We start from the raw sequence: 72,089 nt of genomic DNA on the forward strand, positions 1-72,089 counted from the left end.
GAACCCCCTGGGTCCGGACTCCCCAGCACCACACCCTATCGTCGCTGACTCAGGCAGCTTCTCTCTCCTCTTGTCCCCAGCCTTCCAGCGTCCAGAAATGTGACATTCTCCGCGCAGCCCTGAGTGGGAAGCCACGCAATATGCACCCACTTCTAGCCTCTCAGAAGTCCCTGGCTCGCCACTCCAGGGGGTCGCGCCAAGGTCACCAGAATAGGTGTGACTACTTTCACAGTCACTCTCCCCAAATCCTTCCCTTCTGAGATTTCCTAGGATCGCACCCCTCGCTGCAGTTTGGTGTCTCCTTCTTTGGCAAACCTTGACCGCACCGGGATCCTGTCCTGCCTTCGCCCTCCGGGTCCTTGCCCCTTCGTAACGCTCACTTCCTATCCCTGGTGAGGCTCTCTCGCAAGTCAGCCCTCCGTGGCCTCAGAGAACCAGGAAAGGACGTATGCCTCCCACTCGCTCAGGGGGAGCGGCGAGGAAAACGACGCAAACTTCTGTACTTACTTCGGGCCGAGGCTGCCGCCCCCTCGCCTCTCCTCTCTCTGGCACAGGCAGCGGCTCCGCGGCGATCTGGAACCACCAAGCTCGCATTCCCCAGGCGGCGAGGCTGTGAAATGCGCAAAGCCGGGGTCCCTCCAGCGAGCGTGCCCGGGGCTGGAGTCCCGGGCCGAGGTCCCGCCGCCGCGCGCGCGGCGACGACCTGAGCAGTCGCCGCCTCCAGCAGCCCGGGGACGCTGCGCACCGCGCCGCGCGCCCGGTGCCTCCGCCGGGCCGTTGCTGCCGAGTTTCAGGTTCAGAGCATGCCAGGACTGCAGCACCGTCTCTGTCCTTCCCCGGCAACGACTTTCAATTCACCTGGAGGCTTGCGACGCTCCCCCGCGGGCGGGCAGCGTGACAGAGGGTGCCAGAGACAAGGAGGAGGGCAGGAGCGGCGGCCGCCCCAGTGCGCCTCCTGTTTCTCGGCGAGGAGCGCGCAGTCCTCTCCAGTCGCTCTCCTCGGAACTGCAGTCCTGACGTCACCCCACCCCCACCCCGCGGAGGAGCGGTGCGGAGCGTGGGGTGCAGGGTGCGGGGATGCGGAAGTGTGAACGAGAGTGTGAGCTTGTGCATGTGCGTATGTGTCTGAATGCAGGCACGCGTGTGCCTTGCAAGATGGGGGCTGGTAGGAAGCGCAGCTGGATCCCGCGATGAGTCAAAATTGATCTCCCCGCAAACAGGCGCCGAGGGGCTGCCTTGAACAGCCGGGGGCGCTCACTTCCAGGTTGGGGCGGGGATACTACGGCCACCGACTTTCGTTGCTACCTATGAAATAGATGAACGCGATAGGGGCGGTAGGAGAGCGGGAGTTGGGCACTCTCCCCAAAGTTGGAGGATGCACTCGATGGCTTTAAAATCTGCGCTAGAGATTTAGGGGGAAGAGAGGAGTAGACCGTGAGGGAGGTTTAATTTTCACCCTGTAGGAAGGAGAGGGAATGGGGATGGGGAGCAGCTCTCAGGGTTCTTGGCTTTCAATCCCTCCACAAGGTCCTGGGAGGGAGGCCACTTTGGTGCGACAAAGGTGCCTCTCGCCTACTCAGAACAGACACCAGTCCTCTGCTACCGTGTACGGAGAAGTTGCTGCAAAAGGAACAAAGGGGCCGGGAGGTCCCCACCTAATTCCCCGCCCTGCGTCAACCTGGGGGAGTTTCTGTCAGAAGCTGGGCGAAAGCAACCTGAACCAGATGCTCAATATCATGCGGGTGGGGTCTGTGTCTGCAGCCGCGGGAGTTAGGACTTGAGCAGAGTCCCTTGAAATCATCGAGGGAGCCTACAGTTTGAGTTTTTGTCACTCTCCTGGATCGTATTCTCCAAAAGGACTTAAGTAGCCACCTAACTTTGCTCATTCACTGAAGTTCTCCTGTGGGCCAAAAATAGAAGAACCTTTCGGCAAAGGCAATATAGAAAGGGTGTTTAAGAGGTAGGTTCTAGGGTGGCTAAAGGCTGTTCCTGGAAAGTTTGTTCCATAGCGGCTACCCTTTTGTCATCTTTGGGGCTGAGTGAATGGCTTGGTGTGCCTCTCTGCACCCAGAGGCTGCACCTGGCCAGAACCTCTCGCCGCCTCCCGGCAGTAGCAAAATGTGCAATGCGTTCCTGCCTGGGCTGGATCCGCTGTCAGCAGCCGGGCGTCATCCGCGCAATGCAGCGACTGTCAGTGCAGCCAGTAATTTCTCCCTAGTCTAGTGGCAGTGGTTTCTAATTGCAGATGTCTTCCTTCCTGAATCCAGAACACTGTTTGACCTCTGAGATGCCTTATTTTCATTAAAAATTTGTTTAAAATAGAAAGGGTGACTGATGGGAAGCAGAAAATAAACAGAATGGGAAGGAGGAAAAAAGACCCTGTTCAAAAACACATTTTTAACTTCAACTTCTTAAAATTACTAAAAAGTAAGATCAAACCGTGATTGAAGGAACAAAAAGTTGAATTCCAATCTTGAATCTCAAAAAGAAACTTAAAATAGAAGCAAGTTTGGGATCTGGGTCTCCTGCCTTAGGCTTAATAATCTTGGGGATTCCTGTACTTAAAAATTAGAATTCTACCTAATTAGATAATGCTACTGGTATCCTTAATTACGGATTGGATTTAACAAATAGGTAGAAGTAAAATAAGTAAAGATACAGAATGTTACTAATTAGAGCATAGAAGGGGAATTTCAGAGAAGAATAAAAAGTTGATAGGGTATCAACTTTTCAGATCCTCTTGCACCCGTCCTTTTTTTTTTTTTTTTTTTTTACTATATATAAATTTGAAAACACCCTGTCATCATCAAGAAATTATGTAACTAGATCCTAGTTATGCTTGTTTTAGAAATAACAGTCCCTCAATTCATAGAGAGCTATGCTAGTACAATACATTTGAACCTTCTAAGCTGGGTCACAATTTTGCTTCTGAATGTTCTGTTATACGCTCGTTAGTGATGCTGTATGAGCAGGTAGGCATGAGAGCCTGGCTGGCATAGCCACATAAGTAATGTCCCCTGAGTGTGGTCGCTCTCCAAGGAGCCACTCCTTAGTGCTTCTGCTCCATCTGGCAGGCCCAAGCACCCCTGTCTTGACTTCTTATTGTATTGTGTTCACACTTCCAGTATAACTTTTTCACAATCTAGTGTGATTGGTTATTTGTATGCCTGTCTCCCTTATAATTTATAATCTTTCCAGGGCAAAAATTTTGTTTTGCTTTCCCCAGGACCCTGCACAGTGCCTGCTAAATAAATGACAGCCACTTAATAACTAAATGTTGACTGGATTGTTTTTTAAAAAATATAAATAACTGCAGTTTACAATTTGTTTTAAACTGACTCATATGCCATCTTTGTGCAACAAACTATATATATATGTATATAGTTCTGCATATATATTTATATACAAAGTGGAAAGGAGAGGAGAGAAGAGGAAAATCAGTTCTCAAAAAGATAACTGTCAGTGGTTGAGTGGGAGTTTAAATTGTCCATAGATACATTACTTGCTATGAAAATCCTTTCATGTTTGTTAATAGATATTTACATGTCTTTTTTTTTCTTTCTGAAGTTGGAAACGGGGAGACAGTCAGACAGACTCCCACATGTGCCTGACCAGGATCCACCCGGCATGCCCACCAGGGGCCGATGCTCTGCCCATCTTGGAGTGTCGCTCTGCCACAATCAGAGCCGTTCTAGTGCCTGAGGCAGAGGCCACAGAGCCATCCTCAGCGCGGCCAACTTTGCTCCAATAGAGCTTTGGCTGTGGGAGGGGAAGAGAGAGACAGAGAGGAAGGAGAGGAGGAGGGGTGGAGAAGCAGATGGGCGCTTCTTCTGTGTGCCCCACCCGGGAATCGAACCCGGTACTCCCGCACGCCAGGCCGACGCTCTACCAGTGAGCCAGCTGGCCAGGGCCAATATTTATGTCTTAAAAGTTTGGTGTTGGAACTCAGAAGCACTGTTCAAATGCATTATAAGCTTTCCCATTGTTTAGATGCAGCATTTTTTTTTTTTTTTTTAAGATAGGCAGGGCGAGACAGGAACATCAAGCTGCTCCTGTATGTGCCCTGACAGGGGAATGAAGCCAATAACCTCTGCACTCTGTGAAAACAACCAACCAAGCTATCAGGCCAGAGCTGATAATTAAGTTTTTTGTTTGTTTGTTTGTTTGTATGTTTGTTTTTTAGAGACAGAGAGAGGAAGGAAGAGAGGAGAAAGGGGGAAGGGAAGTATTCATGTGTTGTTCCACTCAATTGTGTGTTCTTTGGTTGCTTCCTGTGTGTGCCCCAACCTGGATTCAAACCAACAACCTTGTTGTTTCACGACAGTGCTCTTAATCTACTAAACTAACTGGCCAGGGCTATATTTCTGATAAATTAAGAAATATTGTCAGCTCATATTGCCCTGGACTTTGTCCTAATCAGTGTGAAGAGAGCTCACTCTGGTCCAGGCACTGCTTATATGACCCAAAAGGCTTCAGGCCAATGTTTATGTGACTGCTCACAAACACAGGAGACCTACGGCCAAGCAGCTCAGTTATATTGTACATTCCAGGGACCAGGTAGAAAATTAGCTACACACACAGAGACCAGTCCATAGCTACCATAGAGCCAGAACAACATGTTTACAAAGAAGGAATAACTTGCTTGGAAGTTGGGGTGGGCATGTTCGAGGTGAGGGGAGGACTAATTTAATATAGCAGTGGCTTTTGTCATACACTCCCTAGCTAGGGCCTAGCTATTAAAGCATCGAAACCAAACCCTGTAGCAAATACATACTGGCAGAACTTTGGAGACTCATAATTCTGTCCTTCCAGAAGCTATTCCCTGAGCAAAACAAGTTTCATTATATTCATTATTTTGCAATGAAAAAAGGCAAAAATAAGGATAAAAATGATTTTACATAGTACTTACCTAAAACTCAATGCATATACCTTATATATGTTTATAGTTTATGTATACAAGTGTATTTTATGTGATGTATATATATTAATATGTATTATATATATATATATATATCACACATTATGGTCGAACTGATTTGAATAAATCTGTCCAATTAAGTAGATATGTTTTAGAGAGACATTTTAAAACAGCCTAAAATAGCTCATAATAAAGAAAACATCAAATGTTGTAAACACTTGTTTTCCAAACATAGTAAATTTAGTATAAAACAATGGAATTTTTCTGAAACTTCTCTCAGGACTTAGATTTGCTCTTAATCTTTTATGCTTCATAATATATTAATAGCTTCATATTTGAACTGCTTGTGTGGTGCCCTCTAATCCTGGTAGAATTAAACCCAAAGACAAAATCTAAGTGGCCAGTTTCTTTTAAGAACTTAGTCTTAAACTGATAAATTCAAATTCCAAAAATGTCATAACCAAAATAAGTAGTTTCTATAGTACGTTTATAGATAGTATTCCAAAAGTACTAGTACAGATTAACAATAATTTTGTGATAAAAATTGAATTTAGCTGGTGTTATTTTTAAAATAGTGAAACATTTTACTTATACATGTGTTCATGTGTGATAATTATACTTCACTACAGAATTTCAAAAAGGACATAGACCATTCTCTGGATCTGTTTTTTTATGAATTACAGAGTATTCATCCTAAATATTTTTGTCACATTATAAAACCTGCTGAGCAATAGTAAAGAGACAGGCTGTTGTTGTTTTCAGTACAGATTTTGGAGGCTTCCCACAAAGGATAGGTTTTAGGGACTTTTAAAATGCGGTGCACCTATATGTAGATTTGCTTAATATGTGAAAACAATGCTGCTAGTGCAGTTTTAGTTTTTCTCATCACTGATGACGAGTCAAGGAAAGCTCTGGTCAAGTTCCTATCGGACTTGGTTCCTGTCTTCAAAGAGCCTATAATCTGGTACTCTTTTTCTTTTCTGCTTTCCTTGTGAACTCGCTATGAATTATGCTTTGGTACCTAGGATTTTAGACATCTGGACCTGGACAAGGAGTGTAGGACTAAATTTATGGTAGCCCTGGCCAATTGACTTAGTGGTAGATCGTCGGCCCAGCATGTAGATGTCCCAGGTTTGATTCCTGGCCAGGGCACACAGGAGAAGTGCCCATCTGCTTCTCCACCCCTTCTCCTCTTGCTTCTCTCTCTCTCCTCCTCCTCCTCCTCCTCCTCCTCCTCCTCCTCCTCCTCCTCCTCCCCTCCTGCCAAGGCTTGATTAGAGCGAGTTGGCCCTGGGCGCCGAGGATAGCTCCATGGCCTCCACCTCAAGCATTAAAAAATGGCTCCAGTTAATGCAGGAGTCTATCTCTGCCTCCTCTCTTCTCACTGAATAAAAAAAAAAAAAAAAAGAAAGAAAGAAAAGGCAATTGATAGTAACCAATTAGCATTTCAGGAAGTATTTTGAAGTGGATTTAGTTGATTGTAGCACTTTGATTCTCCCTGAATTGTACAGCACAACTTCAACCCGTCTAAAAGAAAACTTGCTTTTATCATTCAGCCCTTCAGAAACACTTAGTTCTTCAACCTAGTTTTCTGCTTGGTTTCCTCCCACTTTGCCCAAAGTGATTGTTTTTCATTTACATTGTCTAATTCAGACAATTAGAACTTAGGCACCTTTGGGCAGAGCCTTTGTCTGCCTATGTGTGTATAAAGCATCGTGTACACTTACTGCACTCCACAAATAATAACAGTAATCACCCTCTATACAAAATAGAATGTTAGCATCTTCACCCAGACTAGTATGCTGATTTGCATTAGTGCTTCATATTTATCTCATGAAACCAATGGTATAATGGACACTACATTATACAATGTTCCAAAAATATGTTTCTGTATATTCAGGCAGAGATGCACCTGCAGTCTCCCTCCACACACCTCTAAGATACAGATACGGCAGGATGATGCTTAAGTTGTATTTAAGTTGCAAACTATTCAAAGTCATCGCCTTTTCAGGCTTTTCCACCCAAAAGCCAGCCAGCATTAAATATGGTTAAGATCTATATGTCCTGAAGAACTAACTGGAACAAGAAGATGGCAATGTATAATTTTCCCCACAGAAAGGACAGCATGAGAATTATAGATTGACACTCACTCACTTATCACAAGAAATGCAAGGTTCAGGGCCATTTATAGAAGCTTTAACCATCTGTAACTACCAATGGCCAGGGTTGTAAGCTGGTTGAGCTTTCATTGTCTGATGAACCAGCAATCAGAAAATTAGCCTCGACTTTGTTGTAAAAAACAGCAAACTACCTCCTACTTTCAAACACAGAGGACAAAGCAAACCAATTGCTGAAAATGCAGTCAATAAATACCTCTTGGTTTGTAATAAGCAGCACTGCTGATCTGTTCCTGCAACAAACTTGCCAGGCTGAGGTGATTAAGTTAATATTTCAGCTTAAATCATTAAACAGACAGGTTACATACCCAAAATACTTATGGCATTTGGAAATATGTAATGTTGAAAGAGCAGTACTACACAAAATTGAAAACATTATACCATTTTACTACCTAAGAATGGGGAACTCCCTGCCTTCCTTGCTTCTTGCCCAGGGGTTTTCCTCTGATGCTGTAATGTTATTTTTAATGGGCCAAAATGGAAACCTTGGCCAGAGGCTACTGCAGTTAAAAAAATCCAGTGTCTCAGTCTGTATTTTTAGATTTCTGAGTTAATTTAATATAGCACCTCAGAGTGAAAAATCCCGTTGACACTGCTACATAAATACCTAAGGTATAGTTCCCAGAAAGAAGCGCCGACTGAGCACAGAGCTGACGCCTGGGCAAAGGCACCGAATCCGCATTTGGACAATCCTGGCTCTCCACGTTCTCTCCAGCAGGGCAAAATCCATTGATTTTTACAGTACATGGAGCTGACTTTGGAGGATGTTATCATTTGAAACATTATCCAATCCACCAAAATAATCACTAGGTATGTGTGTCTTCATTTGCAGCCTTTTAAAACAACTGCAGCAAGAACAACAAAAATTGTCTTAACCTAGTTCTCAGATCTGTGTGTACAAGACCGTGGCAAATGAAAAGTGCAAGTCAACGTGTCTTCCAGGACACCCCCATGAAAATGATGAAAGAAGAAATATACAATGTCTGTACCTATTCTCTGGCAGCTACTTCTAAGTTTTATTTTATTTCTTTTTTTATTGATTTTTTTTTTTTTTTGTATTTTTCTGAAGCTGGAAACGGGGAGGCAGTCAGACTCCCGCATGCGCCTGACCAGGATCCACCCTGCACGCCCACCAGGGGGCGATGCTCTGCCCATCTGGGGTGTCGGTCTGTCGCGACCAGAGCCATTCTAGCTCCTGAGGCAGAGGCCAAGGAGCCATCCCCAGCGCCCGGGCCATCTGAGGCTCCAATGGAGCCTCAGCTGTGGGAGGGGAAGAGAGAGACAGAGAGGAAGGAGAGGGGGAGGAGTGGAGAGGCAGATGGGTGCCTCTCCTGTGTGCCCTGGCCGGGAATCGAACCCGGGACTTCTGCACGCCAGGCAGATGCTCCACCACTGAGCCAACCAGTCAGGGTATTGATTTTAATTTGTTGTGTTTACATAGTTACAAGTGTACCCTGAATATATCTCCCTCCCTCCCCCCTTGTTCTCCTTGATACCTCTTTTGTCCCCTTTGCCATTGCCTTCCCCCTTTCTTCTATGATTTACTATCCTGCCCTCTATCTCTCTGTGTTATGTTTATATACTTTCACTAATGTCTTTCCTTTCTCTGATCCCCTCCTCTCTTCCCCTTTCCCTGACCCTTTCTCTGCCTCTCTTCTGTTCCTCAGTTCTTATTGTTCATTAGATTCCACATATGAGTGAGGTCATATGATATTTTTCTTTCTCTCTCTGGCTTATTTCGCTTAGCATAATAGACTCCAGGTCCATCCATGTTGCTGCAAAGGAGAAGATTTCCTTCTTTTTCATGGCCATGTAGCATTCCATTGTGTATATGTACCAGTGCTTTTTAATCCAATAATCCACTGATGGACAGTTTTTCAAATTTTAACACAACCTTGTATTCTTGAGATAAGTGTTTCTTGGTCATAATATGCTATCTTTTTAAAATATACATTGTTAGATTTGCTTTGCTAGTGTGATTAAGAATTTTGTATCTATGTCCACTGGGGATACTGCTCTGTGTTTTATTTTCCCTGTCTAATATTTGATTCAGTTATATGGGTAATGTTTCCCACATAGAATGATCTGGAAAGTATGCCCTATGCTTCAGTCATCTGGAACAATTAATATAGAATTGGTATTGTTTCTTCCTTAAGTGTTTAATAAAATTTACCAATAAAAATGGAATGTTCTTTTTAGGGAATTTTTTTTATTAATTTTAATGGAGTGACATTGATAAATCAGGGTACATATATTCAGAGAAAACATCTCCAGGTTATTTTGACATTTGATTATGCCGCATTCCCATCACCCAAAGTCCAATTGTCTTCCGTCACCTTCCAACTGGTTTTCTTTGTGCCCCTCCCCTCCCCCAACCCCCTCCCTCTCCTGCCCTCCACACCGTAACCCCCACACTCTTGTCCATGTCTCTGAGTCTCACTTTTATGTCCCACCTATGCATGGAATCATATAGTTCTTAGTTTTTTCTGATTTACTTATTTCACTCAATATAATGTTATCAAGTTCCATCCATGCTGTGGTAAATGATCTGATGTCATTATTTCTTATGACTGAGCAGTATTCCATAGTATATATGTACCAAAGCTTTATAATCCACTCATCCACTGATGGACACTTGGGCTGTTACCAGATCTTCACTATTGTGAACAATGCTGCCATAAACATGGGGGTGCATTTCTCCTTTTGAAACAGTACTACGGTGTTCTTGGGGTATATTCCTAAAAGTGGTATAGCTGGGTCAAACAGCAGTTCGATTATTAATTATTTGAGGAATCTCCATACTGTTTTCCACAGTGGCTGCACCTGTCTGCATTCCCACCAGCAGTGCAGGAGGGTTCCCTTTTCTCCACATTTTCGCCAGCACTTATTCTGTGTTGTTTTGTTGATGAGTGCCATTCTGACTGGTGTGAGGTGATACCTCATTGTGGTTTTAATTTGCATTTCTCTAATGATTAGTGATGTTGAGCATTTTTTCATATGCCTATTGGCCATCTGTATGTTCTCTTTGGAGAAGTGTCTATTCATTTCTTTCGCCCATTTTTTTATTGGATTGTTTGGCTTCCTGGTATTGAGTTTTACAATTCTTTATAAATTTTGGTTATTAACCCCTTATCAGACGTATTGTCAAATATATTCTCCCATTGTGTAGTTTGTCTTTTTATTCTGTTCTTATTGTCTTTAGCTGTGCAGAAGCTTCTTAGTTTGATATAGTCCCATTTGTTTATTCTGTCTTTTATTTCACTTGCTCGTGGAGATAAATCGGCAAATATATTGCTGTGTGAGATGTCAGAGAGCTTACGGCCTATGTTTTCTTCTAAGATGCTTATGGTTTTACGGCTTACATTTAAGTGTTTTATCCATTTTGAGTTTATTTTTGTGAATGGTATAAAGTTGGTAGTCTAGTTTTATTTTTTTGCAGGTAGCTGTTCATTTTTCCAAACACCATTTGTTGAACAGGCTGTCTTTATTCCAATGTATGCTCTTATCTCCTTTGTCAAATATCAGTTGTCCATAAAAGTGTGGGTTTATTTCTGGGTTCTCAGTTCTGTTCCATTGATCTATATGCCTGTTCTTATGCCAGTACCAGGCTGTTTTGAGTACAATGGCCTCATAGTATAACTTGATATCCGGAAGTGTGATACCTCCTGCTTTATTCTTCCTTTTCAAGATTGCTGAGGCTATTCGTGTTCTCTTTTGATTCCATATAAATTTTAGGAATATGTGTTCTATATCTTTGAAGTAAGTCATTGGTATTTTAATCAGTATTGCATTGAATTTATAAATTGCTTTGGGTAATATAGACAATTTAATGATGTTTATTCTTCCTAACCATGAGCACAGTATATGCTTCCACTTGTTTGTATCTTCTTTGATTTCTTTTATCATGTTTTATAATTTTCCGAGTATAAGTCTTTAATCTCCCTGGTTAAATTTATTCCTAGGTACTTTATTTTTTGGTTGCAATGGTAAAGGGGATTGATTCCTTGATTTCTCTTTCTGACAGTTCATTGTTAGTGTATAAAAATGCCTCTGATTTCTGAGTATTAATTTTATATCCTGCCACCTTGCTAAGTTCATTTATCAGGTCTAGTAGTTTTTAGACTGCGACTTTAGGGTTTTCTATATACAATATCATATCATCTGCAAATAATGATAGTTTTACATCTTCTTTTCCAATTTGGATGCCTTTTATTTCTTTTTCTTGTCTGATTGCTGTGGCTAGGATTTCCAGAACTATGTTGAATAAGAGTGGTGAAAGGGGGCACCCTTGCCTTGTTCCTGATCTAAGGAGATTGCTTTTAATTTTTGCCCATTGAGTATGATGTTGGCTGTGGGTTTGTCATAGATGGCCTTTATCATGTTGACGTATGTTCCCTGTATTCCTACTTTGCTGAGAGTTTTGATCATGAATGGGTTCTGATTTTATCAAACGCTTTTTCTGCATCTATTGAAATTATCATGTGGTTTTTCTCCTTCCTTTTGTTTATGTGATGAATCACATTGATTGCTTTGCAAATATTGTACCAGCCTTGCCTCCCCATAATAAATCCCACTTGATCATGATGTATGATTTTTTTTTCATATATTGCTGGATCCGGTTTGCTAATATTTTGTTGAGGATTTTAGCATCTAAATGCATCAGGAATATTGGCCTATAATTTTCTTTCTTTGTGTCGTCTTTGCCTGGTTTTGGAATCAGAATTCCAAAAGTCGCCTCATAAAAGGAGCTTGGAAGTCTTCCTTCCTCTTGAATTTTTTGAAATAGCTTAAGAAGGATAGGAGTTACTTCTTCTTTGAATATTTGGTGAATTCACTTGTGAAGCCATCAGGCCCAAGACTTTTCTTTTTTGGGAGTTTTTTGATAACTGTCTCAGTCTCATTTGTTGTAATTGGTCTGTTTCAAGGAATTTGTCCATTTCATCTAGGTTGTCCAGTTCTTTGGCGTACAGTTCTTCATAGTATTTTCTTACAATATTTTCTATTTCTGCCTGACCTGTGGTGGTGCAGTGGATGAAGCGTCGACCTGGAAATGCTGAGGTCACTGGTTCGAAACCCTGGGCTTGCCTGGTCAAGGCACATATGGAAGTTGATGCTTCCAGCTCCTCCCCCCTTCTCTCTCTCTGTCTCTTTCTCCTCTCTCTCCCTCCCTCTCTCTCTCTCTCTCTCTCTCCTCTCTAAAAATGAATAAATAAAATAAAAATTAAAATTAAAAAATTACTAAAAAAACAAAAAACACACACACAAAAAAAACAAAAAAAATATTTTCTATTTCTGTTGTGTCAGTGTTATTTCTCCACTCTCATTTCTAATTTTATTTATTTGAGTCCTCTCTCTTTTTTTCTTGGTGAGTCTGGTTAAAGGTTCATCGATCTTGTTTACCTTTTCAAAGAATCAGCTCCTGGTTTCATTGATCCTCTGTATTGTTTCTTTAGCCTCTATGTCATTTATTTCTGCTCTGATATTTATTATTTCCTTCCTTCTACTAGCTCTGGGCTTTACTTGCTGATCTTTTTGTAGTTCTTTTAGATGTAGGGTCAAGTTGTTTATTTGAGCTTTTTGTAGCTTCTTGAGGTATGCTTGTAATTCTATGAACTTCCCTCTCAGGACTGTTTTTGCTGTGTCCCATGAATTTTGAGTTGATGTATGCTCATTATTGTTTGTTTCTAGGAATTTTTAAATTTCTTCTTTGATCTCATTGTTAACCCATTTGTTATTTAATAACATGCTATTTAGTTTCCAAGTGTTTGAGTATTTTTCAGTTTTTCTGTTGTGGTTGATCTCTAGTTTCATGCCATTGTGATCAGTGAAAGTGCTCGATATAATTTGAATCTTCTTAAATTTGTTGAGACCGCTTTTGTGCCCTAACATGTGGTTTATTCTAGAGAGTGTACCATGAGCACTTGAAAAGAATGTATATTTTGCTGCTTTAGGGTGAAAGGTTCTGAAGGTATCTATTAAATCGAGTTAATCTAGTGTGCCCTTTAAGTCTGCTGTTTCTTTGTTAATTTGCATTCTTGAGGATCTATCTAATGATGTTAGTGGGGTATTGAAATCCCCTACTATTATAGTATTGCTGTTGATTTTGCCCTTTAAATCCATCAAAGTCTGCTTTATATATTTTGGTGCTCCTGTATTAGGTGCGTAGATATTTATAATGGTTATATCTTCCTGTTGGATTACTCCTTTTATCATTATGTAGTGACCTTCTTTATCTCTTACTATAGTCTTTGTTTTAAAGTCCATTTCGTCTGATATAAGTATTGCTACCCTAGCTTTTTTTTTCATTTCCATTTGCATGAAATATTTTTTTCCATCCATTTATCTTCAGTCTATGTGCATCTTTTGTTTTAAGGTGTGTCTCTTGTAGAGATCGTATGTATGGGTGCTGTTTTCTTTTTTTCTTTCTCTTTTTTTTTTTTTTTTTTTTACAGAGACAGAGAGAGAGAGAGAGTCAGATAGGGACAGACAGGCAGGAATGAAGAGAGAAGAGAAGCATCAATCATCAGTTTTTCACTGCAACACGTTAGTTGTTCATTGATTGCTTTCTCATATGTGCCTTGACTGTGGGCCTTCAGCAGACCAAGCAACCCCTTGCTCAAGCCAGCGACCTTGGGTCCAAGCTGGTGAGCTTTGCTCAAACCAGATGAGCCCGCGGCCAAGCTGGCGACCTTGGGGTCTCGAACCTGGGTCCTCCGCATCCCAGTCTGATGCTCTATCCACTGCGCCACCACCCAGTCAGATGAGTCCTGTTTTCTTATCCACACAGCTACCCTATGCCTTTTTTTTTAAATTTTTATTTATTTATTTATTCATTTTTTTAGAGAGGAGAGGGAGAGACAGAGAGAGAGAGGAGAGACAGAGAGAGAGAAGGGGGGGAGGAGCTGGAAGCATCAACTCCCATATGTGCCTTGACTAGGCAAGCCCAGGGTTTCGAACCGGTGACCTCAGCATTTCCAGGTCGACGCTTTATCCACTGCACCACCACAGGTCAGGCCCTTATGTCTTTTTATCAGATCATTTAATCCATTTACATTTAAAGTTATTATTGATATGTAATTCTTTATTGTCATTTTATTCTTTAAAACTGTATTCTTCTTTTGCTATATTCTTTTTCTCTTTTGTTCTGTTTACAACAGGCCCCTTATCATTTCTTGTAGCCTTGGTTTGGTTGTAGTGAATTCCTTGAAGTTTTTTTTGTCTGGAAAGCTTTTTATTTCTCTTTCAACTTTAAATGATAGCCTTGCTGGATAAAGTAGTCTTGGTTGTAGGCTCTTGTTCTGCATTACTTTTTATATTTCTTGCCATTCCCTTCTGGCCTCAAGTGTTTCCGTTGAGAAGTCAGAAGTCATTCTTATGGGGGCTCCTTTGTAGGTGATAGTCTTTTTTTCTCTAGCAGCTTTTAATATTTTCTCTTTATCACTTAGCTTTGGTATTTTAATTATGATGTGTCTTGGTGTTGACTTCTTTGGGTTTCTCTTTAATGGAGTTCTCTGTGCTTCTTGAACTTGTGAGATGTTTTCCTGCATTAATTGAGGGAAGTTTTCAGCTATGATATGTTTGAACAAAGTCTCTATCCCTTGTTCTTTCTCTTCTTCTTCAGGAACCCCTATGATGTGGATGTTATTTGTCTTCATGTTATTTCTCTTCCGAGCTCTCTTAGAGTTTCCTCAAACTTTTTGAGTCTCTTTTCTTTTTTCTGTTCTGCTTCCGTGCCTTTATTTATCTTTTCCTCTAACTTGCTGATTCTATTCTCATCGTCGTTCATCTTGCTTTTAATTCTTTCCATTGTGTTCTTCATTTCTGATATTGTATGTCATTTCTGACTAATTCTTTTTTAGTATTATTTCATTGTCCTTTTTTATATTTGCTTTCTTTTTATTTAGGTGTTTGTAATGGCCATCTATTGGTGTTCTAATATCTTTGAGCATCCTAACAATCATTATTTTAAACTCTGCACCTGGTAATTTGGTTATATCTGACTCATTCAGGTCCTTTTCTGGGGATTTCTCTTAACTCATTTGTGTTGCATTTTTCTTCCTTCTCATTTTGGCTGTGTAAAAGAAGGTTTTGGCCACTGGAGTCCACTGAGTGTGGCCTCTGTGTTCCCTAGGTGTGGTTTGTCTGCAGGCCCACCACCCCCTCTGCTGTTGCTGCCTAGGGCGTTCAGGTATGGGCGTTGCTGGTGCCTGCCCACTGGGGCTGTTGCTGTGGTTTTTGCCTCTCCTTCACGGGAGTGACTGTGATCACCTGCTCGGGTGTACAAGCCTCAGTGGCCGTGGCCTTTGCCCCGCCCTCGCTGGTGGCATTATGCTCAGTCTGAGGGCAGGGGTGAGCACTTTTGCTCATCTGGGGGTCTCCACCTGATTCTGGGCTTTCTGCCCCGCCCCTGCAGGAGGAGCCCACTTGTGGGATGGCTGCAAGCCTTGGCTCCACAGGCCGGCTGGGCCTGCATGCCCACGCTCAGTAGGGGGACTCTGCCTGTTCTGGGATTTTGGCTCCACCCCCTCTGGAGGAGCCGGTTCCCAAGTCAGGCCTCAAGCTTTGGTTCTGTGGGTGGGGCAGGGCTGTGCTCCTCCACCCTTGCTCAGGAGCAGGTCTCCACCCCTCTCCAGGTTCCTGCCCTTCCCCCCCCCCACAGGCTGGATTGCAGGTGGCCCGCAGTTGGGCTTGACCACTTTTGCACATCCCCTCCTCTCCAGCCAGCCAAGACTGAGCTCACTCCTGGGTCCAGTGGTGGCCAGCAGCTTCCGCCCTGGCCAACAGAACTGCACTTCCATGTCCCACAACTGCCCGCCCTTGGGGAGACCTCAGCCATGTGGGTTCGGGCGCTGAAGCTCAGACCCTAAGACTCACTACTGTGGTCCCGAAAGCTCTCTCCTTCTAAGCGACTCTGCTCTGAGTGCCATGGGAGAGCTTGTTTGGCTGGTGCCCTGCTTCCCTTTGCTGGTATTGCTGTTTCCAGGGGAAATATTCACTTCAGATTTGGGGAGTGGTTTTTCCCAGGGGTTAAGGTGGCTGTCTCTCAAAATGTTTCTTTCTGTGGCTCCTAGATTACGCTCTCTTCCTGCTGCTCCGATCTTCTCCTCTCTCCTCATCCCCCTGGAGCCCTGGGGGCGTGGTTGTGAGAGAGGTGCTCTGCGTGGTCCCTTTAAGAAGAATCTTGGGTCTGAGAAATCAGTCTCTTTCTCACAAACAGTATCCTGTCTTGTTTCCAGCTAAATACTGTCCATACACCTCTTCTAGGCTCTGGGGCTGCAGGCAGGGGCTTTGTTCCTGGGACTCAAGACCCTTCTCTCTCTGCTAAACTCACTTCCCGCCACACGGTCGCTCTGGGGAGCTGGGCAGCCCTCTCCGCGTTTCTGCTTTTCCTACAAGTCTCAGTGTGGTTTCTTCAGTGTTCCTTGGTTGAAGAGTCCTCTTAGTTTAGTCCAAAGTTGGTTTTTCTAGATGATGGTTCTTAAAATTAGTTTGTAATCCACTTTGGTTCATGGAGGTGGAAGTTGGTACATCCGCCTACTCCATCACCATCTTGTCTTCTTTTTAGGGAATATTTTAACTGTGCATTCAATTACTTTAATAGATGTAAGGCAGTTCAATTTATCTTTTTCTTCTCGAGCATGCTTTAATGTTATCTTTAATCCTCATAGTTGTCAAATTTATTGTCAGAAAGTTGTTTATTCTGACAATATTATCTGAACAAATAATATTCTTTATTACATATTTATATCTGTAAAATTTGTAATATAGCACCTTTTACTCCTGATATTAGTAATTTGTGTATTCCCTTTTTTCTGATAAATATGCCTAAAAAGTCATCAGTTTTCCCTATATTTTTAAAGTAGCTTTTGATTTCGCTGATTTTTTTTTCCTTCTTGTTTTTCTGTTTCCACTCTATTCTTTGTCTTATCCTGTTTACTTTGGGCTTAATTTGCTCTCTTTTTTTCTAGTGTCTTAACGTGGAAATTGAGGTCAATGATTTGAGACCTTTCTTATTATACAATAATATAGACATTTAGTGCTCTAAATCTCTCTCTAATTACTGCTTTAATGGCCTTCCACATATTTTGATATTTTTTATTTTTGTTTCCATTCAACATAAAATACTTTCTAATTTCTTTTTGATCTTTTAACTATTCATGGGTTATTTAAAAACATGTTACTTAGTTTCTGAATTTTTCCACAGATCTTTCTGTTATTGATTTTCTAACTTAATTCCATTGTGGTCAGAGAACTTGTTGACACTATTTTATCTCCCAAATACAATTTATCTTGGCTAATGTTACATGTGTATTTGAAAGAAATATGTATTCTGTCATTGTTGAATAAAGTTTTCATTAAGTATCAGTTAGGTAGGTGATATATAGTGTTATTCAAATATTCTACATCTTACTGATATTTTGTCTACTTGTTCTATTAATTAGATTTAATTATTTGATTACATTCATGGATTTGTCTATTTATTCATGTAGTTCTATTAGTTTTTTTGCTTCATGTATTTTGAAGCTTTTTTATTAAATAACTAAAAATATAAGATTGTTATGTTCTTTTGACGGTCTTTATCATTATGGAATAATTTCATTTATCCAACACAATGTTCTTTGTTCTGAAGTCTAGTTTGTCTGACATTAATATAACCATGCTAACTTTCTTTAGATTAGCATTAGCATGCTATATCCTTTTCTATCCTACTTTTAACCTATTTGTGTTTATATACTTAACTGAGTTTCCTGTAGGCAGCCAATAGTTGGGTCTTGCTTTTTTAACCAATCATAAAGTCTCTGCCTTTTAATTAGGGTATATAAATTCTTTAATTTTATGGTTAGAGTTAAATCTATCATCTTGCTATTTGTCCCATCTGTTTGTTCCCCTGTTCTTCATTTTAGGCATTCTTTGAATTAATAAAATTTATTTTATCATTCTATTTTTATCTCCTTTGCTGATTTATTAGATATAATTTTTTGTTTTTGTTATTTTAACAATTGTTTTAGGGGTTCTATTATTCTTCTTTAACTTACTATTGTATACATCTTTAACTTATCTTTAGTATCATTAACTTATCCTTAACTTCAAGTGAAATTATACTATAGAACATATTTTAAAAGAACCTTACTTCAGCCTCCCTGCCTTTAGTGGTATCATTATCAAACATTTCATTTTAGTATGTTTTTAATGCCACAATACATTATTTTTGTTTTGCTGTAAATAGTCAGTTATTCTTTGCAGAGATTTAAATAAACAGGAAAAAGGCCTTTTATATTACACACATCACTATTGTTTTCAGCGCTCTTCATTCCTTTGTATATATCTATATTTCTATTTCATCTTTTCAGAAGGACTTCCTTTAACATTTCTTGTATTATGTCTCTGTTGGTGATGAATTCTTTCAGCTTTTGTATCTGAAAAAGTCTTCATTTCATGTTTGTGTTTAAAAGTTATTTTTATTAAGAACAGAATTCTCAGTTGATAGTTTTCCTTCCAAGCTACTTTTGAGATCTTGCCCTTTCACTTATATTGTTTTTCTTGAAAAATCTTCTGTAATTATATCTTTGCTCCTTTCTACTTAATGTCTTTTTTTTCTATGACTTTTTTTTTTTTTTTTGAGATTTTTTTTCCTTGTCATGGTTTGGAGAATTAGATTCTTAGGTTCCTTGTAGCTCTCTTCTCCTCTATCTCCTCTTTCCTTCTTCCTCCATATCTTTCTTCAATATTTTTTTCCTCGGGTTTCATTGATCATCATGAATATATCAGGTTTTAGTTCTCATCAAAACTGAAAAAATTTCAGCCATTAGTTCTCAATTATTTTTTGGTCTCAATCTTGCTATCTTTTCTTTTGTAGACTTCAAGTTCACATATGATAAGCCATTATAGTGATCGCACATGTCAGTGATTCCTTCTCTTACTGTTTCTTTTATACTTTTTTTGTTTTTCATTTTGCATAATTTATATTGCTATGTCCTAAAGTTTAATAATCATTTCTTCTGCAATGTTTAATATGTCAGTAATCTTATTAGTGATTATTTTTCATCTATAGGATTTTAGTTATTATCTCTAAAAGCATGATTTGGCCTTTTTATTTATATCATGTCTCTACTTATTTAATCTCTCCTCCAGCATTTTAAACATCTGGCATACCGTTATAATAACTGTCTTACTGTCTCTGTCTGCTAATTCTAGCATCTCTTTCCATCTGGGTCCACTTTAATTGGTTCAGCTTTTATCTTCATTATGAATCTTATTTTTCTGCTTCTTTGCATGCCTGGCAATTTTTCATTGGATGCCAGTTAAGATTTTTACCTTGTTGGGTGTTAAACATTTTTGTATTTCTGTACATCCTCTTAAATTTTGTTCTTATATGCAGTTAAATTATTGTGAAATTGATTTGTTTGGATTTTACTTTGCTGATTTGTTGGACAGGTTCAAAGTAGTACCCATTGTAAGGCTAATTATTTCTCACCTTTTTTTTTTTTAACCAAAACATCCTTTATTTTAGTCTTCAAAGAACAAATTGTTTTTTTTTCTTTTTCAAGATAAACATGAATAATTTACAAAAATGGAATTTACAATGCTTCTTTAAAGCATTCTCCTTTAAAGGGAAACTTAGCTTTACAGAATCTAGACATTGAAAGGTTTTAAAAATATTTTATTTTTTGTTGTCATTATAAGACAGAATCTAGCATAAGTCAAGGGAGTCCATTCATATTTCAGGTCCGTCTCCTCCAGGAACCATCACTGCAATATTTAGCAAAATCTGGTCTAATTTAGTAATCTTTCTTTCTCCTGGTGTGATTTCCAATTCAGTGGCATCTTCCAGTACCATACTGAAAAAGTCATCAAATCCTAAAAATGCCAATAATTACCTTACCACTCTTCATCACGATACAAATTCTTGACCGATACACTTGTTCACAGGCTCTATAGCAACTACGACGGGCTAGTGGTGGCATTAGCCGCCCTAGCCATACCGCAAGTGGTCTTCCTCCCCACTTCTTAGGCAGGATCTTCCTGAATGTTCTACCCATAGCCCTCATTATGAGTTTCCCATTTTGACTGATGCCAATAGACACCATTTCAGGTCCCATGTGGAAGGAAGCCACCTATGCTTACTCTAATATTTTCAGGTAAGGTCCTTTCCCCTACTTCAAGTATTTTTCTCACATACGTGTGTTTATCAGTAGCCTACAGCATATTGAACAGAAATTTTCTGGAAATCTCTGGAGTTACCTCTTCATGCAGCATTCTCCTCTCTGGTATTATTTTCTGCAGACTTTAGATTTTCACCCCCAGATCCCCAACTTCATAACTCATAATTCTCACCTCATTTCTCAGGAAATACTGTTCTTTACTGGCTGATATACAATGTCTAAAAAACCACATTTAATATGTTATTTCTAGGTTGTTGGGTTTTTTTTAGTTACTTCTGCAAGAAACTAATGCCTGTTAATCCATCTTGACCAGAAGAAGTCCTAAGTCAAAACTTATTGAATAATGCATGCTGATTTAGAACTTCCATAGAAAGATTTCTCAATTCTTACAAGGAATCTCTAAGAGTCATCTCACATATGCCCTCCACAATCACCTATGTTGCTCCAGCAAGGACATTCTCGCCTATGGTAATCCCAATCAAGAACCCAGAGGTGTTTTTACAGATATCAACTGTTGGTCTAAAATTTATATGGAAAGGCAAAGAAAAAAGAAAAATCAAAACCATTTTGAAAAAACAGAACAAAGTTAGAGGTCACATGATGTCTGACATTAAGTTTCACTCTAAGCAATAAAACAGTGAGCTATTGATTCAAGAATAGATGAATGGAATAAGATATTAAGTCCAGAAATAGACTCACACAAGTATAATCAATTTATTTTTGACAAAGAAGCAAGGCAATCTGATGATAAAAGAATAATCTTTTCAACAAATGTTGCTTGAAAATTAGACATACATAAATGAAAAACTAAACCTTGAACTATACCACCATGTCTTTACAAAAATTAATTCAGAGTTGATTATAGATCTAAATATAAACTATAAACCAATAAAACTTTTATTTTTTAAAAATAGGAGAACCCTGGATGGGTAGCTCAGTTGGTTATAGCGTCGTCTTGATATGCCAAGGCTGTGGGTACAACCCCTGGTCAGGAAATTTAAACAAACAAAAAACATCGAATAAAATCTCTATACCCTTAGTTAGGCAAAGAAATCTTAGTTGTGACACTAAAAGCACAATCCATATATGAAAGAACTGATTAATTGTATCCCATTAAAATTAAGAACTTCTGTTCTGTGGAAGCCACTATTTAAAACATAAAAAGATAAACCACAGACTGGAAAAAATATTTGCTAGTCAAACACCTGAAAAAAGACTGATATATCCAGAATATATAAGGAATTATTGAAACTTTAATAATAACAACATAAAAATGATCAAAATATTTCAAAAGGTACTTCACCAAATAAGATATAAATAAGCATATGAAAGGATGATCAACATTATTAGTCAGGGAAATACAAACTAAAATTAATGTATAATACTATTATTCACCTGTTAAAATTACTTAAAAACCAAACAGGCCCTGGCCAGTTAACTCAGTCAGTCAGAACATCCTCCTGAAATGCCAAAGTTGCAGGTTTGATCGCCAGACAGGGCACATATGGGAAGCAACCAACAAATGCACAACAGAGTGGAACAACAACTCTTACTCTTTCTCACCCTCTCCCTTTCCCTCTCCTCTTCTCTCCCTTTTGTCAATCAATAAGAAATAAATTTAGAAAGATAAATTCTAATAATACTAATCCTGCTAAAGTTGTAGGGTAGCTAGAATTCTCATACACTTCTAATGAGAATGCAAAATAGTACAACTACTTTGAAAAAAAAAGTGTCAGTTTCTTACAAAGTTAAATATACATTTACCATATGACCTAGCAATCTCACTCCTAGAGGGTGAAATAAAAATGAAAACCTATTTACATACAAAGGCCTGTATGTAAATGTTTATAGCAGCTTTATTCTTAATCACCAAAAACTGGAACCAATCCAAATGTCTTTCAACAGAGGAATGGAAATCCAATTGGTGATGCATCCATATATTGGAACACTAATCAGCAAAATAAAGGGGTGGGGGAATAAACTTCTGATGTAGGTAGTAAGATAGATGAATCTCATATACATAATGCCAAATGAAAGTAACCAGACACAAAAATGTAAAGAATGAATGATTCCAATTATGTGATATTCTGGCAAAGTAAAAACTTAGGAATGTTAAAAAGATCAGTGGTTTCTAGTGGTTAAGGCTTGGAAGAGAAACTAATTTAAAAGGGCAAACATGAGAGTGTTTTGAAGGATGTGGAATTGTTTTATTTCTCCATTGTGGTGGGGATTTGTGATTCCTTGTATTTGCTGAAATTGATAAAACTATAACCAAAAAGAGTGAACACTACTGTATGTAAATTAAAAATAAAATTAAAAAACCTATATACTAAATAAAAAAAACCCCACTACTTTCCCATGATTCAGCACCAAAAATGTAAGCAACTAGATATATTACCCTAAGGCTAGAGACTGAAGAATTATCTTCTCTTGAGATATAAAAACACTGAGAGGAACACAAGGGAAAGATCTGCATATACTGACACTTGATAATACTCACTGAAACAGCTGGGCCTCTGTTATGAGACTTTCAAAAAATCCCAATAGATATGACCTTCTGCACACACACATATTACAAATAGTTTCTTTTTTTTTTATAAATTTTAATGGGGTGACATTAATCAATCAGGGTACATAGGTACAGAGAAAACATCTCCAGATTACTTTGACATTTAATTAGGCTGCATACCCATCACCCAAAGTCATATAGTCTTCCATCACCTTCTATCTGGTTTTTTTTGTGCCTCTCCTCTCCCCCCACCCCTTTCCTTCCCTTCCCCACCCCCGGTAACCACCACACTCTTCTCCATGTCCCTGAGTCTCATTTTTATGTCCTACCTATGTATGGAATCATATAGTTCTTAGTTTTTTCTGATTTACTTATTTCACTCAGTATAATGTTATCAAGGTCCATCTATTTTGTTGTAAATGATCCAATGTCATCATTTCTTATGGCTGAGTAGTATTTCATAGTGTATATGTACCACATCTTCTTTATCCAGTAATCTATTGAAGGGATTTTTGGTTGTTTCCATGTCTTGGCCACTGTGAACAATGCTGCAGTGAACATGGGGCTGTGTCAGTCTTTACATACCAGTGTTTTTGAGCTATGGGGGTATATTCCCAGTGGAGGGATTGCTGGGTCATATGGTAGTTCTATTTTCAGTTTTTTGAGGAACCACCATACACTTTTTCCATAGCGGTTGTACTAATTTACATTCCCACCAACAGTGAATGAGGGTTCCTTTTTCTCCACAACCTCTCCAACACTTCTTATTACCTATCTTGTTGATAATAGCTAGTCTAACAGGTGTGAGATGGTATCTCATTGTAGTTTTAATTAGCATTTCTCTAATAGCTAATGAAGATGAGCATCTTTTCATATATCTGTTGGCCATTTGTATTTCTTCCTGGGAGAAGTGTTTGTTCATGTCCTCTTGCCATTTTTCTTATTGGATTGTTTGCTTGTTTGTTGTTGAGTTTTATGAGTTCTTTGTATATTTTGGATATTAGGCCCTTATCTGTGCTATTGTTTGAAAATATCATCTCTCATTTAGTTGGCTATCTGTTTGTTTTTTTGTCAGTTTCTTTTGCTGTGCAAAAGCTTTTTAGTCTGATGTAGTCCCATTCATTTATCTTTGCCTTCACATACTTTGCCTTTGGAGTCAAATTCATAAAGTGCTCTTTGTAACCAACTAAACTCCATGAGTTTAGTACCTATGTTTTTTTCTATGTACTTTATTGTTTCAGGTCTTATATTTAGGTCTTTGATCCATTTTGAATTAATTTTAGTACAAGGGGACACAATCTAGTAGAGTTTCATTCTTTTGCATGTGGTTTTCCAGTTTTCCCAGCACCATTTGTTGAAGAGGCTTTTTTTTCTCCATTGTGTGTTGTTGACCCCTTTATCAAAAATTATTTGAGCATATACTTGTGGTTTTATCTCTGGGCTTTCTATTCTGTTCCATTGGTCTGAGTGTCTATTTTTCTGCCAATACCAGGCTGTTTTGATTATTGTGGCTCTATAATATAATTTGAAGTCAGATATTGTAATGCCCCCAGCTTTACTCTTTTTCCTTAGGATTGCTCTGGCTATTCGGGGTATTTTATAGTTCCATATAAACCTGATGATTTTTTGTTCTATTTCTTTAAAAAATGACAGTGGAATTTTGATGGAAATTGCATTAAATTTGTATATCACTTTGAGTAATATGGTCATTTTGGCTATATTTATTCTTCCTACCAGGAACAAGGAAAATCTTTCCACTTCATTATATCTTTTTTGATTTCCCTTAACAATGCTTTGTAGTTTTCATTACATAGGTTCTTTACATATTTTGTTATGTTTATGCCTAGGTATTTTATTTATTTTGTTGCAGTCATGAAGGGTTTGTTTTTTAAGTTTGTTTTCTGATGTTTTATTGTTGGCATATAGGAAGGCAATGGACTTTTGTATATTAATTTTGTAAACTGCGACCTTACTGTATTGGTTTATTGTTTCTAGTAGTCTTTTTGTGGAGTCTTTGGGGTTTTGGATGTATAGGATCATATCATCTGCAAAAAAGTGAAACCTTTACTTCTTCTTTCCCAATAGGACTGCCTCTTATTTCTTTCTCTTTTGTGATTGCTCTAACTAGAACTAACAGCACCACGTTGAATAAGAGTGGAGAGAGTGGACAACCTTGTCTTGTTTCTGATTTTAGGGGAAAAGTCCTCAGTTTTATGCCATTTAATATGATGTTAGCTGATGATTTATCATAGATGGCCTTTATTATGTTGAGATATTTTCCTTCTATACCCATTTTTCAAGTGTTTTAAATATAAAATGATGTTTTATTTTATTGTAAACTTTTCTGCATCTATTGATAAGATCATATGGTTTTTGTTCTTTGTTTTGTTGATATGGTGTATTACGTTAACCATTTTACGTATGTTGAACCATCCTTGTGATTCTGGGATGAATCCCACTTGATCATGATGAACTATTTTTTTAATGTGTTGCTGTATTCAATTTGCTAGTATTTTGTTTAGTATTTTAGCATCTGTATTCATTAGAGATATTGATCTGTAGTTTTCTTTTTTTGTGCCGTCCTTGACAGGTTTTGGTATGAGGGTTATGTTGGCTTCATAAAATGCATTTGGCAGATTGCTTCTTCTTCAATTTTTTGGAAGACTTTGAGTAGAAATAGGAACCATGTCTTTTTTGAATATTTGATAGAATTCATTAGTATAGCTATCTGGCCCTGTACTTTTATTTTGGGGAAAGTTTTTAATAGTTGTTTCTATTTCCTCTCTGCATATGGGTCTGTTCAGGCTTTCTGCTTCTTCATGACTCAGTCTAAGAAGATTATATTGTCCTAGTAATTTATCCATTTCTTCTAGATTGTTAAATTTAGTGGCATATAGTTTTTCATAGTATTCTATAATAATTCTTTGTATATCTATGATATCTGTGGTGATTTCTCCTCTTTCATTTTAGATTTTGTTTATATGAGTACTTTCTCTGTTTTCCTTGGTCAGTCTTGCCAAGGGTTGGTCAATTCTGTTGATCTTTTCAAAGAACCAGCTCCTTGTTTTATTAATTTTTTCTATAGTTTTTTTATTCTCTATTTCATTTATTTCTGCTCTAATTTTTATTATTTCCTTTCTTCTGCATGTTTTGGACTGTCTTTGTTCTTCTTTTTCTAGTTCCTTAAGATGTGAAGTTAAGTGGTTTACTTGGGCTCTCTCTTGTTTGTTCACATAGGCCTGTAGTGATATGAACTTTCCTCTTATTATTGCTTTTGCTGCATCCCAGAGATTCTGATAAGTTGTATTATTTTCATTTGCCTGTATGTATCTTTTGATCTCTGTGCTTATTTCTTCTATGACCCATTCATTTTTTAAAAGTGTATTGTTTACTTTCCACATTTTTATGGGTTTGTTTATCTCTTTTTTTGCAGTTGAATTCTAGTTTCAAGCTTTATGATCAGAAAATAGCTAGGTATAATTTCAATCTTTCTGAATTTGTTGATGTTATTTTTGTGGCCCAACATATGGTCAATTCTTGAGAATGTTTCATTTACATTAGAGAAAAATGTATACTCTGGCACTTAGGGATGAAATGTCCTATAGATATCTATCATATCCAATTGTTCTAATGTTTCATTTAAAGTAAATATTTCTTTATTAATTCTCTGTTTGGATAAACGATCTAGAGCTCTCAGTGGTGTATTGAGGTCTCCAAGTGTAATTTTATTTTTGTTGGTTTTTGTTTTTATGTCAGTCAGTAGCTGTCTTACATATTTTGGTGCTCCTTGGTTTGGTGCATATATATTAAGAAGTGTTATGTCTTCTTGATTCAATGTCCCCTTTATCATTATGAAATGACAGTTTTTGTCTCTGATTACCTTTGCTGTCTTGTAGTCAGCATTGTTAGATATGAATATTGCTACACCTGCTGTTTTTTGGATGTTATTTGCTTGGAGTACTGTTTTCCAACATTTCACTTTGAATTTGTTTTTATCCTTGTAGCTTAGATGTGTTTCTTGTAGGCAGCATACAGTTGGATTTTCTTTTTTTATCTATTCTGCTATTTTGTCTTTTTATTGGTGAGTTCAATCCATTTACATTTAGTGTAATTATTGACATTTGAGGGTTTCCTATTGCCATTTTATATATTGCTTCTGATAGTTTTGTATCTGATAGTTTTGTTTGGTTCTTCTCTTTTATTTTTCTATCATTTGTTTTTGTTTGGTTGTAATCCATACTTCTTTTCCCTGTTACTTCTTTTTTCATGCCATGTGCTTCCATGGTGGTTTTTTCATGGGTGGTTACCATTAAGTAATGAAAAGGATATATCTCATATTCATTGTAGTACATTATCTCATGAGTGCTTCTGCACTTCATCCTCCTTTGCTACTGTTAATCTTTGTCCTCTCCCCTTTTTTTTATTTCTTTGTCACAGATTAATCTTATTTTTATTGTTATCTTGATGGAGTTTTCACTTGTAGTTTTGTTTTGTTTTGTTCTTTGTGTCTGGTTGGAAAACCCCCTTTAGTATTTCCTCAAGTGGAAGTTTTCTGGTGATAAATTTCATCATCTTTACTGTATCTGTGAATGTTTTATTTCTCCTTTGTATTTGAAGGATAACTTTGATGAGTATAATATTCTTGGCTGGAAGTTCCTTTCTTTCAGAACTTTAAATATTGGTCTCCACTCTCTTCTAGCTTGTAGAGTTTCTGCTGAAAACTCTGTTGATAATCTAATGGGCCTTTCTTTATATGTTGTATTCTTCTTTTCCCTGGCTGCCTTGAGAATTTTTTCTTTGTCATTGGTTTGTGCCAATTTTATTATGATGTGCCTTGGAGTAAGTTTGTTAGGGGTAAGTTAACTCGGTGTTCTGTTTGCTTCTTGAATTCAAGGTTTTAGTTCTTTCCTCAGGCTTGGGAGGTTCTCATCTATTATTTGTTTGAATATGTTCTCCATTCCATTTTCTCTCTCTTCTCCTTCTGATATACCCATTATTCTTATGTTGCTCTTTCTGATGGAGTCAGAAAATTCCTGTAGGGCTATCTCATTTTTTTAATTCATGAGTCTCTCTCCTCTTTTCTCTGTAGTACCTCTGGTTGCCTGTCTTCTATGTCACTTATTCTCTCTTCTATCTGGCCTGTTATGTTGGCTAAGCTTGTTACTTCATTTTTCAGTTCGTGAATTGAGTTTGTTTTTTTTTATCTCTGTTTGATTTTTTTTATAGTTTCAATTTCCTTGGTGAAGTATTCTTTCTGTTCATTGAATTGTTTTTTGAGCCCCCTAAATTGCCTTTCTGTGCTTTCTTGTATATTCCTGAATACTTTTAGGACTTCAGTTTTTAATTCTCTGTCATTTAACTCCAAGGTTTCTAAGCTATTGAAATTTTTTTCTATACATTTTTCCTCATCTATGTGAGCTACATCACTGTCTTTTGTATCCATTATATTCAATTTGGTTTTCTTTATTGACATTTGAGAATGGTATTGTTAATAACACTGATAAGAGTTGATAAAAAATTTTTTGAGAAAATGCAATGAAAACTGAAAATTCTATTGTGCTAAGTGGAACTAAAATACGTAGAATGAAGGGCCTGAGTTGGGTGGAGTGACAAATAGGCAAACAACAAGGCAAGAACCCACAAAATGCCACAAGGAAATAATCTGGATCAAGAATAAAATAATTTTTTGTAAATTATGGTCAAATGAGAGCTATAGTGTAAGAGAAAAGAAGAAAAAAGAGAAAAAAGAAAAAATACAGTGAAAAATGAAAATTCTATTGTATTATTAAGTGGCACAAAAACTATAAAATGGAGAGCCGGAGTTGGAAATACTAAAGATATAAAAAGCAAAATAAAAAGCACAGATAATACCACAAAGAAAATATTTGAATCCAGAATAAAATAATTTGTGGGTGAGATTCAAATGAGAGAAAAAGTAAAAGAGAAAAAAAAGAAACAAATAGAAAGAGAGAAAAAAATTAAGTTTTTGGAATGTAACACTCTTATAAAGAAAATGGAAAATTTAACACCTATGGGAATAACGTTCAAAATGAAAAGGAAAGAATAAAACGGAAAGAGGATTAAATGATCAGGGTGGAAGGGAAAAAAAGATAGAAAATACAAGAAAAAAATGGAAAAAGTTATAAAAACTGTGGATTTTTCCTGGTTTTGAGAAGTTATCTTCTTCTTTTTTCTTTCTTCTCTCTCTTTTTGGCCGGTGGCACTGTACCCCAGGTTCTGCCCATGTGGCACTCTTAGGTAGAGATTTGCTGTTGTGTTGCTATGGTGATGACATAAACTAAGCCTCAGTCTGGTTTGTTGTCAAGGCTTGTTCGTGTTTGCAGGCTGCAACAATGGGAGAATCCATTTTTTCAGGGTCTCTCCCTAGATCTCTCCTTCCTGAACCAGCAGCCTGGGAATGCAGCTATGATGTTGCCCCGGCCACTACCTGCAGAGCAAGAGGCTCTAAGAGCTGCCAACTTCCCCCTCTAGCTTCACTTAATGCAGGGTTCTGGGTAAGGCTTTGCCAGACAGAGCTGCCAGTGTAATCTGCCAGGGCTATGAGCTGATTGCCTTTCGGTGTCTTTCTATGAGTTTTTGGGCATGTCTAGTATGCCTCAGGACTCTGCAGGTCTGCTCTCCAGAGGATTTCTGCAAGCTGTCTGTGCATCCTTCCCCCCACCACTTCTGCAGTTCTCTTCCCCAGGAGTGTGCTTTGTTAGCCTGTATGGCTGACAGAGGTGCTGCACCCAGATATGTCCGGGTGTAGGGAAGCCAGCTTTTGTGAACTTCTCACGTATTGTTGTTTGGGAAGCTGGGATTATTCAGAAAATCTGGTCACAGCCCACACAGAGGGTCACTACTGACAGTCTCTGACCCAGCCCCTCAATCCAGAAATGCGGGCACCCATGACTGAAGGGCCAAGTGGATCCACTTGCACTCTGCCCATGCTCACCAACTGGGATACTGGGAGTAAACAAGGCAACTGCTTGCCCACCTCTTCTGGGGTCTGCCACTGGCACTAGTTCCATGTGGGCTGAGCCGTGGGCACACTCTCTACTTGGCTTGAATGTCTCTGCCCTAGCCCAGCTTTTTCCGTGTCCCCAGCTCTCCCTTTCTCTCAGTTTCAAGTGAAAGCAGCCCTTGCTCAGGTTAGTGAGGAAAGCGGAATACTCCGTTCTCCGTCTTATTTCCTTCAGAGTGGATTATATATTCAGCCACCTTTTTGCCCAATCGTACCTTTGTTTGATGTATGTGTATTTCAGAGGCTCCTGAGATTGTTTTTCTGTCTCTAGTTGTTGAATTTGTTAACATTTCAGGGAGAGGTATGGGGAGTACTCCTCATGGCACCATTTCTCTGATGTCGCTTCTTCACAAATAGTTTCTTTTAAAAAATTTTATTGGGATGTGATGGTTTACCAAACCAGACAGGTTTCAAGGGTACAACTCAATATAGCACCATCTGTACACCACATCATGCATGCCCTACCCCAACGTTCAAGAAGCCTAAGCATTCAGGGGAGCGAGATAATGCAGAAAGCTGAGAACAATTTTTAAACCTGCGTTTAATATAATCAAAAAGCTAAGAGAAGATTTTGACTGCATTAAAATAAATAAGAGAATAATAAAGAATACATAAAAATTAAAAATGATCGACACAAACTAAAAACTATCAGAAAGGGGAGAAGATAGATTGAGGAATAAATCTTAGAAGGTAGAACCTAAGATGAAAAGATATAAAATAAGAAAGAAAAATTCTGGAAACTTGCATGATTGATTCAAAATTCACAAACAAATAACAGGTAATACAAAAAAATAAATAAATAATAAAGAGCCTGACCAGGCAGTGGCACAGTGGATAGAGTGTTGGACTGAGATGCAGAGGACCCAGGTTCAAGACCTTGAGGTCACCAGCTTGAGCACGGGCTCATCTGGTTTGAGCAAAGCTTGCCAGCTTGAACCCAAGGTTGCTGGCTTGAGCAAGGGGTTACTCTGTTTGCTGTAGTTCCACGGTCGGATCACATATGAAAAAGCAATCAAAGAACAACTAAAGTGCTACAACAAAAATATAATGATTGATGCTTTGCATCTCTCTGCGTTCCTGTCTGTCTGTCCCTATCTGTCTCTCTCTCTGACTCTTGCTCTGTCTCTGTAAAAAAGAAAAGAAAAGAAAGAAAGAAATAAAAACAAAGGAGAAGAGATTTCATCAATAAAAAATACAAAATAATTTCCTAGAATTGAAATGATGAGCCCAGAAAATAAACAAAAAAGTACTCCAGCGAAGCAAATCATGGTATTATGAATTTTAAAACACCAGATGGTTTTTTTGTTGTTGTTCTTTTGGGCTTTTTTGTGTTGTTGTTTTTTTTAATCCAGAAAACTTTCAAGGAAAAAGACTTGGCACAGTGTGTGTGTGTGTGTGTGTGTGTGTGTGTGTGTGTGTGTGTTTCTTTGATGAGAGAGAGAGAAAGAGAGGAATATAGATCTGTTCCTGTCCTGTATGGGTTCTGACCAAAGATTGGACCAGCAAACTCTGCACTTCAAGACGAAGCCCTAACCAACTGAGCTATCCCACTAGCGATAATGTCAGAAAGACATTAGGCTACTTATCAGAGACACTGGAAGCCAGAAGACAATGGAGCAATACTTTCAAAACTGTGAAGGAAAAAAATAGTTAAGATCCATATCCAGCCAATCCATCAAAAGTTCAAAGGTGATATGAACATTTTTAGACTTTTGAGGTCTCAGAAATGTTATTTGCCAATTCCCATGCATTGTCTCAGGAAGCTACAGAATGATGGTATGCAGCAAAAATAAGAAAATAAGCAAAAACAAAGAGAGTTGATCTAAGAAATAGGGATCTGATACAAGAATGAAACAAAAAGAATCCCAGGATGCTCTCTGCAAAAGCCACCTCACATCACTCAGATTGAAAAAGAAAGATAGACAAATTCAAGAAATATGTCTCCTGGGGAAAACAAACTAGAATGAGTAGATTACTTGCTGGAATTTACCATCTGGAAAATAATTTAAAATAGTATCACAGGTGTTATGGCTCTTGTGAAGAGTTTGAGATAAATTTGTGATGGGAACCTTAAAAAAACTAGCAAATAAAATTGAAGATAGTGTCAACTGAAAGAAAAACAAAAAATTTTATAAAAAAGAACATATAATCATAGAATAAGATTTTGCTTGGCAGTAAATAAAACTTTCATAGCCATTAAAATATAACCTTGATTATTGATGTTATTAAAAAGTGTTATTTAAGTATACTGGGAGAGTGGAGGAAGGGGGAAGTTGACAGGTGAAGTGGTTTTGTAAGAATCCCAAATGCTCATCCTTCATACCACAGAGTCAAAAGGCAATGTCTAAAACTGAAAAAATCATGTTAAGAGTAGCATTTCTAATTGTATATGTAATTATCAGAAGAAATAACAAAAAGAAATAAGGAAGGTGCTCTGAGAAACCCAACTCAGGTATTGGGGCAAGATAGTCTTGTTTTTTATAAGACATGCTTATTTTTAAAACTTTCATGCATGCTTTACTTTGATATAAATATGATTTAAACATTTTTAACAGCAATTGCCTATTGTGAGAATTAAAGTCAGAGTGGAAGGCTACAGGATAATATTTTTGGAGGCAATGGAAGCTGTTTTCTATTTTTTCCAATCTGCCTAGACGTAGAGCAGCCCTGTGAGTTTCTCTGGAGGAAAAGAAACATGGCATGATTTTTAAATCTTAGATCTTCTTCTTATAACATTGTTTTCTTTAAAGAAAGCAGAGAAATAAGAATCCCATATTTAAAATTTTTATTTTTAACTCATTTTCTTTTCTGTGGTCTTTTCAATAGAATTTTTGTTTCTGCCAACATATATAGTCACCCAGCACTTTAATGCCAATATTATTTTGCTGCCCTATACAGCTTACCACCAGTCTATATGATAAAATGGGCCCTGACATTATGAAATTGACACAACTAAATGTCACTGTAGACAAGAAAACATGGAATTGGATTTTAGAAAAGGCAGCTCTTGGCTTTTCAAGAAAAAACTTGGTCCTCAGAAAAGGTCCCAGAATGACATCTTAAGGCTGATGTCCCACACAAGGGCCATGATGCTTCAATTAAAGTTTGTACAAGTAATTGGTTGAGTAGTAATTTTTGTGGAATCTGGAAAATCTGCTCAAGGTACTGCAGGACTGGCCTAAAATACCTCACACCCTCAGAACTGTGACTGATGGAATAGCACATGCCTTTGAAAACTCCCACAGCACTGCTCACAGAAACCCCTTCCTTTGGTCCCTTCCTCACAGGCCCCTCTCACTCCTTGATTTTTCATCCTCTTCAGTCCCCATGTGCCAACTAAAGTTCTTTTCACCAAAAAGCGGTTCCTGTGGCTTCGGTAGGTCCCGGCCATAGCTCATGGTTACGCCAGTTATGCTGTCAGTAAGAAGAGGCTGGGCTTGATCTCTTGATAGGTAAGTGTTCACCTAATAAAACTTCCATCAATATCTTCTTGTTTCGTTTATTTGTTTTTCTTTGTTTTAAGATCATAAAACAAGCTAAATTCTGAAATGGTCTTCTTGCAAAAGCCACTGTCACAGGGGAGCATAAAAGAGCTTGAAAAACCTACAATGGTCTCTGGAAAGAACAAGTGAGAATGTGGCAACTTAAGATATACTATTTCTGCTTTGAGTCAGAGTAAGTCCTTAAAAGCATGTTTATTGCTAGCTGGGTAATACTCTTAAAAATGGTCCAGAGTACAGCAACACATTGCACCCAAAGAAATAAGGTTAGCTGTGGCTAAGCAGGAGAAGAATTCTTTATCATTTGAAGGAGAAGAAATTTTCCTTGAGTTAATAGCACCGAAAAGAAACCAGCTTATTCTTACTGGTTTCCTTGTTTTAAGTGAGATACTGTGCTTCTGAGCACTTGACTGAAACGAGGAACCTGTGTTAAAAAAGCATGAATACTTAGAAGAATATGACCGGAGTGCTTTAAAGTAGATAGAGAAGAAAAGTCTAAATTATTCAATAAGCATCATATCTGTTATTTCTTAGATTTGGCCAACTCCACTGGAACCACAGAGAGATATTCTGTGCTCTAGACTAGAATTTTTAAAACTATATCGAAAACGGCCTAGTTACTGAAATATCCACTTGATGAATTATGCTCACTTGAAAGTATAGTGTATCTTTTAAGTATCATACCTCTTAGAATTTTCTGGGACAATTCCAATGCAAATTTATTTTATACCTTTCTATAATGGTGGTGCGTTCAATGTTTAGCCAAATGTGGTTTTGTATTATTCACTTTAGAGATTAGAAAAGGTCTATTGCTGGACCATGTTTTGTGATCTTAACATCATAAAATAAGGTCACCATGAACCCTCAAAAAATGTTATAGTGATACTCTATTATACAATACTCATAAATATGAGCTAATTTAGCTTAGATTCACAAAATCATTGGAATATAAAGGCACTTGTAAGGTAATATAGTTTACCCTTCATTTTCAGGTAAGCAGTTACACTGGAATCATTCTGGACTAGTTAAAATTTATCTTATTTCTAAAGATGGTCAAAAAACCAGATCAACATACATCTTCCATTACACCTCCATCTCTGAATGCAAAGTGTCTTCTGGATGAGGGAAAGAATACAGTTCTAGACCCAGTCATCCCACACCTATGGTGAAGGCTGTGTGCCCCATAGCTAATTGGTGATAAGGTCCCAATGCTCTTTTCTTTTCCCCTAAACCAGTGGTCCCCAACCTTTTTTTGGGCCACGGACCGGTTTAATGTCAGAAAATATTTTCACGGACCGGCCTTTAGGGTGGGACGGATAAATGTATCACGTGACCAAGACAAGCATCAAGAGTGAGTCTTAGATGGATGTAACAGAGGGAGTCTGGTCATTTTTTTAAAAATAAAACATCGTTCAGACTTAAATATAAATAAAACGGAAATAATGTAAGTTATTTATTCTTTCTCTGTGACCGGTACCAAATGACCCACGGACTGGTACCAGTCTGCGGCCCAGGGGTTGGGGACCACTGCCCTAAACCATTCCCAAAATCAGGAAAAACAATGATATGTCACATTAGCAAATCTGTCACAATGTAAAAAACCTTACATGTATTGCTACCCTATAGTTTCTCCCACCTGATCTTTTTTTCACTTATCCCCTTAGTGCTATTTAACCCATGGGCCTTCTGGAACTGTGACTGTACAGTAAATAAACTCCATGATGACATTAACTTGGCCACTGAATACTTACCTCTTGAACTGAAATTTGTGTCAACTCTGAAGGACACTGCCTAACCCACCAGCCCTAGCCACAGGACACTGCTCATCTGCCAACAGTGCTGTTGCACAGTAGGAAGTAGAGATGGCATTACTTCTCTACTTTTATGTGAAAATGTCCTTTTTTAAATGCTTGTGCCACCTTATTCTACCCTCTTCTTTCTGTTTATTTTATCAGGGTCTGATAATTTCTCTCATTCATAAATGACATCTGACCCATATCTTCACTTTCTATCCCAAGTCTTGACATATTGTCCATTGTTAATGTAGCTGACTCATTCAACACCTCAACACCAATTATCTTCACCTCTAATCCTTTGTATTTTGTGGTCATTTAGAAAAGTGCTTCTGAAGTCCTCAACTCCAATTTTCTACTCTCTGACCTAACTTATTCTTCTAGGTCTTCCTTGACCTCAAGTAATCTGTTATCTGAAGTCCTGCTTCACCAGATTATTCAATTTCCTGGTATTCCAGCCCTTTGGCGGCAGCTGCATTTCTACTACCATACATACACTTTCTCCGGTCCCATACCCAGAGAAGTAAACCCTTCTAGAACTGCAGCTTCAAGCCATTTCAAAGTCACATTCTTCAATCTCAGCTGTGTCCTTACTCTCCCAATAGAAAATTCTATAACTTGGCTTTGGTCAGTTCTCAAGCCATCATTTCAGACCAACTCTCTTTTCTCCTTTACATCTCCCAAGCACTCTAATCATCTTTCATTCCTTCAGTTTTAGTATACAGACTGGTGTTTTGCCACTTAGAAAAAAATTGAATCAATCTGATATGACTTTCCTTAATTTTTCTTCCTTTCTCCTTCCTTTTATGAGTTGTAGTTTCTCTCACACACATTCTTGCTTCATTTCCTCTGACTGCAGGCAGTGAGCTACAGTCCATGGCCAGCTTTTGTAGTGTACCCTTGGTCTTGTCATTTAGCCAACTTTCGGGCCCTGCGCCGTCAGCCATCCTCTGTTTCTCTTTGCTACCTACAGAACAAAGTCCATACTTCTTATTACAGCTATTCCAACTTCACCTCTTTCTCTCTCATTCACTCTTCTGCACTCTAGAACTGCACTGACCAATATAGTATCCACTAACTACATGTAGCTATTTAAATTAATTAAAATTAAATAAAATCAAAATTCAGTTACTCAGTGACACTAGGTATTTTCCCAACACCCAATAGCCACATGTGACCAAGTGGCTGCTGTATCAGACAGCACAGACATAAAGCATTTCCATCATTGGGGAACATTTTCTTAGACAGCATTGCTCAACTTTACTGAAAATCTTGTGTTTTTCCTAGAGGACCAGTATTTCTTATGCCTCTGGACCTTTGCACAAAGATGTAACAACCATTTCTATGTCACAGCATCTAACTGGTGATAGGGTCCATCTCTGGCATCCTATGCATATTATGTGGACATTCACTTCCAGAAACAACTTGTGGTGTTGTTGTGAACTGGCACTGTTTGGTAATTAGAGCCCCTTTACAGCAGCACCCATGCGTGCTTTCTCTCTGAATAAAGGTAGAGACAAGGAAATTGTACTGTTGGAGAGACGGAACATTATAGGTTCAAGGAGGGCTTTTTGGTCCCATCATACCAATCTTCCCAAATCTCCATGTGATGAAAAACCAAACTGTCACTGCATATAGAGCAGTCATCTTACCTTCAAGCTTATTATTATAGCTTCTCCTTAGAAAATTGTTTTCAACTTTTAAAAAAGAGAACCAAAAATAAGCTACCTAATTATCTTGGTTGAACCTCTGTTCCCAGTGCATCCAAATAGTTAAATTGTCAAGCAGCAGAGAGAGAACACTCGGACATTCAACCTCGGTGCTATTTTAAGAAAAGCTCAAGAGAGAACTGGAGAAAGAATATGAAAGTGATTTATTTTTAATTTCTTTTTTTGAACCTAGAAGACTTTATTCTGTACTAGAGACATCTCTAGTACAGAAAAAAGCAAATAAATAAAAAAGTCTTGATATAAATCTATAAAACATCTTTTATATAAATCTAAAAGAAAGGGCCCTAAATTAGGCCTTTGCTGTATGACTTGATTATTTCACTTAAAGTGAATTTCTGAAAGAGCAGAAATAGCCACACTTAAATATCAATAGAAAATTCCAAAACCCAATATCAAGTATGTGGTAATTACTTGTCAGTCTGAGTGTTCGTAGTAACTCTCAGGACCTCAGTGAGAGACAGAAGACGGCCCCGCCCTTACTGGCTGTGAGCCTGGGCAATCAGCTTCAGCTCACAGGCTTCCTTCCTCTGTGGGCAGTCATCGATCAGAGTAGATTCTCTCTAAGTTCCTTTTCCACTGGAAAAGCCATGGTATTGTTGGGCTGTGGGTAGGGGAAGGTCATTCTTTAATACAATAAACATTTTCTCAATTTTATGTAAGTAGCAATGTAAATCCAGCTTCGGGTTTCTGTCCTCTACAACAGTGGTCCTCAATCTTTTTTGGGCCACGGACCAGTTTAATGTCAGAAAATATTTTCACAGGCCGGCCTTTAGGGTGGGAGAGATAAATGTATCACGTGACTGAGACAAGAGTCAAGAGTGAGTCTTAGACGGATGTAACAGAGGGAATCTGGTCATTTTTAAAAATAAAACATCATTCAGACTTAAATATAAATAAAACGGGGCCCTGGCCAGTTGGCTCAGTGGTAGAGCGTCGGCCTGGCATGCGGAAGTCCTGGGTTCAATTCCTGGCCAGGGCACACAGGGGAGGTGCCCATCTGCTTCTCTACCCCTCCCCCTCTCCTTCCTCTCTGTACCCCCCCCCCCCCCCCCCCCGCAGCCGAGGCTCCATTGGAGCAAAAGATGGCCCGGGCGCTGAGGATGGCTCCTTGGCCTCTGCCCCAGGTGCTAGAGTGGCTCTGGTAGCGACAGAGTGACGCCCCCGATGGGTAGAGCATCGCCCCCTGGTGGGCATGCCAGGTGGATCCCCGGCAGGCGCATGCGGGAGTCTGTCTGACTGCCTCGCCGTTTCCAGCTTCAGAAAAATACAAAAAAATAAAAAAAAAAATAAAAATAAAACGGAAATGATGTAAGTTATTTATTCTTTCTCTGCGACTGGTACCAAATGGCCCATGGACTGGTACTGGTACAGGTCTGCGGCCTGGGGTTTGGGGACCACTGCTCTACAAGATTGCCTTCATTCTTTCCGCACTTAATTCTTTCTGCATAGAAATTCTGGAGTGTTCACCACCTAAAATTAGAGGGGAAATGTGACTGTGATGCATCTATCTACAATCTACAGAACAGTTTATGCAGATGGGAAGTGGAGGAGTGTGAGAGGAACAGATCACAAGAGAAGAGCACTCAGGCTGGTGTGACCTCATTAAGGCCAGTGGCATTGCCTTCTGTCTTCAAAGAGGTGTTGCTCTTAGCAGGACAGAACTCATCTCACTGTTCACTTTGATTTACATTTGTATAGAGGAGCAGCTCTGGCATGAAATACTCCCTTTAAGTATTACAAATTTACAAACATTGTTTGCAAATGTAATTTCAAAAACATTTAGTTGTTTTAATGTCTTTGCAAAGAGTATAGGCTCTACACTCAGAAGCTCTAGACACCTACAAGTTTCATTTTGGATGTTTGAGGACAGAAGGTTAGATATGAAATGTTGCTTTGGTTTATTACTTTTCAGCATTACGGTGATAAATGAGTAGAGGAAAGGACACACTCCAAGGTGGAAGAAAGACTATATTTTTCTTCTGCAAATATAAAACTTTCAATTATTTTAAATGCGATTTAGTCAACTTGGAACCAGTTCACCTCCAAGTAAAATTTAAAAATGAAAATTAATGATAGCATGGTTCAGTGACTAAAAAATTTAAAGTTATCACAAATAGAGCATGAAAATCTCTCTAATCTAAGCAGTTGCAACTTCTGGGGTTAGTGTGTGTGCGCGCTCAGTTAAGATAGCATTGTTTTCTTTCTTTGATTATTTTTTCAAAGTTTATTTTTTCTTTGCAGACAACAATAAAGGTTATTTTTAATGCATCTTGTAGATTATACATTCTATTAAAAGCACTTTATGCCACAGACTTATTTAACGAACACTTATACAAACTGCACTCTTTGGTGTCACACACTCCAGTTGCTGCCCTTTCAAACAAAAACTAACAAAAATATCTGTTTTGATTTGAAAGGATTTTGAATTAATACCCAAAAGCAAGTCTAGCTTTCCAAACTAATTGGTGAACCTATAAGTTTAGGCAGCATCTATATTTTGCTAGTTTTTATAAAAGGTCCAAGATCCAAGGAAAAAAAGGTAAAATTTCTCCTTTTTAAAATTATCTCTGTATGTCGATAGATATAAAAAAATTATAAACTACTTACTATCCATTCATATTGCATTGATTAAATAAGTTAGGATGCAAGTTAGTACACCATGGAATACTTTCCCACCATTCCAAGGAATAAGATAATCTGTCAAGAATAAATGAATATATTATTAAATGTTTCTAACTGTAAAACTCTATACTAATATTGTTTTTAGTACAACTGCCAATAAATTATTATAGTATAGTGTCTATACATGTATATTTGTGTATATGTGGGTGTGTATAAAATACAGTGTTGATGCCTGATAGCTGATAACTGATGGTTATCACTGGAAGAAGGGAATGAGAATAAAGGAGAATTTTCTTATATATTTTTATATGATATCATTTACTAATACAATGTATTATTATTATTTTATTTTTTGACAAAGACAGAGAGATAGAGTCAGAGATTGGGACAGATAGGGACAGACAGACAGGAAGGGAGAGGGATCAATTTTTTGTTGCAGCTTCTTAGTTGTTCAGTGAGTGATTGCTTTCTCATATGTGCCTACAGCAGAATGAGTGAACTCTTGCTCAAGCCAGTGACCTTTGGGCTCAAGCCAGCAACCATAGGGTCATATCTATGATCTCACGCTCAAGCCAGCGACACCTTGCTCAAGCTGGCGAGCCTCTGCTCAAGCCAGATGAGCCCGCGCTCAAGCCAGGCGATCTTGGGGTTTCAAACCTGGGTCCTCTGCATCCCAATCCGACGCTCTATTCACTGCGTCACTGCTGGATCAAGCACAATGTATTATTTTTATAATCAAAATAAATATTAAAGGTTTTAAACAAAACTTTAGTGGAGACCTTTTGAGACTAACATGGCAACCCAAGTGTGCATGTCTGATGGCTCCTCCTACATCTGCACGGAGGGAGGCAGCTGCAGAGAAGGAGAGATCCCACGGCCCCGGCACAGTCCAGAGCTAGATGCCAGCATCTCTCTGAGCATGGGGAACTCTCAGGGAGATGCTGGCAGTTAAAAGCAGAGGAGGACATGGAAAAACAGGGGGAGCCTGACAGTCAAGTGAGTGAGGCCCCCTCCTTCCTTCCCCACAACTTTGTTAATATGAGATATTACAAACTCAGAGAAGGTAAGGCTGAGTCCTGCACTTCAGCCTCACATTGGAACTAACAGGGAAAATGTTTCAAATCAAAGTTTAATTTAGGACATTTTAATTTACCAAACTAAATATAGTGAGAGCTTTCTATGTGTTCACATAGTAACACATATGACATATGCATTACCTAATGACATATACATATGTCATACGTGTAATATAGAGCAGGAAAGCTAGAAAGGTTGTTTCTCAATATAGAGAAGGTCTCTAAGTCAAATTTGGAGCACAGTGGTAGTATATGAATAAAAGTGAAGTCCCTTGCCTGCATCGTTTTTGTCCCTAAGAAAATAATAACAAATATAAAAGCACCTTTCTTCATCCTACTGTCTGGGTCTGACAGGAGGAGCTGGGCCAGACAAGGACCGCAGAAAAGGAAGAAAGTTAAGGACCACGGGAAGTACTGTTTACTAACCACTACAGAGGTATTTAAGTGTTTCCACATCTGGTGTGGCCATATCTCTGCATACCAGCTGGCTATCAGATCTATGAGTGACCATTCTGCAAGTGGAGTCATGAGATTTGCTCAGGACCTGCTTAGGCTTAACCTCTTATATACAACTCAAAAAATAATCTAATTATAGATACTGATTTGCCTTCTCTGTCCAAGTGCTTCTGCTACGATCACTATCCATAGGCTTACTAAATGTCTTTTATATTGTCATAGTATTTCACACAATATTCATTCTGACCAAGGGCCTGACCATATATAATATATATATATATATATATATATATATATATATATATATATATATATAAGTTAGACAATGGATTCATTTTTACATGAATTATGAGTGTTACTCTGTATCCCAACTTCATACAACTGAAAACTCATTTATGTCTCAGCTGAAAGATAATACCCTATGATATAGGGGACTATTATATAGTACTGATTCTCCTGTCAATAAAATGAGAAGGGCTGGAAATCTAGGGCATGCAGCATGAGTGAGACAGCTCACTATTGTATCTAGTTACTTACTTGCAAAATTTTTGCTTCTCATTACCATGATTTTGTATTCTGCTGGCTTAAATGTCTTACTTCCCTCGGGAGGGCTACTTATGCCTATGACACAATAGTGATTTCACTGAACTAAAAGATGAATTAGCCACCTGGCCATGTTAGGGTTGTTATGGTACTGAACTAATCAACAAAAAAGGATTTTCCACTCTAGATTGTGTGATTGACCTTGATATCAAGCAGAAATAGAGTTGCTGATACATAACAAGGGCAGGAAGGAGTATTTATAACCCAGAGAACCAATAGTAAGGATTAATGGAAGACCACAGCCACCCAATACAGAAAAACAAGAAGAGAACAGGCACTTATGGAGAGAAGGCTTGAGTTACCCCACTAGATACAGAACTCAGACCACTGAATTGCTGAACAAGGGCAAATTAATTCATTAAATTAATAGTGGACAAAAACAGTTATACCAATCATATTCTTCTAACATTTGCAGTACTGAGGACTATCATAGCTGTACATAGTTTTTTCTTTGTTTGTTATGTATATTTGTGTGCATTACCTAGTTTTCTATTTTCCTTTTCTTCTTTTCACTTCTACTTCTCTGAGAAGATGATTAACTTGGATTTAGTTTTGAGGTTATTCAATACCAATATAGGTTTGTGACTGAACTAGAAAAAGAATGAATTTCTTCAGGGATAGATACAGTGTTTAATGGAATTGAGGTCTTTTCTTTGGGTAGTGGGTATATTTTATTTACATGAGGGATAGTTGCATAATGTTACATGGGAATAAGTCATTGTTACTCTGGTAGACTCCATATGCATAAAAACTTGTTCATGGATATTGAGTAGGCATACATTTAGACTGTGATTTACTGGTTTGACTGTCTCAAGTCCAAGTTTATCCCTTTTTGCCATTTGGAGAAATTAGAAGGCTAAAAATCATATTCCTCAGACTCTATTGCTGCTAAGATTCTGGGTGTAAATTTGGTTCTGCCAATTAGACATATTTGCATAAGCTTTTTTGAAATCAGAAGGAGTTACGCCATCTTTCTCCAACAATGTAGACAGGTCTGCAAGCTCTAACCCCTGAGTTTGCAGTGGCCAAACTTTCGAATCCACTGTCTGGTCCCAGCTCCATGGGTGTGGATGGTGGGGATGGCTGCAGCTCTGGTAGCCGTTGTAACAGCAGTCATCTAATTCCAGGATCACGTCGAAATTGAAGCCAACATTCCTAGTGGAACAAACACTCTGACTTTCACACCTGTAGCACCTACAATTGTTTTGTTGACAACTTATTTTTACATTAAATCCTTTTATGATTGAAAAACCTAGACTACATTCTATTTCCTCTAAATCAAATTCCGGTTTGATATACAACCCTAGAAATGTACATGTTCAAAAAGAGGCACATAAAAGGATACTAACGTCAACTCAGCATCATTTGAAATAACTCCACAGCAATTATCTACATGCAGTGGTGGGATTCAGGTAATTTGCACTGTTTCAGCAGAAACAATACCTAATTTTTTTGTAGAGTTCAGCAAACTGGTTGTTAAAATGGCACTTGTAATCAGGGCTCTAAGGTGGGTGCCTGGGCAGCCACCCAATGTGGAAATTGCAAATTTACATTCCTTACTTTTTTTTATGTTCATCTATGCAACAGCATATTCTAAGTGCCTGTAGTGATGTTTAGTCCATCTATAGGTGAAAAAATTTGCAAGTGAGGACACCAATCAAGGAGCAATATGGAAATATCTTAAATAACAGTTTTATTGTTTTTTGTCAGGTATTACTTAATAGTTTTTCATTAATATTTTAAAATCTTTTCTTATAATCTAGTTTTGTGTGCCTCTTTTACTGTTCTTATTTAAGTATTAAATTCATGAAATAATAAACTACCTTTCAGTATATTGCTTTTTATACTTAAAATGGTCATTAACGCAGAAAACAAGTTGTCAAATTATTTGAATCCCACCACTGTCTATATATCTAACAATAGGAGAATGGATGAATAAATCGTGGAACATTTATACTGTAGGGGCAGCAGTGAAAAAGAATTCAGTAAATTTATATATACTGACATGAAAAAAGTTCCAAGGTATGGCTATCAGTTTTTAAAAAGGAAGTTACAAGATAATTTGTGCCATATTAAACTATTTATTCTAAATATTGTATATACCATGGTTTGGGTACAATACTGTGTTCATTGTATACTTGAAAAGATATATACCAAATCTGCAAAAGCAGTAACTTCTTTGGAAGTCACTGGCACTGTCAGTGGTGATAAGGAAAGACTTTGGTCTTATGTATAATGAGTGAATTTTTACAATTAGAATATATTCCTGTATTACTTGATATTAAAAAGAATAAAATTTTGAATAATTATATTCAAGTAATAATGTGACAAGTAAATCAATTACATTTTAATATAAAATATATATAATATTTTAAAATACCTAGAATTACCTAGAACTACTTAAACTAAATCTAGACAGAATGGAGAAGAAGGGTTGTAAAACATACTAACTTTTCATCTTCTTTGGGAAGAAGAGGAAGACAGTGGGGAGAGTACATAGACATTATTTTGTTCTGGTGAATGTCAGAGAAAATTAAGTTCAAATATATTTTTAATGTAAAGGTAACTAGTAATTGAAAAATATTGGGCATGTAACTTTCAAATCACTAGGGAAAAAGATACACAGTGAAGAGATATTTTATAGGAAAATACAGACTACCAAAACTGACTCTAAAACATAACAAATTTCCTAGAAATAAACCAAAAAGGTTTAAAATAATAATAAGGGAAGAAGGAAAGAAAAGGCGAGAGACCCGCATGGCATAAGAAGAAGGTGTCTCTGTTCATTAAAGGTTTAAGTCCTCTGCCATCTGTGCAATTAAAGAAGATAAAAAAAAGGAAATGCTCCTCAGTTAATTTTGTGAGCATTGCATTGCCCTAAAGTTAAAAATGAACAAGAACAACATAAGAGACATAAACAAATAAGGATAAATATTGTTGAAAAATCCTACATAGATTGTTAATACATTAAATCCAACATTATATTGATTCCAAAGTTGAATTATTTCTAAAATCTGTAAATGGATTTAGGAAACCTGCTTATCTAATTTTTTACTCAAATGGGTTAAGTGAGAAAAATAATATGGATATTGCCTATAAAGATACTTGATATAATTCAATAACCAATTCTTAAGGGGAAAATTCTTAGCAAAACTATGGAATAAAAGAATATTCTCTTATGGTGATAAGAGTATCTATTTTAAAAAGTCAATACTGTAGCTCACAGCAAAACATTAGTGGTACTCCTATTGAGCCAAGATTAAGATAAAGATATCAGCTCTTAAAACTATGCTGCATCATTCTAGAATTTCTAACAATACTATGAGAAATAAGGTACAAATTCATAAAATGAGATAAAACTGAAGTTCTTTACAAATATATGATTACTACTAAGAAAATACAAGGGAAACAACTTAAAACATAATAGAACTAGTAAAAGATCAGAGATTATCTGAGTGCCACAGATACAAAATAACACACATCTCACTAGATTTCTTGTTTGCCAGCAAAAACAAAACAAAACAAAAAACAAGAAAAAAGGAAAGAAAGTAGAAAAAAATCTCATTTACAATAGCAAAATATGTTAAAATGCCTAAGAATGAAATATTCAAGTCCTAGTCAGAAGAAACAACAATTCCCTGAACAACAACAACAAAAAATTGAATTAATGAAGAAACATTGGACATTTTTACATGGAAAGAGTTAATTTCAAAAACATTCAATTCTCTAGTTTATAAATTTGTTTTCAGTATACAATTGCTTCCTGTCTGAAAAATTATTTTTAAACAATCATGTAGTTGTAAAACAGTATAGGATGTTCAATACAGTGAGTTGGTTTTTTGTTTTTGTTTTGTTGTGTTTTTTTTACAAAGACAGAGAGAAAGTCAGAGAGAGGGATAGGTAAGGACAGATAGGAAAGGAAAGAGATGAGAAGCATCAATCATTAGTTTTTCGTTGTGACACCTTAGTTCATTGATTGCTTTCTCATATGTGCCTTGACCGTGGGGCTACAGCAGACCAAATAACCCCTTGCTCGAACCAGCGACCTTGGGTCCAAGCTGGTGAGCTTTGCTCAAACCGGATGAGCCCATGCTCAAGATAGCAACTTTGGGATCTCAAACATGGGTCCTCCACATCCCAGTCCGACGCTCTATTGACTGCGCCACCGCCCTGACAGGCAAGTTGGGTTTTTTTTTAATTAGTTGAGAATACATTGTTTTTCTGTTTCCTCATAAAACTTTCATCTAAAACTTTAGTTTTTCTACAAACAGAGATGTTCTATATAATGTCAGTATAATCATTATTGATCTATTACTGCCAACTAATCAATAAACCCCTTAATCAAGTTTCATCAATTCTCTCAATTTTTTATTGCAAAAATATCCAGTTCAGAATTATTGTGGAATTTAGTCATGGCTCTTCCTTACTCTTTCCTTGACTTTTATGACCTTGGTAATTTGAAAGACTGTTGGTTTGTAGGTTGTTCCTGAATTTGGGCTTCTCTGATGTTTCCTCGTGATTGAATTCAAGTTATGCATCCTTGGCAGCAATATTGTAGACATGAAACGTGCTTTTAATTCTCTCCCCAAAGTGGGCTGTCCCCACTTTGTGAATGCCCACCAGGCCCTACTCATGCTTTGAAACACAATACCAAGCCACAGCTCTCTGTGTTTCCCTTTTCACCCTACTTAAGCTCTGACACCCCACTCCAGATTTTCCCTTTATGTGAACATCCTCTTTACCTTGTTTTGGCTCTGACACCCCTGAGCAGGACTCTCTAAATACAAAGCAATCGCAACTGTAATTCCAGACAAAATATATTTAGAAATTTCCAAAGTGTTGCTAAAATTTTACTTGAAGAATGACTTGAGATGAGCCAAGATATAATTGAAAAAGAAGATTGAAAAGCCTTTTTTCCCCCAATCATAAATTCATCATATTGTAAAACCAAAGACATTTGAAACAGATTCTGACTCAGGAAGAGACAAATTCATGGAAAAAAATAGAGATTAAAGAAACAGATTGAAGAATATTATATTTATAGGCAGCATAGTAACAAGTTAATTGAACACTGGTATTTGGAAAAAATCATTAATTAGTGTTTTTTTTTTTTTTCATTTTTCTGAAGCTGGAAACAGGGAGAGACAGTCAGACAGACTCCCGCATGCGCCCGACCGGGATCCACCCGGCACGCCCACCATGGGGCAACGCTCTGCCCACCAGGGGGCGATGCTCTGCCCATCCTGGGCGTCGCCATGTTGCGACCAGAGCCACTCTAGCGCCTGAGGCAGAGGCCACAGAGCCATCCCCAGCGCCCGGGCCATCTTTTGCTCCAATGGAGCCTCGGCTGCGGGAGGGGAAGAGAGAGACAGAGAGGAAAGTGCGGCAGAGGGGTGGAGAAGCAAATGGGCGCTTCTCCTGTGTGCCCTGGCCGGGAATCGAACCCGGGTCCTCCGCACGCTAGGCCAACTCTCTACCACTGAGCCAACCGGCCAGGGCTTAATTAGTGTTTTATGTTATGGTTTACACCAGCGATTTTCAATCAGTGTGCCGCAAGAATTTTTAAAATATGCAATACCTATTTTGTCAGAGGCACTGACCTCTCTTCCCTTATATTGTCAAATAGAAAAATAACAACAGCCAATACAACAATAGCTGTTCAGTGTGAATGACTCAAAATTATACTAATTTTTTGTCAGATCAGAGAAAAAGTCCATTTTTTGGTGTGCCACAGAATTTTATTTTTTAATTTTTAGTTGTCTTTTTTATTTAAATTTATTGTGTTTACAGAGATTCTAGTGTCCTCCCGAATGCATTTCCCCCTCCCCATGTTCCTCTCAACATCCCCCTTGTTCCCCTCCCCTCAACACCCTCCCCCCTTCCCTCCAGGATTTGCTTTCCTGCTCTCTATAACTATGTGTTATGTGTATATAATTTCACCAATCTCTTTCCCTTCTCTGGTCCCATTCTATCATCCCCTTTCCCTCTGTCCACTTTCCCTCTGGTCTCTTTGATCCCGTCTCTGTCTCTATTCCGTTCCTCAGAATTTTAGTAAGTTATGTGTGCCATGAGATGAAAAACATTGAAAATCACTGGTTTACGTGTAAAAGTTTAAGTATAAAGAAATAAAATGATAAAGCAATATTAATTTGTGTTATAATTCTGGATTGGGAAGGACCAATCCAGAAAAGGAAAAGGGAAAGGAAAAGATTGACATTTAGATCATTTGTAAGTTTAAATAGCCTACATAGTAACAAAAAACCAAAAATGATTACTGAGCTTTCCTTAATGTGGAAAATGATAGCCTTGGATTGATGATTTTGATCTCTTTAAGTTGTGAAGTGCTAATTCTCCATATTTATGCATGAGAATGTACTTAAATTGTATCCACATCTGCATTGCATCTTTTATATTATGTAACTTTCCTGAAGGCAAGATTTATATTTCACTTTGTGTGCCTTCTACATAGTTAAGCAAGGTATAGTCATTGTTGTGAGCTGATTTGTCCATACAAAAGATCTATTGAAGTTTTAACTTTGGGTAGCTATAAATGTGGCTTGATTTGAAATGGAGTCTTTGGAGATATAATCAAGTTAAGATGATGTCATGATGAATTAGGGTGTGCTCTAAATCCAATGATGGGAATTTTTATAAGAAGGGAGAGATGTGAAGACACAGACAGATGTATGGGGGTAGGAGGTGGGGAGAATGGAGAGGCCAAGTGCAGATGGAGGCAGGAACTGGAGAGATGGTGTTACAAATTAAGGATAGCCAGGAGCCACCAGAAGCTAGGAGGAGGCAAGGAAAAACTCTTCCCCAGTGCCTTCAGAGGCAGCATGGCTCTGCTGATACTTTTGTTTCAGACTTCTAGCCTCCAGAAATGTGAGATAATAAATTCTGTTGTTCTAAGTCTTAAGGTTTGAGGTACTTTGTTAAAGAAGCTCACAGAAACAAATACAGTCACTTAAATAGTGCACTTAATGTCTATAGGTAATCATCCAGAGCACTATAGAGTAGAGCACTTACATTCACCCATTAATGTTTTGAGTTATGGAAAAAAGTATGGTGGTTCCTCAAAAAATTAAAAATAGAACTACCATATGACCTAGCAGTCCCTCTACTGGGAATATAACCCCATAACTCAAAAACACTGGTATGTAAAGACACATGCAGCCCCATGTTCATTGCAGCATTGTTCACAGTGGTCAAGACACGGAAACAACCAAAAAGCCCTTCAATAGATTGGATAAAGAAGATGTGGCACATATACACTATGGAATACTACTCAGCCATAAGAAACGGTGACATTGGATCATTTATGACAACATGGATGGACCTTGATAACATTATACTGAGTAAAATAAGTAAATCAGAAAAAACTAAGAACTATATGATTCCATTCATAGGTGGGACATAAAAAATGAGACTCAGGGACACGGACAAGAGTGTGGTGGTGATGGGAGGGGAAGGGAAAGGGTGGGGGGAAAGGAGGGGCACAAAGAAAACTAGATAGAAGGTGACAGAAGACTATATGACTTTGGGTGATGGGTATGCAACATAATCAAATGTCAAAATAACCTGGAGATGCTTTCTCTGAACCTATGTACCCTGATTGATTAATGTCATCCCATTAAAATTAATTTTTAAAAAAAGGAAAAAAAATTAAAGAAACTCAACATTTTTGTATTCTCAAGTGTCTTCTCTGCACTGCTGAAATAGGAGAAGTACTGGCTCCCTTCCTTTTAATCAGAAACAAGATTCATCAGCCTTGTAGCAATACTATTTTCTAACATTTTGCCTCACCATTTAGAAAACATCTTCCTCAGCACCGACAAGCATTGTTCCAGCTCAGACTCAGTAAAAGTCGCCCCCAGCCTCATCCTAAAGGCTTCTGTGTTCCCCAGGTTCAATCGCTCCCTGAAATGTGATCCTGAGAACTTTTTTCACTTTGCCAGGTTATAAATTCTACCTGTGTAATATATTTTAAACTGATAAGGAACAGATACTACACTTGATCTTAGCCGAAAGGCTGAGAAGCAATGCGTGCGATGTATTTAACTGCCAAGGTTTGCTGTATTTGCACAGATTCATGGAAACTCTAACCTACTTTAAAGAAAACTGCTATATTTTTACCATGACATCAGTAAAACAACAGAAAATTAGTGTTTTATTGTGTTCAGGAGATTATATATTCATGTGCTTTTTGCTAGTCTGACATTCTATCATTAGATCTATCTTTTCTCTAATTCTCTTTTTATGTGCTATTATTTTCATTCCGATCTTATTATTCTTCTTAGTCTCCAATTCATTACCAGTAATGCTTCTTAAGACTCTATTATATTTTTACTTTAATTTTTCAAAAGAGAAAAAAAATTAATTTGCTTCACAATGAGTTAACTACCAATAGATTACCTTTTAATTTTATGTCATCCTTACTGAACTAACACTCTTGCAATTGAATTTCATTCATTTTAGATTACTGTAAATTATCTACTAACAATAGAATTTTAAATAAGGGTTAGATCCTAAAATTTATTATATCAACCCCAGAAAAGAAGTCAAGAACAGTGTCACATACACCCTGCAAGATAGCAGTCCATTATCTGATGGAACATGCCAATGCACTTTGCTAGGGCAGGTAGAAGGATTTAAAACAGAATATGAAATTGTTTCAACATTTAAAAAAATTGATAGAGCTTACCAAAAACAAATTCTTATTTCTGTCTTTGGGTTGGGGTGGGGATCAGAAAAGAATGGTCTAACTGTTCTGGACAGTTTTTTTTTTAACAAATGGTATTGGAAAAACTGGACAGCCACATGCAAAGGAATAAAATTAGATCTTTCTCTTACACCATACATGAAAATGAACTAAAAGTGAATTGAGACTTGAATAGAAGACCTGAAACTATAAACTCTGAGAGGAAAACATTGAGGTAAGCTCCTTGACATTGATCTTGGAAATAATTTTTTAGGTATAGCACCAAAATTAAAGATAAGGAAAGTAAAAATAAACAAGTGGGACTACACCAAACTAAAAAATATTTTAGCAATCTGTAGATTGGGAGAAAAAAAATTGCCCACCAGAAATCCAATAAGAGATTAATATCCAAAATATATTAGGAACTCATGCAACTCAATAGCAAAAAAAGCATATTACCCAATTAAAAAGTGGGTCAAACACCTGAATAGATATTTTTCCAAAGAAAATAAAAAAATAAAGAGGTGCTCAACATTACTAATTATCAGAGAACTGCAAATTAAAATGACTATGGGATATCACACATACATAATAAAATATTATTCAGTAAAAAAAAAAGAAGAAAAGAAAATCCAGTCATTTGTGACAACATGGATGAAACTGGAGGGCACTATACTAAGTGAAATAAACCATATAAAGAAAGATAAATATTTTCTAGGTTCACTTATATGTGAAATCTTTAAAAAAAAAAGTCAAACTCATAGAAAAACAGAGTAGGAAATTTGTTGTCAGGAGCTGGGGACAGGGGGATATAGAAAGAAGTTAGTAAAAGGTTACCAAAATATAATAATAATAACCTGCTTTGGAAATGTTTGTACATGTCTTTTTGTGGGTATTTTCTATTTGTTTGTGTTGGACATACACTTCAGAGTGGCATTACTGAATCTTAAAGTAGGAATATATTTAGTTTTAGTGTATAATTTTAACTTATCTTACAAAGTGTTTGTACCAATTTTCATTCTCACCAGCAATGTATCAAAGTTCCAGCTGGTTCATGTTGTTAGCAAATTGGGTGTTGTCAATCTTTTTAATTTTAACTATCCCAGTGGGTGTGTAGTGGCATCTTGTGGTCTTAATTTTCATTTTTCCCATGACTAATGATGTTGAGCATCTTCTCATATGCATATTGTCATTTAGATGTGTTCATTTACAAAGTGCTCATGAAAATATTTTGTCTGTGAAATAATATTTTATCGAGATATAATATATACATAAATTTCACCCTATTAATATATACATTTCCTGGTTTCTAGGATTTTACAGAGTTTTGCAACCAAAGAAGTCATCTGATTTCAAAACATTTTTAACATTCCCAAAAGAAAACTTATACCCATTAAACAATCATTCTGCAGCTCCCTCACTCCCATCCATAACCCCTGCTAACTGGCAATTTCTTTTAAATCTATATGCATTTGCCTATTTTAGACATTTCATATAAATAAAAACATACAAACAGTATGTGACACTTCACGACTAGTTTTTTCCATTAACATAATGTTTACAAATGTAACCATGTTATAGCATGTATCAGTATTTCGTTCCTTTTTATAGTTGGATAATATTTCATTATATGGTTATGCCACACTCATATCTATTCATTGGTTGAAGACAGTTGGATTGTTTCCTCTGTTTGGCTGTTGTGAATAATACTGGTATGGACATTTCTGTAAAAGTATTTTAATGAACATGTTTTCAATTCTCTAGTATATATATACCTAGGAAAGAAATTGCTGGTCATATAGTAACTTTACACTTACTATTGTGGCAAACTATCACACCACTTTCTAAAGCAACCACACTATGTTGAAATGCCACAATCAGTGAGTGAAGTTTCCCTGTTCTCCAAATACTCATCAGTACTTATTCTTTCCTGTCCTTTTAAAAAATTGTTGCCATCCTTGTGGGTGTGAATTCATATCTTATTGTGATTTTCATTCTCATTTCCCCAACAACTAATGATTTGAGAATTTTTTCATATGTTTATTGGCCCTTTGTATACCTTCTTAGAAAAAATATCAATTCAAAATCTTTGTTCATTTTTAACTTAGGTTATTTTTCTTTTCATTGTTGAGTTATAAAAGTTCTCTGTGTATTTTCAATATGATTCCTCTGATAGATAAATGGTTTGCCAACATTTTTCTCCCATTCTGTCAGTTATCTTCTCAACTTACTCGATAATGTCCTTTGTAATAATTTTTATGTAGTCCAGCTTATTTAGTCTTTCTTTTATCCTATGTGCTTTATTATATCTTAGAAACCACTGCATAAGCCAATAACTGAAAATTGACTCACACATTTTCTTGTAAGAGTTTTATTATTATTTTTTATTTATTTTTAAATTTTTTTGTATTTTTCTGAAGTTGGAAACAGGGAGGCAGTCAGACAGACTCCCACATGCACCCGACCGGGATCCACCCGGCATGCCCTCCAGGGGGCGATGCTCTGCCCATCTGGGGCATTGCTCTGTTGCAACCAGAGCCATTCCAGTGCCTGAGGCAGAGGCCATAGAGCCATCCTTAGCGCCCAGGACAACTTTGCTCCAATGCAGCCTCAGCTGCGGGAGGGGAAGAGAGAGACAGAGAGGAAGGAGAGGGGGAGAGGTGGAGAAGCAGATGGGCGCTTCTCCTGTGTGCCCTGGCCAGGAATCGAACCCGGGACTCCTGCATGCCAGGCCGACGTTCTACCACTGAGCCAACTGGCCAGGGCCTCTTGTAAGAGTTTTAAAGTTTTATTTCCTGCATATATGTCTAGATCCATTGTGAGTTCATTTTTGTGTATTGGTGTAGTAAGGAGTCCAACCTTGTTCTTTTACATATGAATATACAGCTAGCTGTTCCAATTCCATTTGTTGAAAACTATTGAATTTTCTTAGTATACTTATCAAAAATTGATTGTCCATATATGTAAGGTTTTATTTCTGTACTCAAAATTCTATTCCATTAATCTATATGTCTATTCTTATGCTAGCATCACATTTTCTTGATTATTGTGGTATTGTATCAGTTTTGAAATAAGGAAGTGTGATTCCTCTGACTTTTTCAAGATTGTGTTGGCTATTCTGGATCTCTGGCATCTACATTTAATTTTAGAATAAGTTTGTTAATTCAGCTGGGATTTTGATAAGGATTGTGTTGACTCCATAGATCAATTTAGGGGTTATTATCATCTTAATATTCCAACTCATAAACATAAGATATCTTCCTACTTATTTCAGTCCTTTTCAATTTTTTAATAAGATTTTGAGTTTTGATTGTATAAATACCACAAATATGTACAAATATGTAACAGATTTGATTGACAAATTTATTGTATTAAGTTTATGTCTAAGTATTTTATTGTTTTTTAAAAGAATTGTTTTCTTAATTTTGTTTTCAGATTATTCATTTGCAACTAAATAGAGATACAACAGACTTACAAATTGTATTTGCATCTTGTATCTTGCAACTTTGCTGAACCTGTTTGCTAATACTAACACTTTTTGTTTGTATGTTCCTTCTTGAGATTGTTTATATACAATATTATGTTATCTATGAATAATTTCATTTCTTCCATTCTAATCTGGATTTTTTCTTTGCCTAATTGCAGTGTATAGAACCTCTAATACAATGTTGAATATAAGTGATGAGAGTGGATATCCTTCTCTTGTTCCTAATATGAAGGTGAAAGAATTCAATTTTCCATCATTGATTATGATGTTAGCTGTGGAGTTTTTATACATGGCCTATATCAGTTTCAGGAAGTTTCCTTCTATTCCTAGTTTATTTGAATGTTTTTTTAATCAAAAAGGTATTTAATCTTATAAAAAAATTTTTTTGCATCTTTTAAATTTTTTATGTTAGATTTTATATGTTTACTTATATTTTCTTGAGGATTTTGTGTTGATATTTATCAGATATGTTGGTCTATAGTTTTCTTTCCCTGTGATATCATTGTCTGGTTTTGATATCCAGGTAATACTGGTCTCATAAAATAAGGTTTAAAAATGTACTTTGCTCTTCTATTTCTTGGAAGAGTTTGTAAAGTATTGATGCTAACTCCTCTTTAAACAATAGACACACAGACCAATGGAACGGAATAGAGAGCCCAGAAATAAAACCACATGTATACAGTCAGATCATCTTTGATAACAGAGCCAAAAACACACAATGAAGAAAAGAAAGCCTCTTCAATAAATGGTGCTGGGAAAATTGGAAAGCCACATGCAAAAGAATGAAACTTGACTACAGTTTGTCTCTCTGCACAAAAATTAATTCAAAATGGATCAATGACCTAAATATAAGATCTGAAACAATAAATTACATAGAAGAAAACATAGGTACTAAACTCATGGACCTTGACTATAAAGAACATTTTATGAATTTGACCCCAAAGGCAAGGGAAGTGAAGGCAAAATAAATGAATGGGACTACAGCAGACCAAGAAACTTTTGCACAGCAAAAGAAACTGTCAACAAAACAAATAGACAGCCAACTAAATGGGAGATGTTATTTTTAAACAACAACCAGATAAGGGGCTAATATCCAAAATACATAAAGAACCCACAAAACTCAGCAACAAACAAGCAAACAATCCAATAAAAAAATGGCAAGAGGACATGAACAGACACTTCTCCCAGGAAGAAATACAAATGACCAACAGATATATGAAAAAATGCTCATCTTCACTAGCTATTAGAGAAATGCAAATCAAAACTACAATGAGATACCACCTCAGACCTGTTAGATTAGCTATTATCAATAAGACAGGTAATAACAAGTGTTGGAGAGGCTGTGGAGAAAAAGGAACCCTCATCCACTGTTGTTGGGAATGTAAATTAGTGCCACCATTATGGAAGAAATTATGGTGGTATCTCAAAAGATTAAGAATAGAACTACCATATGACCCAACAATTCCTCTACTGGGTATATACCCACAAAACTTGAAAACATGGGTACATAAAGATAAATGCACCCCCTATGTTCATTGCAGCATTGGTTACAGTGGCCAAGACATGGAAACAACCAAAATGCCCTTCAATAGATGATTGGATAAAGAAGACGTGGTACATATATACAATATAATACTACCCAGCCATAAGAAATGATGTCATAGGTTCATTTAGGACAACATGAATGGACCTTGATAACATTATACTGAGTGAAATAAGTAAATCAGAAAAAGCCAAGAACTGTATAATCCCATACATAGGTGGGACACAAAATTGAGACTCATGGACATAGATAAAAGTGCCGTGGTTACCAGGGAGAGGGGAAGAGAGGAGAGGGAAGAGGTGGGGGGAAGGGGAGGGTCTTAAAGAGAAACAAAATATAGGTTGACAGAAGATGATTAGGTGATGGGTATACAGCATAATCAACTGTTTAACTGATGTGGAGATGTTTTATCTAAATCTATGTACTCTGATTGACCAATGTCACCCTGTTAAATTTAATTGTCTAAATTAATTAATTAATTAAAAAAATAACATTTTGAAGAATTCACCAGCTGTAATGGTTAATTCTGGGCCACAATGTACCAGATATTTGGTTGTACACTATTCCAGGTCTTTCTGTGAGGGTATTTTAGAATTAGATTAACAGTTAAATCAGTAGACTAGGTAAAGCAGATCACACTCTCTAATGTGGGTCGGCCTCATCCAATCAGGTGAAGGCCTGAATCAAACAAAAAGGTTGACCTTCATCCAATAGTGAAAAAAATTGCTATTCAACTGTTTCCTACCTAAAGCATTGGTTCCTCCTGGGTCATAAGCCTACTGGCCTTTGCACAAGAACTATACCATTGCCTCTACTGGTGCTCAGGCTTGCAAACTCAGACTGGAACTAAATAATCAAGTCTCCTAACTCTCCAGCTTACTGACTTAAACGGTGCAAATCTTGGGATGTGCTCATCTCTATGGCTGTATGAGTCATTTCTAGTAACAAATCTCTTTACACACATGCACACACATACACTCACCCTGTTGATTCTGTTTCTCTGGAGAAACCTGATGAATATACCAGTGAAGCCATCTGGTCCTAGCCTTGTCTTTTGGAAATGTTTTTTAATATTACAACAATCTGTTTACTTATTATAGGCTTATTTTATTAACTGTTTCTTCTTATGTTAGTTTTGGTAGTTTGTGATTTTCTAGGAATTTTCCCATTTCAACTAGATTATCTACTTTTGAGCATACAATTAATTATTCATTGTATCCCTTTACAGCCTTCTTAGTTTCTACAAGGTCCATAGTGGTATCTTTGCTTTCATTTTTTATTTTAGTAATTTGAGTGAGATTTTTTTTCCCCTTGGCCAGACTAAATAAATGTTTCTCTTCATTTGGTTTTCTTCCTGTTTTTCTATTTTCTGTTTCTACTATATTTGCTATATTCTTATTTCTTCTTATTTGGGATTTAGCTTGCTCTTTTTTGATTTTCACTAATGTCTTAAGGTGGAAAGTTATACATTGATTTGAAATGTCTTTTTTTTAAGTACACATATTTGCAACTTTAAATTTTCCTCTAAGCCCATAAACTTTGACATATTATGTTTTCACTTAGCTAAAACTTTTTTTCTTTGTTTCTCTTTTGATTTCTTCTTTGGTTATGCAACACTGTTGTTTAATTTTCATATATTTGTGAATTTCCCCAATTTTCTTCAGATTTTGGTTGTTTTTATTACTGATTTCTGATTTCTTTTCTTCATAGTTATAGAACATACTTTGTATAATTTTATTCCTTTTGAACTTATTAAGGTTTGTTTTATGACCTAATATATTGTTTAGCCTATGCTCCAAGTGCACTTAATAAGAATATGTATTTGGTGGTTTTGGGGTGTAGTCTTCTTAGGATGTCTGTTATGTCTACTTAGTTTATAATGTTATTCAAGTTTTATTTTCTTGTTGATAATTTGTCCTGTTGTTCTCTCAATTATTAAAAAGTGAAGTCATTAGCTGTTATATTTTAATTGTCTCTCTCCCTTCAGTCCTCAGATTTTACTTCATGTAGTTTGGTGTTCTGTTGTTTAAATTTTTTATTTTTTTAATGGATTGACTCCTTTGACCAAGGTCCTTCTTTGTCTCTGGTAACAACTCTGTTCTAAAGTGTGTTTTGTCTTATATTAGTATAGAGTCATTCCAACTCTCTTTTGGTTATTGTTTGCATAATATATCTTTTATAATTTTTTATTTTTAACCTACTTGTTTCTTTTAAGTCTTTAAGATATGTTTCTTTTTAAGTCTTTAAGGCATGTCTCTTTTAGATAGCATATGCTTGGATCATATTTTTTAAATCCATTCTTCCAATCTCTGCGTTTTGATTGGAATGTTTTATTTATGATCAGTATAATTATAAAGTAAGATTTATGTCTGTAATTTTGCTTTTTTATTGTATATGTTTCATGTCATTTTTTGTCTTTTGTATCTGCAACAAAGACTACAGGCTTTATAGAATTAGTTCAGGAAAGTTGATAATCAAACAAACTGCAAGAAAAACACCTACAACCACTAACGACTATGACAAGCCTATTGGAGTGAAGGGTGACCTGATTTCCAGAGTTGCCACTGAAGTCTCTGCTGAGTTCCCTAAGGATTGAGTAGACATTTCCTTAAGTACTTTGAACCAGTAACTCTTTGCTTGTGCCAAAGGGTCGAGGGTATATGTTAGAGCACATTTTCAATGCTCCTGCAATTTAAGACTCTGCTTTAATCTGCATTTCTTGTTCTCACAAAGTAAAGTAGGAGTAGGAGATCAGGGTTTTCTCGGGTCTTTTCTGAACCTGAGCAGAGCGCTGCTCATGGATGAGGATTTCTAGATTGCTGAAAAAATGTAAAAGTTTTTCCCAGTGGCCTGTGGGCATCTGTCCCATACATTTTCTTTGCGGTTTTTCTGTGAGCCCCTAGTGTAGCCCAGCTGTATCCTCACATGAGGCAGTTGTGATACTAAATAATTTTCACTTATTGTTTTTGAAAAACACCCAGAGGAAAGGCTGCTTACATAGAGCAAACTCTGAGGTCAGTCAAATAGAGGCAATTCTGGAGAATGGGACTTTTCTAAGGAGCCAGATGGATCAAGCAGAAATAGCTTTCTGAAGATAGAGCTTTTAGGGCAGTTCCAAACTTGTTCTACCCCCTCCAGTGGCTGCTGGGCTGCTGGTTTTCACAGTCTCCTTGATTACTGGCTTTTAGTTTTTCAGGGAAACAGAGGGGGATAGGGAAAATTATAATGCCACAAAGTTTAATTATTTTTTTAGAATTTTATTCATTTTTATTGGAAAGAGAGAGAGAGAAGAGGGAAGGAGCCAGAAGCATCAACTCCCATATGTGCCCTGACCAGGCAAGCCCAGGGTTTTGAACCGGTGACCTCAGTGTTCCAGGTCGACGCTTTATCCACTGCGCCACCACAGGTCAGGCAATGCCACAAAGTTTAACTATTCTTACCAAAATTAAAATTTTATTTAATAGATTTTCTCTGGGTTGTTGTAAACCCTTGGTTATTTTTCAAACTGTTGAAAAAGTTTATTTTTGACAATTTTTGTCAGTGTTCTGTTTTTCTGGAAGAGTGGATATTTTGACATCTTTACTTTATCATTCTAGGTGTGTTTCTGCCATTTATTTTTTTCTGCCATTTATTTTTAACTTGGTTTTCTAATTTATTGATTTATAGAAGGTTTCCATTTAGATTTTTAATTAATTCTGAATATAAGACTTTGGTCAAATATCTGCCTCGTGAATATTTGTGTCTTGCTCAGTTTGTGTCTTGCTTCTCACTCTGTGGCTCTAATCCAATACTTTGGGGTACAACAGAATGTTTTCATCATGTAGAGAGGGATTAAACACTTTGGTTCACATGACAGGTAGTCAAGAGTATCTATTGGCTCCAGTAGAAAAGGGTGGGAGTTAGGAATTCATTGTCATTTGGCTATGTGGTCTGATTAAAATTCTCATATCACATTTCTTTATTTTAAAATTTTTTATTACTCAATATGTAAATATACTTATATTATAAAAAAGGGAATTACATAAAAATAATGAAGAAAAGATAAAGTTTTATATTCCCTCTTTTAATCATGACATAATCTTGGTTGTCAAAACTTGGTAAATTCTTCCTGATGCTTTCCTATGAATTTACACACACATTTGGTGGTGAAAAAATTATAAATGGAATCATACTAGCTATATTTTATGACAATAATTTTCTATTATTGACATAAGTCTATATAGTATTTAATAGTAGCAGAGAATTTAGATTATTTCCAATTTTTCATGCAAAGAAATAATACTAGAAGATTTTTGTATATATGCTTCTAGATTTAAGTGTAAATATTTCTAAAGACTTGAATCCCAGAAATAGAATTCATTGACCAAAAGGGAAGAACTTTCTATCATTTATAAAGAGTGGCAATTATCTTCCAGAAAGGCTGTAGCAAGATATGCTTTCACCTACAGTGTATAGTAACATGTGTTTTCCTGCATTTTTCACCAAATAATTAAAATAAACATTTTCTCTAATTTTGACAGTTGGATGGTTAAAATATATTTTAAGGTTTTAATCTGTATTTTTTCAATTACTTGTCATATATGTATGTGCGTGCCTTGATTTATGTCCTGTAAATTTTTATAGTTTTACTCATATAGCTCTAACATTTTTATCAGGTATTTTAAAGATGAATTGCTAATTATAAATGGAATTGTTTTATTCATTACAATTTCTAACTCATAATTCTAGATGCCATCAATTTTGTAAGTCCTAATAGTTTTCCAGATTATTTACTTGAATTTTTTCTTAATTTATTTCAATAATTAGAACTTCTGTAAAATATTGAATAGAGTTATGATGGTGGTTTTCCTCATCTTTTTTGCTAATTATAATAGAAATAGCTTTTATTGTCTTACCATCAGGTTTTTGGGGGGGATTTAAGAAAGTTGTTCTCCATTCTTTTGTAAAGAATGTTTTTTAAATAATCATTATCATGACTGAGGAATTTGATCTCCTTTTTTATTTGTTAGTATAGTGAATTAGATTAATAGGTATCCTGATGTTGAACCACCTTTCTATTTATAAGATTAAACCTACATAATTGTCATGTAGTTCTCTATTACCACAAGATTTTATTTCTTAATATTTTATTTATGAATTTATACCTTTATATTATAATTGGACTATAATTTCCTTTTATTTCAGAGCCATGCTGATTCAATTTTGACATCAGTGTAATCCAAGATATATTAAGTAAATAAGAAATCATCTCCTTTAAAAATATATATTCTTCATATGAACAAACAAGAGAGAGCCCAAGTGAACCACTTAACTTCATACCTTAAGGAACTGAAAAAAGAACAAAGACAACCCAAAACCAGCTGAAGAAAGGAGATAATAAAAATCAAAGCACAAATAAATGAAATAGAGAACAGAAAAACTATAGAAAAAATTAATAGAACAAGGAGCTGGTTCTTTGAAAAGATCAACAAAATTGACAAACCCCTGGCAAGACTTACCAAGGAAAAAAGAGAAAGAACTCATATAAACAAAATCCAAAATGAAAGAGGGGAAATCACCATGGACATCATAGATATACAAAGAATTATTGTAGAATACTATGAAAAACTTTATGCCACTTAATTCAACAACCCAGAAGAAATGGATAAATTCCTAGAACAATACAACCTTCCTAGACTGAGTCAAGAAGAAGCAGAAAGCCTAAACAGACCTATTAGTAGAGAAGAAATAGAAAAAAACATTAAAAACCTCCCCAAAAATAAAAGTCCAGGCCCTGATGGCTATACCAGCGAATTTTATCTAACATTCAAAGAAGACTTGGTTCCTATTCTACTCAAAGTCTTCCAAAAAATTGAAGAAGAAGCAATACTTCCAAACACATTTTATGAGGCCAACATAACCCTCATACCAAAACCAGGCAAGGATGGCACAAAGAAAGAAAACTACAGACCAATATCTCTAATGAATACAGATGCTAAAATACTAAACAAAATACTAGCAAATCAAATACAACAACATATTAAAAAATAATACATCGTGATCAGGTGGGATTCATCCCAGAATCTCAAGGATGGTTCAACATACGTAAAACGGTTAATGTAATACACCATATCAACAAAACAAAGAACAAAAACCACATGATCTTATCAATAGATGCAGAAAAGGCATTCGATAAAATACAACACAATTTTATGTTTAAGACTCTCAACAAAATGGGTATAGAAGGAAAATATCTCAACATGATAAAGGCCATATATGATAAACCATCAGCTAACATCATATTAAATGGCACTAAACTGAAGGCTTTCCCCCTTAAATCAGGAACAAGACAGGGTTGTCCACTCTCTCCACTCTTATTTAATGTGGTACTAGAGGTTCTAGCCAGAGCAATCAGACAAGACAAAGAAATAAAAGGCATCCATATCGGAAAAGAAGAAGTAAAGGTATCACTTTTTGCAGATGATATGATCCTATACATTGAAAACCCCAAAGAATCCACAAAAAGACTACTAGAAACAATAAGCCAATACAGTAAGGTCGCAGTATACAAAATTAACATACAAAAGTCCATATCCTTTCTATATGCCAACAATGAAACATTTGAAAATGAACTCAAAAAAATTATCCCCTTCATGATTGCAACAAAAAAAAAAATAAAATACTTAGGAATAAACATAAGAAAGAATGTAATGGACTTATATAATGAAAACTACAAACCATTGTTAAGGGAAATCGAAAAAGATATAATGAGATGGAAGAATATTTCTTGTTCTTGGTTAAGAAGAATAAATATAATCAAGATGGCCATATTACCCAAAGCAATATACAAACTTAATGCAATTCCCATCAAAATTCCAATGACATTTTTTTTTTTTTTTTATTATATAATTTTATTTTTTTAATGGGGTGACATCAATAAATCAGGATACATATATTCAAAGATAACAAGTCCAGGTTATCTTGTCGTTCAATTATGTTGCATACCCACCACCCAAAGTCAGATTGTCCTCTGTCACCTTCTATCTTGTTTTCTTTGTGCCCCTCCCCACCCCCTATCCCTCTCCCATTCCCCCCTCCCCCCCCCCCGTAACCACCAACTCTTGTAAATGTCTCTTAGTTTCACTATTATGTCCCACCTACGTATGGAATAATACAGTTCCTGTTTTTTTCTGATTTACTTATTTCGCTTCGTATCATGTTATCAAGATCCCACCATTTTGCTGTAAATGTTCCGATGTCATCATTTCTTATGGCTGAGTAGTATTCCATAGTGTATATGTGCCACATCTTCTTTATCCAGTCATCTATTGATGGGCTTTTTGGTTGTTTCCATGTCCTGGCCACTGTGAACAATGCTGCAATAAACATGGGGCTGCATGTGTCTTTATGTATCAATGTTTCTGAGTTTTTGGGATATATACCCAGTAGAGGGATTGCTGGGTCATAAGGTAGTTCTATTTTCAGTTTTTTGAGGAACCACCATACTTTCTTCCATAATGGTTGTACTACTTTACATTCCCACCAACAGTGTATGAGGGTTCCTTTTTCTCCACAGCCTCTCCAACATTTGCTGTTACCTGACTTGCTAATAACAGCTAATCGAACAGGTGTGAGGTGGTATCTCATTGCCGTTTTGATTTGCATTTCTCTAATAGCTAAAGAAGATGAGCATCTTTTCATATATCTGTTGGCCATTTGTATTTCTTCCTGGGAGAAGTGTCTATTCATATCCTCTTCCCATTTTTTTATTGGATTGTTTGTTTGTTTGTTGTTGAGTTTTATGAGTTCTTTGTATATTTTGGATATTAGGCCCTTATCTGAGCTGTCGTTTGAAAAAATCATTTCCCATTTAGTTGGCTTTCTGTTTATTTTGTTATCAGTTTCTCTTGCTGAGCAAAAACTTCTTAGTCTGATGTAGTCCCATTCATTAATTTTTGCCTTCACTTCTCTTGCCATTGGAGTCAAATTCATAAAATGCTCTTTAAAACCCAGGTCCCTGAGTTGAGTACCTATGTCTTCTTCTATGTACTTAATTGTTTCAGGTCTTATGTTTAGATCTTTGATCCATTTTGAGTTAATTTTTGTACAGGGGGAGAGACTGTAGTCCAGTTTCATTCTTTTGCATGTGGCTTTCCAGTTTTCCCAGCACCATTTATTGAAGAGGCTTTCTTTTCTCCATTGTGTGTTGTTGGCCCCTTTATCAAAAATTATTTGACTATATATATGTGGTTTTATTTCTGGACTTTCTATTCTGTTCCATTGGTCTGAGTGTCTATTTTTCTGCCAATACCATGCTGTTTTGATTGTCGTGGCCCTATAATAGAGTTTGAAGTCAGGTATTGAAATGCCCCCAGCTTCATTCTTTTTCTTTAGGATTGCTTTGGCTATTCGGGGTTTTTTATAGTTCCATATAAATCTGATGATTTTTTGCTCTATTTCTTTAAAAAATGTCATTGGAAGTTTGATGGGAATTGCATTAAATTTCTATATTGCTTTGGGTAATATAGCCATCTTGATTATATTTATTCTTCCTAGCCAAGAACAAGGTATATTCTTCCATCTCATTATATCTTTTTCGATTTCCCTTAACAATGGTTTATAGTTTTCATTATATAAGTCCTTTACATTCTTTGTTATGTTTATTCCTAAGTATTTTATTTTTTTTGTTGCAATCGTGAAGGGGATTGTTCTTTTGAGTTCCTTCTCAGTTGTTTCATTGTTGGCATATAGAAAGGCTATTGACTTCTGTATGTTAATTTTGTATCCTGCGACCTTACTGTATTGGCTTATTGTTTCTAGTAGTCTTTTTGTGGATTCTTTGGGGTTTTCGATGTATAGTATCATATCATCTGCAAAAAGTGATACCTTTACTTCTTCTTTTCCGATATGGATGCCTTTTATTTCTTTGTCTTGTCTGATTGCTCTGGCTAGAACCTCTAGTACCACATTAAATAAGAGTGGAGAGAGTGGACAACCCTTTCTTGTTCCTGATTTAAGGGGGAAAGCCTTCAGTTTAGTGCCATTTAATATGATGTTAGCTGATGGTTTATCATATATATCCTTTATCATGTTGAGATATTTTCCTTCTATACCCATTTTGTAGAGAGTCTTAAACATAAAATTGTGTTGTATTTTATCGAAAGCCTTTTCTGCGTCTATTGATAAGATCATGTGGTTTTTGTTCTTTGTTTTGTTGATATGGTGTATTACATTAACCGTTTTACGTATGTTGAACCATCCTTGAGATTCTGGGATGAATCCCACTTGATCATGATGTATTATTTTTTTAATATGTTGTTGTATTCGATTTGCTAGTATTTTGTTTAGTATTTTAGCATCTGTATTCATTAGAGATATTGGTCTGTAGTTTTCTTTTTTTGTGCCATCCTTGCCTGGTTTTGGTATGAGGGTTATGTTGGCTTCGTAAAATGTGTTTGGAAGTATTGCTTCTTCTTCAATTTTTTGGAAGACTTTGAGTAGAATAGGAACCAAGTCTTCTTTGAATGTTTGATAAAATTCGCTGGTATAGCCGTCAGGGCCTGGACTTTTATTTTTGGGGAGGTTTTTAATGGTTTTTTCTATTTCTTCTCTACTGATAGGTCTGTTTAGGCTTTCTGCTTCTTCTTGACTCAGTCTAGGAAGGTTGTATTTTTCTAGGAATTTATCCATTTCTTCTAGGTTGTTGAATTTAGTGGCATAAAGTTTTTCATAGTATTCTACAATAATTCTTTGTATATCTACGGTGTCCGTGGTGATTTCTCCTCTTTCATTTTGGATTTTGTTTATATGAGTTCTTTCTCTTTTTTCCTTGGTAAGTCTTGCCAAGGGTTTGTCAATTTTGTTGATCTTTTCAAAGAACCAGCTCCTTGTTCTATTAATTTTTTCTATAGTTTCTCTGTTCTCTAATTCATTTATTTCTGCTCTGATTTTTATTATCTCCTTTCTTCGGCTGGTTTTGGGTTGTCTTTGTTCTTCTTTTTCTAGTTCCTTAAGGTGGGAAGTTAAGTGGTTCACTTGGGCTCTCTCTTGTTTGTTCATATATGCCTGAAGTGATATGAACTTCCCTCTTATCACTGCTTTTGCTGCATCCCATAGATTCTGATATGTCGTATTGTCATTTTCATTAGTCTGTATATATCTTTTGATCTCTGCACTTATTTCTTCTTTGACCCATTTATTTTTTAAAAGTATGTTGTTTAGTTTCCACATTTTTGTGGGATTTTTTTCCTCTTTTTTGCAGTTGAATTCTAGTTTCAAGGCTTTATGATCAGAAAATATGCTTGGTACAACTTCAATTTTTCTGAATTTGCTGATGTTGTTTTTGTGGCCCAACATATGGTCAATTCTTGAGAATGATCCATGTACACTGGAGAAAAATGTATACTCAGTCACTTTGGGATGAAGACATTTTTTAAAGAAATGGAACAAAAAATCATCAGATTTATATGGAACTATAAAAAACCCCAAATAGCCAAAGCAATCCTAAAGAAAAAGAATGAAGCTGAGGTCATTACAATACATGACTTCAAACTATATTATAGGGCCACAACAATCAAAACAGCATGGTATTGGCAGAAAAATAGACACTCAGACCAATGGAACAGAATAGAAAGCCCAGAAATAAAACCACATATATATGGTCAAATAATTTTTGATAAAGGGGCCAAAAGCACACAACGGAGAAAAGAAAGCCTCTTCAAAAAATGGTGCTGGGAAAACTGGAAAGCCACATGCAAAAGAATGAAAGTGGACTGCAGTTTGTCCCCCTGTACTAAAATTAACTCAAAATGGATTAAAGACCTAAATATAAAACCTGAAACAATAAAGTACATAGAAGAAGACATAGAATCTAAACTCATGGACCTTGGTTTTAAAGAGCATTTTATGAATTTGACTCCAAAGACAAGAGAAATGAAGGCAAAAATTAATGAATGGGACTACATCAGACTAAGAAGTTTTTGCTCAGCAAGAGAAACTGATAACAAAATAAACAGACAGCCAACTAAATGGGAAATGATATTTTCAAACAACAGCTCAGATAAGGGCCTAATATCCAAAATATACAAAGAACTCACAAAACTCAACAACAAACAAACAAACAATCCAATAAAAAAAATGGGAAGAGGACAGGAACTGACACTTCTCCCAGAAAGAAATACAAATGGCCAACAGATATATGAAAAGATGTTGATTTTCTCTAATAAAGAGAAATGCAAATCAAAACTGCAATGAGATACCACCTCACACCTGTTAGATTAGCTATTATTAACTAGACAGGTAATAGCAAATGTTGGAGAGGCTGTGGAGAAAAAGGAACCCTCATTCACTGTTGGTGGGACTGTAAAGTAGTACAACCATTATGGAAGAAAGTATGGTGGTTCCTCAAAAAACTGAAAATAGAACTACCTTACGACCCAACAATCCCTCTACTTGGTTTATACCCCCAAAACTCAGAAACATTGATACGTAAAGACACATGCAGCCCCATATTCATTGCAGCATTGTTCACAGTGGCCAGGACATGGAAACAACCAAAAAGCCCATCAATAGATGACTGGATAAAGAAGATGTGGCATATATACACTATGAAATACTACTCAGCCATAAGAAATGATGACATTGGATCATTTACAGCAAAATGGTGGGATCTTGATAACATGATACGAAGTGAAATAAGTAAATCAGAAAAAAACCAGGAACTGCATTATTCCATATGTAGGTGGGATATAAAAGTGAGACTAAGAGACATTGATAAGAGTGTGGTGGTTACGGGGGTTGGGGGAAGAGGGAGAGGTAAAGGGGGAGGAGGAGGGGCACAAAGAAAACTAGATAGAAGGTGACAGAGGACAATCTGACTTTGGGTGGTGGGTAAGCAACATGATTGATTGACAAGATAACCTGGACATGTTTTCTTTGAACATATGTACTCTGATTTATTGATGTCACCCTAGTAAAATTAATAAATATATATATATATATATATTCTTCAATAGTTTGAAATAGTGATTGCCTGTTACTTTACAATATTGCAGAACTCATCCATAAACTGGGCCTATTGAATTTTGGGACATGATCATAGTTGTCTACTTTTTACTATCTACTATAGTTAATAATATAAACAAATAATCTCTCTTTGAGCCAATATATTTTATGTTATTATTTATTTCACCTGGATTTTCTAACTTTGCTGCCAAGGAGAAAGGTAGACAAAGAAAAAAACAAAAACAAAAACTAAACATTTCAAATAAATGGACCAAGGAGCACTTTTTTTTTTTTTTTGATTAAAGATGACATTGTTTCTTTCTCTTTACAATGGAAAACAATTCCAGTTTAGATAAATACTTGGAGGAGCTATGATTCAAATCACATTTCTTTATTAAGCAACTTATGAAACAAAATCCAATGTTAAACGTGTTTTGCTCAATACTTAATTGTGTTCAAAGTTTCATAAGACAAACTTGTATATACTGATCACTTAGTTTTTTAAATTTTTAGATGAAAAATTAAACCTTCAATAATGGACAAACAATAAAAAGGTGCTTGAAAGTAGGTGAGGTTTCTGACAAATGATGAACACTGCTTTACAGATGTGTGGAGTCTCAGTGGAGTAATGAACTCCAAGAGCACGAAGTCAGAGGTTCCGTGGTTAACAGGTGCGACCTAGAGCTGCTGCTGGGCATCCAGAGAGAACGTGTGTTAATTTTGTGATTATTTCCACAATGTTCCCTGCAGTGTCCATCCACTCTTTCCCAGCTGCAGGGGTGAGACCCAACTTAACCAATCAGGCTAATCCCCTCTACCTTGATTGGTTCTGGAAACCAGACTGAATCAAATTATCCTGTGGCATTTTTATGTAACAATTACAGGGTTGTTTTATTGGAATTATGCTCTAGTTTTTAATTACAATCTTGTACCCTGTATCTCTATGTTTCCAAGTAAATTTTAGACAACCACACCAGTAGAGATCATCATCGAGCTTTACTGGGAGTCTCTTCTCTTCCTTCTCTGGGAAAGAACATGACAAGTTCTAGTCTAGTCTCCTAGACTCAGATACAGGCTTCAGAGGCATTAGCTCCAGTTGGGAAGAATAATGGCATTTGGTTTGAGGTAATATCTAAGTAAGACGGGGACTTTATTCTGGGTTTTTAAGAGTTGGGTTTCTGGGGTTATAAAATATGCTTAATTTCTATTCAAGATAAAGTATATATATTTTTCTAGGAAAGTATTTGTTTTTTTTATCGGATTCTCTAAGAAGTCAATGAATTTAAAAGTGGTAAGTATTAGTCAGGTTTTTCTAGAGATCTAGAACTAATAGGAGATATCTGTGTATAATGAGGAATAAACTCACACAATTGTTAATAAACCCTTGTTGGTCAAATAAGTTTATAAATATGATATATATGTTTGCTCACTTATAGTTTGCATTGGGTGTGGGGGACAGGCTGTAAGCAGGCAGGGTCGTTATAGCCTAAGGCATAGTTTTAAGACTAAGCCTTTGGCCCTGGCCAGTTGGCTCAGTGGTAGAGCGTTGGCCTGGCGTGTGGGGGACCCGGGTTCGATTCCCGGCCAGGGCACATAGGAGAAGCGCCCATTTGCTTCACAACCCCCTCCTCCTCCTTCCTCTCTGTCTCTCTCTTCCCCTCCCGCGGCCAAGGCTCCATTGGAGCAAAGATGGCCCGGGTGCTGGGGATGGCTCCTTGGCCTCTGCCCCAGGCGCTAGAGTGGCTCTGGTTGCGGCAGAGCGACTCCCGGGAGGGGCAGAGCGTCGCCCCTGGTGGGCGTGCTGGGTGGATCCCAGTCGGGCACATGCGGGAGTCTGTCTGACTGTCTCTCCCCGTTTCCAGCTTCAGAAAAAAAAAAAAAAAAAAAAAGACTAAGCCTTTCCCACCCTTTTGAGGAATCCCACTATGCCTCAGATAAGTGACTTTGTATCAGAGACTTTTTTGTTTGTATATTGGATTAAAGGTTTTGATTTCTACAGTATAAAATGGGGCAGACCGGGAGCATGCTCTCTCTTGGTTCCTGAGATTAGCATTAGAGAGCAGAGAAAGGCCATGTGGGGGAAAGGAGAAGCAGCCAAGATGGCGGAGTGCTGAAGGAGAAACCAGTTTGTGCAGAGAGAAGGAGATGGGAAACAGAGGTGAATAAGGCTGGTGAGTTAGAAACCTTTGATTCTAGTGTAGTAAGGTACCAGAGAACTGTAAAACTTAGTATTGGCAATGTCATTTTAAAAGAAAATCCAGGTTTTCTGTCCTGTCCTTTTTAGAAAAATGGAGGAAAAAGAATATAGAAGTCTCCTGACTTACAAGGACAACTAGGGTCATTTGGTTTTAGGTTCTCTGAAAGGATTATTATCTGAGGAACTCCCTTTCACTTTCAATAAGAGACAAAATTTACATACCACCCTACACTGATTTTAGCTCTCCCTCCCTTCCTGGAATCCTGAGGTTAATGTATACCTCTAGGCAAAGGAGAAGAGATAGATATTGAAAAAATTTATAAATGTCTTTGATTGTATTACCTTGAAAGTTTTAATTTTTTTTGTAAATCCCCTTGACCAATGTTAATCTTGTTAATATAACGTAAATCTTGTTAATGATTATGTCATGCTGTCATGTTCCCCCTCCTCAACCTGTATGTAGTCAAAGGGTATATAACCAGCCTCTGAAATATACTTGGCATGTACGATTTGGGCCTGCTCTGCCCCGTGTCAGCAATATGCGGCCGGCATATTTAATATATCTCCTCCTTTAATAAAACTCTTCAAAATTCATCTGGACTTGGTGTCTCTACTTAAACCCACTGAAGTGAGGTACAGTACCTTTCAGAATCTGGGGTATTGTACTTTACAACATTTGGGGGCTTGTCCGGGATCCAGTGTTTCATGTCACTGGGTAGAGACACCCTGAATCGGACGGACTCTCTGCTGAGCTGCCCAGCCCTGCTTGAATTTTGAGGAGAGGCACCACCTGACATGTTTTCAGGGCTTTTGGTCTTCCTGTGTGTTTGGACAGTTCTCCACTAGACACCCCCAGTTCCCAAATTTGACAATTTGGACAATTTGGCAGAGAAATCAAGGAGATAGGTAAAGGAACCTTTTTTTGCTTTACTCTGGCTTTCCTCTGAACTCTTGCTTTTGCTTTTCTGTTTGGGACTGGAACTGGTCAAATTTGTTTGGGACTAGGTTGTAGGTAGGGTTGATTTGAGGCTTTGCTGATTTGTGACTCCAGAGATGTGGAACTCTGGTGGAGTAGGTAGGGTCTTTGGAACTACTTTGCTGTTTGTAACTAGTCTATAGTCTTTATTTTTTGGGTGCTGTGAAATAGATCAGACATGACTGGCATGTTTGCAGTACACTCTCCAAGACCGAAACGTTGGTGGAGAGTTTCTAGGTCCTGCCTTGGGTTTTGCTGGGAGACATCTGGTTATACTCTGAAAGGATTGAGTCCTGCTTCAGGCTCTTGGGAATATCAGTTTCTCTAAGAGACATATTAGTGGTAACTAGGTCCTGCTTCAGGCTCTTGGGGATATTGGTTTCTCTAAGAGAGGTATTAGTGGGGACTGGGTATTGCTTCAGGCTCTTGGGGATATCAGTTTCTCTAAGAGAGGTATTAGTGGGAACTGGGTCCTGCTTTAGGCTCTTGGGGATATCAGTTTCTTTAAGAGAGGTATTAGTGGGGATTTCATCCTACCCAGAACTTCCAGAGGTGTCTAGTTGTGCTCTCAGTAGAAAGCCAGAAGAGGGGACAATTGTTTCTGTCTCTGGGAGGGCATAGTAGAGATTGGGTCCATCTATGATTAGTCAGTCTCGCATCACACTGAATCAGTGGAGACTGAACTGGCCTGGATCGATTAATCTTGGCTCGGACTTCCAGAGTCTTCTTTCTCCTCTGTGTTTGTTGAGATCTCAGGGTTTTTTTTTTATGTGTCTGCCTAGAAACCTCTGGATTAAAGGACTCTCTGGTGCTGCAGCCAGTGTGCACCTGAGAGGCCACAAGGGGGATCCCTTTCCTCATCAATGAGGTACAGTACCTTTCAGAATCTGGGGTATGGTGCTTTCCACTGGGGGAAACCCCTCCCTCATCTATCAAATTTTGTCCTTGTTTATCAGAAAATATCTGGTAGAATTTTAATTGAAAAAGCACACTCATTATTTTTTATGTAAAGTCTTTGTTTAATGTGTAACTGTGTTTGTTTCTAAGGCCTGAATTGAATTTTTGCATGCAAAATTATAAATTTCTGGAAAAAAATAAAATAAAATTTGTAAAACAAGCCCCCAAAATATAAAATCTCTTGTCTTGGATCCAAAGACCTCTAGCTTCAGGGCACTCTACCTGACTTCTCCCCTGAAGAAATTATTCTCTTCTGTTGGCTCCTACTTCTTGTTTTGTGTCCTCTATAGTCAATCACTATTCTGGGTGCTAGTTAATTGTCTGTATTATCTTTCTTGCTTTTTATTAGTGTGCTAATTCCTGCCTTTTCTCTGGACAGTTTAAAGTGTTTCCCCAGCCTCTGGGGTGAAGGGCTGACAAGTAAGCAGTTTGGGTGAGAAAAGAGTGGAAAGTAGGGCCAGGATGTGCCATGTGTGGAACAACAGGGGAAGGGAGCTAGAGTAAATTTTCAGGGACAACTAAGGGTGAAGTGACTAGAGAAAGGATAGAATAGAAACTAGTCTGTTTTACTTATTTGGAAAATACAGGGTAGGAATAGCATTAAAGATTAGAACCTTTCTTTAGAAAAATCTTAGAAAAAGAAAAAGATTAGGTAAAAGATTTAGAAATTAACAAATC

General features: G+C 37.0%; 2 pseudogenes; both read right to left on the reverse strand.

Annotated features, from left to right (window-relative positions):
* Positions 1 to 19,810: 19,810 nt before the first annotated feature.
* On the reverse strand, positions 19,811 to 19,988 carry LOC136406333 (U6 snRNA-associated Sm-like protein LSm5 pseudogene; annotated as a pseudogene).
* A 29,502-nt stretch (positions 19,989 to 49,490) lies between these two features.
* Positions 49,491 to 49,612, reverse strand: LOC136407205 (U2 spliceosomal RNA; annotated as a pseudogene).
* Between the last annotated feature and the right edge of the window lie 22,477 nt (positions 49,613 to 72,089).

Source organism: Saccopteryx leptura, chromosome 5, assembly GCF_036850995.1.
Source record: "Saccopteryx leptura isolate mSacLep1 chromosome 5, mSacLep1_pri_phased_curated, whole genome shotgun sequence".
Lineage (NCBI taxonomy): Eukaryota > Metazoa > Chordata > Mammalia > Chiroptera > Emballonuridae > Saccopteryx > Saccopteryx leptura.